At 46.2% G+C, this 67,091-nt stretch overlaps 5 protein-coding genes across 7 annotated transcripts in view; 2 read left to right on the top strand and 3 right to left on the bottom strand.

Annotated features, from left to right (window-relative positions):
- The first annotated feature begins 6,348 nt into the window (after window positions 1-6,348).
- notch1a (notch receptor 1a) lies at window positions 6,349-38,178 on the top strand. Its single transcript, XM_061800605.1, has 34 exons — window positions 6,349-7,911; window positions 8,667-8,748; window positions 17,243-17,505; window positions 18,690-19,028; window positions 20,358-20,480; window positions 20,552-20,785; window positions 22,065-22,220; window positions 22,297-22,482; window positions 22,550-22,663; window positions 22,824-22,937; window positions 23,033-23,266; window positions 23,328-23,438; window positions 24,524-24,716; window positions 24,801-24,946; window positions 25,029-25,142; window positions 25,594-25,713; window positions 25,804-25,956; window positions 26,114-26,342; window positions 26,420-26,621; window positions 26,697-26,850; window positions 28,659-28,843; window positions 28,917-29,049; window positions 29,131-29,388; window positions 29,461-29,573; window positions 30,050-30,621; window positions 31,711-32,151; window positions 32,245-32,390; window positions 32,483-32,696; window positions 32,794-32,878; window positions 32,957-33,119; window positions 33,601-33,899; window positions 34,344-34,491; window positions 34,604-34,701; window positions 35,786-38,178. The coding sequence occupies exons 1-34, from the start codon at window positions 7,851-7,853 to the stop codon at window positions 37,001-37,003; spliced, it is 7,401 nt and encodes a 2,466-aa protein (XP_061656589.1). The 5' UTR covers window positions 6,349-7,850; the 3' UTR covers window positions 37,004-38,178.
- Window positions 38,179-38,596: 418 nt separating this feature from the next.
- On the top strand, window positions 38,597-45,145 carry atp5fa1 (ATP synthase F1 subunit alpha). Its single transcript, XM_061800606.1, has 11 exons — window positions 38,597-38,753; window positions 39,214-39,289; window positions 40,131-40,300; window positions 40,378-40,551; window positions 40,631-40,797; window positions 42,135-42,435; window positions 42,901-43,125; window positions 43,989-44,096; window positions 44,184-44,328; window positions 44,405-44,555; window positions 44,928-45,145. Exons 1-11 carry the CDS (start codon window positions 38,694-38,696, stop codon window positions 45,004-45,006), a joined length of 1,656 nt encoding a protein of 551 aa, XP_061656590.1. The 5' UTR covers window positions 38,597-38,693; the 3' UTR covers window positions 45,007-45,145.
- A 1,033-nt stretch (window positions 45,146-46,178) lies between these two features.
- On the bottom strand, window positions 46,179-49,127 carry hwa (huluwa). Of its 2 annotated transcripts, none has more exons than XM_061800607.1 (3): window positions 48,428-49,127; window positions 47,629-47,836; window positions 46,179-46,379 (listed from the first exon to the last, which is right to left on the bottom strand). In XM_061800607.1, the coding sequence occupies exons 1-3, from the start codon at window positions 48,977-48,979 to the stop codon at window positions 46,213-46,215; spliced, it is 927 nt and encodes a 308-aa protein (XP_061656591.1). In that variant the 5' UTR covers window positions 48,980-49,127; the 3' UTR covers window positions 46,179-46,212. The 2 variants fall into 2 exon arrangements, with proteins under 2 accessions (XP_061656591.1, XP_061656592.1); XM_061800608.1 differs by having other exon boundaries at window positions 46,327-46,455.
- A 1,229-nt stretch (window positions 49,128-50,356) lies between these two features.
- LOC133490784 (dnaJ homolog subfamily B member 5-like) lies at window positions 50,357-54,174 on the bottom strand. The gene is made up of 4 exons (XM_061801261.1): window positions 53,966-54,174; window positions 53,147-53,408; window positions 52,213-52,766; window positions 50,357-51,263 (listed from the first exon to the last, which is right to left on the bottom strand). The coding sequence occupies exons 1-4, from the start codon at window positions 54,071-54,073 to the stop codon at window positions 51,030-51,032; spliced, it is 1,158 nt and encodes a 385-aa protein (XP_061657245.1). The 5' UTR covers window positions 54,074-54,174; the 3' UTR covers window positions 50,357-51,029.
- An 11,035-nt stretch (window positions 54,175-65,209) lies between these two features.
- The window catches only part of thbs4b (thrombospondin 4b), a 14,877-nt gene continuing 12,995 nt past the window's right edge, over window positions 65,210-67,091 (bottom strand). For both annotated transcript variants that reach the window (XM_061801603.1, XM_061801604.1), the window contains one exon: window positions 65,210-65,487. In XM_061801603.1, the coding sequence (XP_061657587.1) occupies window positions 65,429-65,487 (59 nt within the window). In that variant the 3' untranslated portion in view covers window positions 65,210-65,428. The remainder of the gene's footprint in view (window positions 65,488-67,091) is intronic.

Raw genomic sequence — 67,091 nt, 5'->3', positions numbered from 1 at the left:
GCGATACGACATGGCCGCGTGCACTTGCTAGATTAGCTGAGGGGGAGATCTCTTCATTTTCCACCCCCACCCCCTAAAAAAAAATTGATTTTCCCGTTGAACTTCATATTAACTTTATTAAATATACGTATGTTATGCTCCGGCGTCACGGTGGATCCTCTGGTAAAGTGTTGGCCTCAAAGTTCTGAACCCGGGTTCGAACCCAGCCCTTCCTGTGTGGAGTTTGCGCCTTCTCCCCGTGCCTGCGTGGGTTTCCTCCGGTTTCCTCCCACATCCCAAAAACATGCCACATTAATTAGACACTCTAAATTGCCCCTAGGTGTGATTGTGAGTGCGCGTCTTCGTCTTTATGTGCCCTGCGATTGGCTGGCGACCATTTCAGGGTCTACCCCGGCCTTGTGAGGATAAGCGGCAAAGAAAATGGATGGATGGATATCTCAATGTCAACATTTGTGAAATGAAAATTTGAAATTTTCGGTCCAGATTTTAAACAAAAATCGTGGAAGTTGAAGTTGGTACACGGTGATCTGCCTTCGCGGGCCACATAAAATCATGCGGCGGGCCGCATCTGTCCCCCCGGGCCTTGAGTTTGACACCAGTGATCAAAGCCATCGACCAAAGTGAGTACGAGCGATACGCTAACTAATTTATATTGTAGCAAAGTCATTATGATGATAGTGGTGATGAAGAAAATATTGCGTACTGCTATTTTAATAGGACCGAGTTCACGTTCTCGATTCTATTAATATATGCAGGATGTGACAAACCTCAAACTAGTACAAAATGGATGAACCCTGGATTTTAAAAGTAAGCACTAAAGGGTATACTGCATATTCAAAGCAATTTCTGTTTATGTAATGTTTTTTTATCGTTGTTTTTGTATAGAATTGACTGTAGGTATAAATAACTAGTCGTGGTTTTGTGTGTATTCGAATACATTAGCAATGTGTCTAGTTGTTTTGTGGCTTTTCACCTCTTTTGGGTGCGTCTCAATGCAACTCCCATAATGGACTGGAAGATCACCGTCGGTCTCCTCTAAGAGGTCCTGTTTTTTTGGACTCTGGCATTTAGAACCCGTGTTGTTTCTCTGCAGTTGGCCTTTCCGAGCCATTTGTCACAGCCTTGCGAATTAGAACCAGTTTCCTGCGCTTTCTCACTTAAAAAGTGTGCGCGGACAGCGCGGAGCCAGGCCTTCCTGTACTTCTTTGTCTGTCAACACTCATTTATGGACACATACAAATGCAAACAGCCTGCAGCCCGTTTAGACGTTTGCACTTTTGGTTTTTTTTGGAATTCAACAGGCACGCATGTCGACTGGAGACGTCGAATAACTTAAATCATGATTAAAACGCTGTTGTCGATGCATAAACGTCAACGATGGGAAGTAACAAAGTATTGAATATCGTAATTTCCGAGCTATAAGCCGCAACTTTTTTCACACGCTGAGGTTTATGCAGTGATGCGGATAATTTGTGCATTTTTTTTTCTAACGGCCGCAAGGGGGCACTCGAGCGGAAAAGGTAAGCGTGAGACCGGTGGAATATATGTGCCGAGGAAGTGATTTTTACCGGTGTGGCCCTGTTAGCGGTGCGTGTGTCTCAGAGATTTTTTACCGATATTTTTTTTTTTTTTACCCGACCCTGTTAGTGTGGCGCTAGCATTAGCGTTAGCGGAGACAGCCGCGCCAGCGCTAGCGTTAAATTCTCTCTGTACCGTCTTTCTTTGTAAATAACTTGCGATTCAATGTCGGTTTCAATGTGGGCACTTGCGGCTTTTACACAGGTGCAGCGTATGCATGCCCCAAATAGTATTTATAAAATTTACCGAGTGAGGCTTATAACCAGGTGCGCTCTGTAGGCCAGGAGTGACGGTACTTTGTTACTATACTTCACAAAATTTGAGATTTGTACTTAATTTTTTTGTGGGGAATTCAATTTGTGCTGCGTACATTTCAAAACAGTTCTTTTTTTGTCAAAATAGCGTTAGCGTGCGGCGGCGCTAGCGTTAGCGTTAGCACAGTGGCGCTAGCATTAATTACACTCTCTGTGTACCGTTTTTCTTTGTAAATAACTCGTGTTTCAATGTCGGTTTCAATGTGGGCACTTGCGGCTTTTACACGGCTGCGGCCTATGTTTGTCCCAAATGGTATTTCCTTTACAAATGTACCGAGTGAGGCTTATAAACGGGTGCGCTCTGTAGGCCAGGAGTGACGGTACTTCTATACAGTACTTCACTGAATTTGAGATTTGTACTTTATTTTTTTTTTTTTTGTGGAGAATTTAATTTGTGCTGCCTACATTTGAAAACAGTCATTTGTAGGTTTTATTTTGTCAAAATGGGCCCATAGCCCGTTACCCTTTTCATCTTTTGCAAATGACATGAAAAAAAAATATGTGCAGAAATAGAGAGATCATGAAAAGAACAACAACAAAAACACAGCAGAGAACGCAAGAAGTATTAATGACGACCGCGATGGTTTTCAGCGAAGTAATTCTTTATTCAAACATCTTCTAAAGCCATTTATTACTAATTACATTTAATATGTTGAAAGATAAATTATGAAAACGCACAGAAAATGAGAACTATTTATTACTGAATTGTGTACGCTCCTTTTCACCATCGCAGTATTGAGTGTGCTAATACAAGTAGAGAGCAACTTCTTTGGCTATTTGGCGTAATATTACATGTATATTATATGATTTAGGTCCTGAATACATGAAAGAAACACTTATGATTTTCATTTTCTTTTTTTTAATATTTTGTTTGTCATTTTTATTGTTTTTATCCCGTTTTGCACGTTTGATCTCTTTGTTTTCAAATGCCTTTAATCATGTAAAGCCCGTTGAGTTACGTCGCGTATGAAATGCGCTATACAAATAATTTTGCTTTGCTTTATTCACAATAATATCCCCCATTTTCTATCAGTACACAGCTTGGCGTCCCTGAATAGTACTTCTCCATGGTTTTTGTCGTAAACAAAGCAGGCAGGAACTGGCGAACGCACGTCACATTCTTGCGAATTTTACACATCAAAAAGTTTCAAACGCGAGCATCTTAAATGCGAAGGCGACAATTGTGACACCTGAGGCCCTCTGTTCTCTGCTTCACAGGGCGTCTGCGCTCCTGAGACAAAACAAACACAGGGCGAGAGCTCGGCGGGTGGTGGGCGTGGGGGCGGGTGTGATGTGTCAACGTTCGTCTTGATAAAAGCCAAAGAGCGCTTTTCCCACTCGCTTATCTAGCGACAGGCCGTTTTCCTACAAACATCGGCAGATTCCGTCCCGTCCCGTCGATAAGCGACAAGCTAGCATCAAAACGTTCAGATTTAGCCACAAAGTCTTTGTCTTATCGTTCAAAGGGTGCCGGCGGAGGAGCGAATTATCCGATTATTTGATGATTGATTGAAATTGGATCATTTTCAGCAACAATCGCAGAACGACGGTTGGTAATTACTGTCAGAAAGTTGCGCTTATAACATCTGCGTAACAATAGTAAAGGTCTACAAATGCAGATTATCAGCGTGCTATTTTGGAGACTTTGGGGTAAGCGCTCGTGAATGTCGAGTGACCTCACTCGCCGTGTAGTTCCACTTTCTCCTGTAATCCTCCATTTCTCGTTCAAAACTTAAGTTTTTGGACACAGCCATGATGATGATGAATCTCTCTCGCTTTGGGCTTTCCCCATTTAAACTGCAAAGAACTCATTTCCCAAAGCTTTTTCGTCCTCCCTTTTTTTTTTCCGGCCTTGGGAATCCGTCACAGAGCACGTTCTCAGGGTCTTAAATCGTATCTTGACATTTCTCAAATTTGAGATGTATTACTCAAGTGAGTTATAAGAGCGAAGAGGAGCAAGAGATTCCTACCAAAAAGCCTCGGCTTGTGTAGTTATGTCGCGAGTAATTAAAATGTCTTCCCAATTCTTAACATTCACTCAAACAATTTTTAAATAACATCCATCCATCCATCCTTTATCCACCTGCTTATCCTCACAAGGGTCACGGGAGAGCTGGAGCTCATACCAGCTAGCTAGGCGGATTACACCCTGAACTGGTCGCTAGTCAGTCGCAGGGCAGATATTGCCACCATTACCGAGCGGGAATCGATCCCACGCTGCGTGTACTACTGTACCATCAGTGAGTGACTTTTTAAACAACATCTAGACATATTTGGAAAAAAAAATAGCATAAAATGTACACAAAATACTATACTTTATGTCATGTAGAGGGCAGGGCCTGGTGGGGTAGCTTGGAGCTTTAGCGAGTCTGCTTGTGAGTGTCTGGGCGTGAGCAGTGGCTACAAGCAGCTATAACCGTGTCTATTGTGTTGATGGGCTTTCTTGTTCTTCCCGCATCCAATAAACGGACCTAAAAGTGGACTGGCGACTGTGACGCTCCTCTTCCACACGTGAGGAGATAGTTGGAAACCCCCTAAAAACAGTTCCCCGAAAGACAAAATATATATTGTCAGGTTTTACCAATTAGACATTCACTAAACAGCCCTGTGACTAACTGGCGACCAGTTCAGGGTGTAGTCTGCCTTTCGCCCGAAGCTAGCCGGGATAGGCTCCAGGTTTCCCGCAACCCTGGTGAGGATAAGCGGCTTGGATAATGATGCCGATTCAATAAACAGGACAAAAAACAAGGAAGCAAAGACACCAGTTCCAGTTTGACAGCTCGCGTACAATTCCTCTCCTCAGCACCTCGATTTATTTAGTTTCAAAACACCCCTTTTTTACACGGATGTTACAAAAAGGAGACGGCGAGCAAAACATATTTGGAAACAAAGTCTACTTGTGTGCGTGCATCTATGTGGAAGATTGCTGAGTACATGCGCGGTCCATCATTTCTTTAACAGACAACAGGTGCTCCTGTTCTAACAGTTCTGATGGTTAAATGTTCTTGTTCTTGTGCTATTTCCTGCTAACCGGCTAGCACGTTATCTAGAGTAGAGCAAAGGATTTCTTTATTCCAAGAAGATGTATGATAATTATATTCACAATTATTCCTACATTTATCCTAAATTTGCGACCACGTTATCTCGAGCAGAGCAAAGCATTCTTCATTGCAGACAGAAACATTTTCTTAATTGGAGCAGAGCAAAGGACTTCTTTACTGCTAGCAGATGTATGTTAACAATATTCGCAATTATTCCTACATTTACCCACTGTTTATCCTACATTTGCGACCACGTTATCTCGAGCAGAGCGGAGCATTCTTCATTGCAGGCAGAAACAGCTTCTTAATTGGAGCAGAGCAAAGCATTCTTCATTGCAGGCAGAAAGAGCTTCTTAATTGGAGCAGAGCAAAGCATTTTTCATTACAGGCAGAACGAGCTTCTTAATTGGAGCAGAGCAAAGCATTTTTCATTACAGGCAGAACGACCTTCTTAATTGGAGCAGAGCAAAGCATTCTTCATTGCAGGCAGAAACAGTTTTTTTAATTGTAGCAGAGCAAAGTTACACTTGGAGGAAAATATAGCACTAATCACTTGCCTGTAACCTGTATCAGAGAACAGGCCTGGAAGAGAAGTCAGAATGTGATCATCGTGGTCAACATTATCACTGTCATTACCCTGTTGTGCCAGTAGTGGACACATTTTTGACAATTTTGAATTTATCGGGGCAATAACAGCGGTTATAAGTTGGTTAAATTATGCCTTTACGTAGGGAATACAACAACATTCACACAATGTAAGAATAGCTGCAAATTGCAAATAGCAGGTGTGTGAATTATGAACCACAATATAGTGAGGGAACACTCACTGGACCTCCGTATTTTAGTAAGGAACACGTCCAGCGGAGGCCAAGTAACTTCAAAATCTAAGCCGGTTAGGGTGTGTGACGGTATACGGTACATGCCCGTACACATTTCATATTCCCATCTCCCTACACACTCTCTATTATGCATTTTTTTCCCCCGCACTTGTACAAATTCCTCTTGATGTGCTCCCTTGTTTCCCACCTCGCGTGAGGCCTCGCCCAAAATTGGCGCCGCTCCATTTGGCAGGACCAAAACACGGGCGCCTGCCTCGTAATGAATCGTAATCTTTGCCCCCCGGAGCCACGAAAACTGCGCGGCAAATCCCAGACACATTTCACTCGCTGGGATAAAATGAGGAAGATTATAAAAGGAGAGGGAAAAAATGAATCCGTCTTCACTACTTAAATGTTCATTTTAAATCCAGTACAGTACATTTAAAACCCAAGTGTCATGCCTATAAATATTCTAAAATAGATCATGAAAAACACAAATAACATTATTCACTTCAATGTCTATACGGAAAAATAACTATGAGCGGAGAGCGCGTCGTCCACGCGCAAAGTTGCGGAAGTCTCATTCGACATTCAAGTGGTCGCCATATTGGCTGCATCTTCTGTCCGTGACATCACAATGGGACATTCACCATTGAAAACACGCTGCGCCACCTACTATGGCAGACGAACACGCCCTTTGTGACACAGAAGCTGTTTTCAAAGTAGAGAACATCTCAGAACCGAGTGAAGTGACCGGGGCAATATTACCCTATCGTTTCGAGCCATATTTAGATGATATGCGGATCACGGCCAAACCGCATGCGGCCAAACCGCCTCCCCGTCCGATCCACCTCCGTGGCGGTGATAAAAACAACGCGCCTGTGAGTGATGACGATGCCGCGGTCAAACTGCCTCTCCGTCCGATCCATCTCCACCACGGCCCAGCGCAGCGATGAGCCACCCCGGCGGCGCCGTGTCCGCCAATCACGGCTTCAGCCGGGGTGGCACATCGACACATTTAGCACCCTTGACTTACGCATTACGTCCCCCCACAACTATTATTTTTTTTTTAGTAGCTGTATACAAACCTACCTGTCATATTGAACCCACGAAGCTCTCATCCTTTGCACCCATGCAATCCATTTTTCACGACGAACCGGGTCTTTTGGAAAAGTATGACGAGCGAATCCGTCCTCCCGAGTGTTCGAGCAATATCCAGCAATACAACGAGCCGGCATATCGGCTAACACGAAGGAACGACGAGCTACCTTCCAGAAGGTAAAACTAGTATAAACAGACGAGACCGCTTGAGTGCGCTACTGCCCTGTACGTCACTTCCTGCTTCTTCTCGAAAACAGATCCGCCTAGAGGATTTTCATGGCGGGAATTACAAAAAGCCATATATGCCAAAATCATGTTTTGTGGTGAAAAAAAAAACCCCAGATGGGTCCATACCGGCTGCGGTTTATTCATTAATAACATGCTGAAAAATCATGCATTTCATGACAGTGGACCTTTAAGTTCAGGTCAATTTGTTGGCATTAATTATTGGAGGAATGATTGTTATTCAGGTATCTGACGGGCTGTAAAATGTGATGAGAAAAATGTCAGGAAGATCTTTCTAGAACATCTGAACTGCATTTGAGTCTGTCTCTTTATTAGCTTAGCAGCTAACGCAGTATACAGTAGTTTCAGATTGTTTTGTGAGACAGCGCATTAGAGTGAAGCGTGCCCCCCCCCCCCCCACCAGCTGCACAAAAGGGGGTGGGCCGGGGGTAAAGTGGGAGGACCTGAGCACACCGAGCAGCCCCCTCAAACACTTCATTGAGAACTCTGCACGCACCAAGCCGACCTCCGCGATCTGATGCTGTGCTTTCTCCGCGAGGAACTACCGGGGGAAAAAAGCGACTTCTGCATTTTTATTTTCGCGCGTGTGTATTTGTGCGCGCGTGGCGTTTCATATTTTTTGCATTTTCCCACGCCAAACACCTGGAGTATATACACCCCCGCTTCCCCCCCCCCACCACCACCACCCCACTGTGGATCTATGCCAACTCTACGCGGGACTCAAGCCCAATTTGTGAAGTAGAAAAGGAGGAATGTATCGTTTCTTTGCGAGGCTGGCATATCTCCTTCCGACACTCATCTTCGTCTCTCAAGGTAAATCAATTTTCTTCCATTTTTTTTTAACAAATTGAAAATAGAAAATAAACTTTTATTGAACTTGCTGAGTCTGCATTTTGGGCAGAAGTGAGTCACAGAAGAGGACGTAACACGTGCACCGTTGCGAGTACGATTCAGGAAGTGGGATGGAAATGGAGTTAAAATTGTGGATTTATGTATATATATATATGTATATTTTTTTGTTTTGCCGCCTGGACACAGTAGCCACGAAATGTCGTTTTAAAGTAATTAAAGATGAAAAGCTTAAAAATTATAATGGAAAACGTGTTTAAGAAAACGAATCTGTTGAATTCATAAGTTGCTTGTGTGTTGGGGGGAGAGGGGGGACGCTCATGGGGGACCTTGTGGTGTGTGTGTGTGTGGGGGGGGGGGCTTTTGTCTGCAAGTGTGGGAGACTGCGTGTGTGGGGTGGGGTGGTAAACAATGCACGAGTAGAATGTTTTATGGCTCGTGCTGGACTCATTTCTTTTGTTCCCTGTTTGAGTCCAGCAGCTGCAGCGCGCCTCCCCCCCCCCCTCCCTTCTGCAAAGTGTGCTCACCCCCCCTCCCCAAAAAAAGAAAGCCACGCACCATCAGGATGCACGCCTCTCGTCCCCCACCTGTGTCCTCTAGGCCCACCACCACATTTTCAATTAAATATATCAGGATTGTAGAATATATCTCTATTTTTATGTAATTAGTATATCTCAATTTTCTTATGATATAAAAAGCGTGTCATGTGCATTCAACAGGTCTAAAATGCTCCCTGCCCACCGAGTCCTGTCTGAACGGAGGAAGGTGTGAACCCGGCCCCAATGGAAATGGAGACTGCAAGTAAGAAAATCAAAACATTTACTTTTGTTGGGCGGTCTTGGAATCTGAGAGTTTTTGGGAGTTGAGGGGTGGGGGGCAAGTCACATATTCCCTCCGTTCCCATTCCAGCCTTTGAGCGGCCCCGTGCGCCCGGCAACCAGAGGCTCGGGGACCCTCCTCTCGCTCCGGTGTGTTTTTTTTTTTTTTTTTTTTTTTTAGTATTACTCCCGCCGGAGGAGCCAACGGTTCCCTTCACGAAAAAAAAAAAAAAAAACGGGTCTGGATTTGTGCGCAAGGTTCCAGCGGGACAAAAGCCCACCCCTTCCTCGCCGCCCGTTAATGAATGCAAGGCCCCCTCGACTGCAAAGTGCGAGTACGCGTCCAGCCCTAAATCTTGCTTTTCTGCTCTTTCACGAGGGGGGCGACAGCTGGGGCTCGCCCGCCGCCCGTCGCCCATTGTTGCGCGGTGGGGAATAAAGCTGTGTGACTAATCGGAGTGGGCCTTCCCATCATGCCACAGACACCCCAAATACTCGCCAAACCTCTGGCATCGGGGCCCCTCCCGCATCCAAAAGGCTTGTCTCCTGCTTACTTGAATGGATAAGCCCACCCCCGGCCCCCACATCGGCCCCCCCACCCTTCACTTGTGTGTGATCTCCATTAGAAGGCCAGATGGCTGTGAAATCTAATTGGTTGGGATGTCAACAGAGTGAGATTGACTGGACTAAAGTGCTGAAATTTGAAGGTAAACAAGTGGGAGTCGGCAAGGGGCGGGAGTGGGGGGGGGGGAGTAAAATTGTTGGGTATTTATTAGATTTTTGTGGCGGGTTTTTTCGAGAGCAGTTGAAGCAGCAACATTCGGTTCGCAGGAGCCTATCCCAGCGGACTTTTGGTGCGAGAAGTTGGGTACCGCCTGCAAATAATCCTTCACCCTCACATTCACAACTAAAAATATTGATTTACCCTAATATGTATATTTTTGGAAAGTCGGGGCAAGGCAGGAAGTAAGGTCGGAGCTGAGATTCGAACCCCTAACCTGAGAATTTTGAAGCAAACACTACTGTATCCCCACCTCTTTTTTTTTTTTAGGCAGAAGAGGATTTGAAATTTTCTCTTGGTTCTAGTTGAGGACTCCCTCCTTCCACTGTGGCTCCAGGGTGGGCCCCCCACCTCCCACCCCCTTGGGGCATGTGGTCGCGGCAGGCGCCTCTCCTGCTCTGTGGGGACAAAAGGGGAACTAGTGAGGATGCGATGCGTAGTAGCCCGAGGCCATCAATTCACAGTATCTAATCTGTACCTGCCCCCCCCCCCCCCCCCCCCCCCGACGCCCCTCGACCCCCACCCCGAATACACACCCTGTCCACACGCGTGCATATGCTCACATCTATACAGGCGTCGTCCGCCTCTACAAAGAGCTCACTGTGGGCTCAGTCCCAATTAAAAGCGGACAGGATAGACGCGCTGCCCGCGTCTTCCGCTTCCTCCTATTAATCATCCCGAGCCAGGCAGCCGTCAGTCAGCGAGCGCGGCGGCGGCCCGGCGATCGCCGTCGCCGATCTTCTGTCGGCAACCAAGCGGTGCTCGCGCATCGGAAGAATCTTACTTGCGCGTATCCGTGCTTCGGCGCGAAAGCCATATGGTGACACAGTTGCGACGGGCGAAGTTTGAAATCCTCTTTGGGTTCCCGCAAGGCGTGAGAACCGAGTGGAAATTCACTCGTCGGCTTAGTGTGGGCATAAACTGTTAATCGGTGGTACCTTTTTTTGCCCCCCCTTCTGGGTTTACTGGGATTACATCCCCCGTGTCAAAACAATAAATCCAGGAAATGTAAAATTTAGTTACGCCAACCACCTTTTAGCATCCATCCGTTCAATTGTCGGGAAATACGGACAATCAATCATTCATATGCATATTCTCTCCTATGTACCGCATGTCTAATTCGGACAAGCTGTTTTAATTAAAGACAACCTTTGGTGACGGACTGGGGCGACACTGGACCGGTTAGCAGTCAAAATCCGGTTACGCATACTGACAATTTTGAGTCGCTGTTAAGGCTTAACGGACTTTTGGAGTAATAATCGATGATGAGTGTGTACTAGTTGTTAGCTAATTGTAGGGAATTTGTAGACAATCAACCTTGGGCGGATACTGTGTCCAGACAAAACACAAAATAGACAATTTTGAGTCATTCTTCTTCTCCTACTTTCGGCCTATCTCGTGCATCTTCCTCTCTAACACCCAGTGTCTTCATGTCCTCTCTCACACTATCCAGTACCACAGTTTCCTTACCTCGTCTGTCAACCTATCCATTACTACCGCAAACAGGAAGGGGCTCAGCACGGAACCCTGATGCAGTCCCGCCCCTCCCTTAAATTCTTCTGACACACCAACGGCACGTCTCACCGCTGTTCTGCTACCCTCATTGATTAGCCAAATTACGGAGAGTGTGGTAAGTATGTGAACAAACAGGTCCAAGCGGGGTGGAACAGTTGGCGGAAGGTGTCTGGTGTTCTGTCTGGCAGAAGAGTCTACGCTAGGATGAAGGGCAGAGTCTATAAAACAGTGGTGAGGCCAGCCATGATGTAGAAACGGTGGCACTGAAGAAAAGACAGGAAGCAGAACTGGAGGTAGGAGAAATGAAAATGCTGAGGTTATCGCTTGGGGTGAACAAGTTGGATAGGATTAGAAATGAGATCCTGAGGTGGACGGCCAAAGTTGGATGTTCTGGAGACAAGGTGAGAGGAAGCAGACTTCGATGGTTTGGAGATATCCAGAGGCGAGAGAGTGAGGATATTGGTAGAAGGGTGCTGAGGATGGAGCTGCCAGGAAAAAGAGGGAGAGGAAGACCAAAGAAAAGGTTGATGGCTGGTGTGAGGGAGGACAGGAGGACAGTGGGTGTTAGAGAGGAAGGCTTTTAACGGGACAAGAAGCTTAGGCAAATGTGACTTTTGGAGTAAGACTCAGGGTGTACTGGTCGCCAGTCTATCGCACGGCACATATGGTACAGACACACAAGGATAAGACTTAAGACAATACTTTCCCACATAGTTGTAAGTCTATAAAAGATGACTTTGCGACATGGTATTAAGGACAAAGTGAGGTTGCAAGACCGATGTGTTGCTGCTTTGCTGAAAAATAGTTCCCTACCAGCAGGACTGACCCTAGGAAACACCTGCAGCTGCTTGAAATCCAGCTTTTGACCAAAACCGTAGCCAGGCGAGATCAGACCTCCGTGACCTTGCACCGAGTTGTCTGGTATTGCATAGTGGCGGTAAATTGTCTCTCCGGCCAAAGCCCAACCGCGGCCAGCTCGCAGGCACACAACCTTAAAGAGAGGTTTCTCCCTCCCTCAAGGAATTCATTTGTCCCCCTAAAGGATTACCGGCATGGTCAAGGCTCAGCTCCATGTGGTCCTAAGCCCATCAGAAGTGTACAAGTGTGCATCAACGAGTCGACTTCATTTAAAGCTTTAAAGCTGCCGCTCTGCTTTAGACAGGCTGCCAGTCAGTTGCCAGGTTCTGGACCAAAGCCAGCTATGCGAACCACCAGACCGGTGGCCCAAACTATATTTTGCGCCAAGTATTGGAGTGGCGGCGGCGGGTTGAAACGAACCAGTTACATCTAATTGTGCAGCTTTATTAACTCGGAAAACCGCTCGTAAATATTCAGATGCAGATCAATCACTAATTTAATACTTAAAAAAAAAAAAAAATCACCATTGCGCTCTCTGCTTTCATCGATTTATGTAATCTTCCACACTCGGTCTTAAGAGTCATGAGTGATGCCATAAATAATCCATTTATTAAACAGAAATCAACCTGCATGGGGCTAACAGAAGCATTACAATGATCCATTTGTTCCCGAGGTATCTCCAAAATTGTTTTTATAACGCGGAATAATTCTAATAACTCCTTCCGTGCAATCAATCTCGCCTGAAGAGAAGCAGCTCCTAGTCTAGACTGGCCCCTGAAACCTCACAAGACTCACTTGAGACCGTTAAATGTGGAAACTCTCCTCGTGGCTCGGTTTTGGGCTTCAAGTGAGTGCGTGTGATGGGCCATCTGTGTTTTAATCACAGAGGAACTCGAAAATGTCACCGTTTTGTTGTATTTTCACCGTTAAAAAAAAAATCCACAAATGGATGTCAAAAAAAGATGACAGCAGATATGGGCAAGATAGCGTGAAGTTCAGGACGAAAGAGCTCGGGAAACAACAGAGATTACAGGTAGAAAAATTGATGCCAACAAGCAGATGTAGAGCGGGGATTTGTTTCCCGAGGGGCGAAAGAGTACGCATGTGTAAAAGCCGCAAGTGCCCACATTGAAACCCACATTCAAACACGAGATATTTACAAAGAAATACGGTACACAGAAAGAGTTTAATGCTAGCGCGGCGGTAACGCTAGCGCCGTGCTAAGGATTGCGCTAACGCTACATACATAAGCTGCAGCTGTGTAAAAGTTGCAAGTGCCCACATTGAAACAAACACGAGATATTTACACAGACGCTAGCAATAAACTGCGCTAAAGCCAGCGCTATTGCTAGCGTCGCGCTAGCGCCAACGCTAACAGGCCCGGTTAAAATAAAATGTAGCGGTAAATATCACTGGGACACGGCAGTAACACAGCAGCAACACGCTAGCACAGCGCTAATGCTAGCACAGCGCTAACAGGGCCGGTATGAATCACTTCCTCGGCAGATATATTCCACCAGTCTCATACCCATTCTGCTCGAGTGCCCCCTTGAGGCCGTGAGAAAAAAATGGACAAATTAGCCGCATCACGGCATAAACAGCAAGGTTGTAAGCGTGTGAAAAAAGTCGCGGCTTGTAGGCCGGAAATTATTATTATTATTATTTTATTTTATTTTTTTGCTGTATTCCATAACTGTTTAAGTGAGGTACACACATACCAATTTCAATCCACGGGGGTTAAGGTCTTGGCATGTGAAGAGCCAAACCAACAAGAACGAAACAACTTTGTGTCAAACTTCACTGTACGATGTCGACATCAGCTTATCCACAGCGGTGGTATTTTCTGGTTTGGTTTTGTGTCGTCGCTGGGGGACAAAGTCACCACCGAGTGTGGCAGATGGCAGGCCTGGCCCAGTCAGCCGGGTTGGGGGGGGTTGCATTGAGAGGGGAAAAGGCTGTCCCCAAACACAAAAGCGCTAAGGGTCAGAGGTCGGGGGAGCATCTGCTCCGGGGCCTGAGGCGGACATTTCATCGCCGGGGAGAGACCTGTTGCCGTGGTTTGTACGACAAAGACGATGCGTCCTTAAAAAAAAAAAAAAATGGAAAAAAAAAACACCAGAGAAAAAGAACGTCGTCTTATTTGTATTTATGGGAGGGAAACCCGTTACTGTGTTTTGGTCGTCGTGCTGGTACAAGGAGAGTAAAGTATTTTTTGAAGTGGTACTTGATATATAAGTATACTGCGAGGCAAAACTATTCCTCTACTTTGTAGTGTAGTTTGCATTCATTATGTCTGAAAGTGCTACGTAAATAAAATTGGATTGAATAATTTCACGCTAGTGTGCCCGTGAGGGGAAAGGAATGCGCGATGTAACGTGGCTATGATTAATATCTGATAAATGCACGAGTTTCTTTTTCATATTATGATGAAGTGAAATTCGAACAAGGGGATTCTTCAAAGCCTCGGCAATCTTGTAAGCGTCTGGGCTCCCCGCGGTGCACACGGGCCCGTTAAGAGGTCTCACCTCTCGAAAGTCAACAAGAGAGGTTTCGCCGGCGCCCTGTGACACCCGGGGGGGGTTGGGGGGGCTGAAACCAGTTAAAGCAGGATTTAGGGGAATAGCGGAAAAAAAGAAGACGAGTTAAGACCAAAAGCGTGTTTGGGGCTGAGGAAGCTCAGAAGTTGCAACAGCTGACTTCGTACGAGTTCCGAGTGTTCCGGGAGGAGAGGTTGGCTTGTCGGCAACCCCCCCGGCCGGCCCCCGGGGGGAATTGCGGGGGATGTGGGGGGGGGGCTTGCAGGGAGAGGAAAGGAGAAAGGAGGAGGAGGAGTCTCGTCCAACAGCTGCCCTTATTAACATGCGCACCTGCTCCCTGTGGATACACAAACAGATGCCCCCCCCCCCCTTGCTTCCCCCCCACAAACACACGCACGCAGGCCCAAATTCAAACCGTAGCACTTTTATTTTCGGCACCATTGCTATTCACAAGATTCAAATCAACACAAAGATTATTATACATATACACTCCTCCAATGCTTTCTCGGTTGTTCCCGACTTGCCTGGCGTCGTGTGTGGGGCGCGCATGCTCTTTAGACTCTAAGTCAGGGGTGGGAAAAGTACGGCCAAGCGAGCATTTACATTGACAAGGAATCCTGTCAAATGTTGTTGTTTCTTTCGGCTTGTCCCTTTCGGGGTCGCCACAGCGTGTCATCTCAGATGATTGCACATATATGTTTGGCACAACTTTTACATCTCAGATGAACGCACATATATGTTTGGCACAATTTTTACGCCAGATGTCCTTCCTGACGCAACCCTTCTCAGGGAGTGGAGGCCCCAGTGGGAAAGGAACCCACAACCCCTGGTTTACCAAACCAGTGCTCGAACCACTGAGCTATGGGGCCTCAATCCTGTCAAATAGGCTCCATTAATTTAGCATTTTTTGAAATGTCTTCATTAAAATGTATTTATTATTGTTATTTTTTATTTAATTTAACAATTCAAATAATTTGTCTTTTTTGGGGGAAGGGTGACTAATACAATAATAGCACTATAGCGCAATAATTGTTTAAATAATTATATAAATTTTCTGGAATTATTTCAGTATTTTAAATTAAATATTTTCCATCATATGTGTTTTTTTACATTTTAAAACTAAGTAAATTGTAAATTGAAAGAGACTTGTTAAATGTTAGTGTTTTAAATACAATTAAATAATTCTACAAAATTTCTGGAATTATTTCAGTATTTAAATAAACTATTTTCCATAAAATATTAGTAAAATATGTTTTTTTACATTTTAAAATTTAGTAAATTATGTAAATTAAATGAGACTTTAAAATTAGCATTAAATGTTCATTTAAATGGTTTTAAATACAATTAAGCAAATAATTATACAAAATTCCTATAATTATTTCAATATTTAATTAACTATTTTCCATAAAATATTAAGAAAATATGTTTTTTTACATTTTGAAATTAACTAAATTGTGTAAATTAAACGAGACTTTAAAATTCGCATTAAATGTTCATTTAAATGGTTTTAAATAAAATTAAACAAATAATTATATACAATTTCTAGAATTATGTCAGTATTTAATTAACTATTTTCCATAAAATATTAAGAAAATATGTTTTTTTTACATTTTGCAATAAAGTAAATTGTGTAAATTAAACAACACTAAAATTAGCATTAAATATTAATTTAAATGGTTTTAAATAAAATTAAACAATTATATAAAAATTCTGGAATTATTTCAGTATTTCAATAAGAAAATTGCATAAAATATTAGTAAAATTAAAAGTAAATTAAAAGTAAATTGTGTAAATTAAATGAGACTGAAATTAGCATGAAATGTTAATTTAAATGGTTTTAAATAAAATTAAACAAATATACATAATGTACAAAATGTTTCATTAAAAACAGTTTCTTAATTAATTCTAAATATATAAATTATTATTATTTTATAAAAGGTGCATGAATTATTGTTAAAATGATTACATGCACATATTTATATTACAATTGGTTGGGGAGCACTAAGCTGGGATAGGCTTCAAGTCCCTCATGACACAAGAGGAAAAGCGAAACAGAAAATTATGAATAACAATCAGCATGGAATGTGACCATGGCAAGGTCTTCACTGTTTTTGGGAGCAAAGATTTTTGGGTGTAGACTTCAGTCCTGGATGCGTCACTTGATGGCGGCCGTCCGGCAGGCGGCACCGTCCCCTCGATCGTCGCGCTAGTCCGAGATCAGTGCGGAAAACGCGAGGGCCAAAGGTAGCCGGAACGGGCCAGACTTTCCTACGGGGTCCGTCGCGCCAGCACAAATTTTGTTTTCAAGGTTCAGAGGGAATCTAATCCAGAAGAACAACACCCCCTGCCAGAGCGGCTGGGAAAAAACGGGGACACCCTTTCAAACCCAACCGCACGTACAGGATGACCTTGTGAAGTCGCCAGACATTTTGTTCTCAGGGCGACCCAAAAAGGTGGTAATCATTCAACTTTGTACAGGCCTAAAAACAAAACAAAACACAACACTGCTTCTAAAAACTTTTTTTTTCTTCTAAATCTTATAATACATAAAAATTTTAACCCATTCACTGCTAGCCTTCCCAGTTAACGTGGCTATTTTTTTTTAAACGTCTATAGCCGTCAATGGCATGGAATGTGTTTTAACTACTACTCAGAATGTATTTTGACCCATCTCATGCATCTTTTTTTTATTTCATTGTTTCATTGTACATCATCATTATTATTGTTTTAATAATTAAGCCATTTCCCTGCGATTTAAAACAAACAAATCGCTTTCTCCTCACCAGGTGTCCCAGCGACTACGTGGGCAACCGATGTCAATTTCCCAGCCCGTGCAGCCCGTCGCCGTGCCGCAACGGCGGCGAGTGCCGCGCCGTCTCCCGCGGCAACACCTTCGACTTCCGCTGCGTGTGCAGGCTGGGCTTCGCCGACCGCCTCTGCCTCACGCAAAGCAACCACGCCTGTATGAGCGCGCCCTGCCGCAACGGCGGGACGTGCGATCTCGTCGGGCTCGCCAAGTACCACTGCCGCTGCCCGCCTGGGTGGTCGGGTAAGACCCTCAAATGAAAACATTTATGCTCAGCTGCTTGTGGAAAGTAGTAACGTGGTGGCAGTAATTTCACTAAATTAAAACAGTTAACAGTTCTTTACACAGACAGGCAGAACTATTAAGTGATCTTTCACTAAATAGCAGTCGTACAGATAAAATTTGTATGTACCTGGAGCTAATTACCATTTATAAAACAGAATAGCATTTTTGTTGATATAAGCTTGGTCACAGAAGTAATTAACTTGTAAGTCAAGGTATCGCTGTAGTGATATAATCAACAGTAGTGTCTTTTACTAAGGTTTTTTTTATTTACGAGGGGTTACTCGAGCTACGTTGTGTCTTTGTAGACCTATGACGGAGTACCAAGAGGGGAACTGTGGTACTGCATGTGCAAGTTGCGGAGAAATATGTTGTTAGAGTGGAACAGGACATGTACAGTATGAGGGCAGCAGAACAGCAGTGAGAGCTGTAGGTGTGTCAGAAGAATTTAAGGTGGAGGTGGGAGTGCATCAGGGATCCGCGCTGAGCCCCTTCCTGTTTGCAGTAGTAATGGATAAGCTGACAGATGAGGTTAGACTGGAATCCCCTTGGACCATGATGTTCACAGATGATATTGTTATCTGCAGTGAAAGCAGGGAGCAGGCGGAGGAACAGTTAGAAAGATGGAGGGAGGCACGCAGTGGAAAGGAGAGGAATGAAGATTAGCTGAAGTAAAACGGAGTAAATGAGAGGCCCAGGGAGAAGAGGTGGCGAGGGTGGATGACTTCAAATACTTGGGGGCAACAATACAGAGCAAATGGAGAGTGTGGTGAGGAAGTCAAGAAACGGGTCCAAGCGGGGTGGAACAGTTGGTGGAAGGTGTCTGGTGTTCTATGTGTTTTGGAGACAAGGTTTGAGAGAGCAGACTTCGATGGTTTGGACATGTCCAGAAGCGAGAAAGTGAGTATATTGGTCGAAAGGTGCGAAGGATGGAGCTGCCAGCCAAAAGAGCGAGAGGAAGACCAAAGAAAAGGTTGATTGATGTCGTGAGGGAGGACATGAAGACTGTGGGTGTTAGCTTGGAGGATGCACGAGATAGGCACGCTGTGGCGACCCCTATTCAGGACAAGCCGAAAGGAAAAGAAGAAGAAAGTTGATTTTTGCTGTAATCCTTCTTTAATTCGTTATTGTTTCTGGCTTTGCAGGCGAAACGTGTCAACTCCCGAACCCGTGCACTTCAAACCCGTGCGCCAACGGCGGCCAGTGCTCGGCTTTCGACTCCAGCTTCATCTGCGCCTGCCCGCCGGCCTTCCACGGTCAGACCTGCAAGCAGGACGTCAACGAGTGCGCCCAGAGCCCGACGCCCTGCCTCAACGGCGGCGTCTGCGTCAACGAGGTGGGCTCGTACCACTGCCGCTGCCCTCAGGAGTACGCCGGGCCGCACTGCGAGACCCGCTACCTGCCGTGCAGCCCCTCCCCGTGCCAGAACGGCGGCACCTGCGTCCAGAAAGGCGACGCCGTCTACGACTGTAGCTGTCCGCCAGGTAAGCGATGATCACATATCATAGAAAGCGGCACAATCACAGTCCCGTTTGCTACCCTACTCGACGTGTTCACCTCAAAACCCGGAATCAAATCGGAGCAAGTGCAACGACGGCAGGAAGCAGAACTGCAGACGTTTCCTTTTGATAACCCCGCAACATGCGTACAACTGCCTTTTATTGTGTTGCTGTCCAAAGTCAAAATTATGGAAAACCTGTAAATTTTGCACAAGAAATAATGTAAAATCCTCTTTACGCAGCTGCGGAAAGTATGACCACGAATGGCCCGCTTTGTGCTTTATTAGTATTTATATTCGAAACAGTAAAAACCGAATGGAGCTGTTGTACCCTTAAAATTGGTCGGACATATTTTAAACATTTTTTTTGTTTTCATTTGTTCAAATAATCTCATAATTGAGCTATTGTAAAGTGGCACGGTGGGCTCAGCTGGTAAAGGGTCGGCCTCACAGTTCTGAGGACCCGGGTTCGATCCCGGCCTCGCCTGTGTGGAGTTTGCCTGTTCTCCCCGTGCCTGCGTGGGTTTTCTCCGGGTGGGCACTCCGGTTTCCTCCCACTTCCCAAAAACACGCGACATTAATTGGACACTCTAAATTGCCCCTAGGTGTGATTGTGAGCGCTGCTGTTTATCTCGATATGCCCTGCGATTGGCTGGCGACCAGTTCAGGGTGTACCCCACCTCCTGACCGTTGACGGCTAGCGTGGGCTCCGGCACTCCCCGCCACCCTCGTGGGGATAAGCCGCAAAAAGAAAATGGATGGACGAATCTATTTTAAACAAAACATCACTAAAATGTATAATTTTACTTTATTTTGAAATCATACATATGGAAAATGTGATGAATTTTACGTCTTCATTGCAGTATTAATTTAGCTGTTTTTAGTATATCTTCATTTCATTTTTTTTTACATTCATGCTTATTATTAGGAATTTCTTGCTATATCTTACTTTATTGTTAAAACAATTTTTTTTCAGGATGGTGCAGCACTTGTGTGTGTGTGTGTGTGTGTGTGTGTTTAAAGTTTAAGCCGTGCTGTGTGACTCCGGCGGGTGTCCGTGCTGGAATGCGGCGAGATAGAGAAGCCGGGCCGGCACCCGCTGAGCCGCTGGGTCGCTAGTTAATCATACTCTCATACCTATAAAACACCCGCGTCTATTGGGGGGGGGGGACATGTTGCATAAAAGCTTGAAAAGCAGTCTGCCGTGGGGAGGGAGTACCTAGTTTCACCTGAGGTGCAAGCGCCAAAAACTCCACTGAAATGTGGCCGGAGTGATTTTGTTACTTGCATAATCAAATCCTCGCCGTGTTCTCAGGATTCACGGGTCAGAACTGCGAGCACAACATCGACGACTGTCCAGGCCACAGCTGTCAGAACGGGGGCGTGTGCGTCGACGGACTCAACTCCTACAACTGCCAGTGCCCCCCTCATTACACAGGTAAACTTCCGGGACGACGATAAAACTGGACTTTGTTGTTTCCTCTCTAAATCTTCCTTTTGGTATCCCAGGCCAGTACTGCAACGAGAACGTAGACGAGTGCGCGCTGATCCCCAAAGCGTGTCAGAACGGGGGCACCTGCCACGACACTCACGGCAGCTACCACTGCGTCTGCGTCAACGGGTGGACCGGCGACGACTGCCGGGAGAACATCGACGACTGCGCCAGCGCCGCCTGCTACCACGGCGCCACCTGTCACGACCGCGTGGCCTCCTTTTTCTGCGAGTGTCCGCACGGGCGCACAGGTACCACCCTTGGCCATCCCGCGGGTGGAAATAGAACTCGCATGCCGTACTTACGGAATCGCTCTGGGTAGATACGGTGAAGAAAATAAGTATTTGAACACCCTGCCATATTGCGAGTTCTCCCACTTGGAAATCATGGAGGGGTCTGAAGTTTTTGTCCACTGTGAGAGAGATAATCTAAAAAGAAAAATCCAGAAATCACAATGTCATGTCATTATCAAAGCCGCTTATCCTCACAAGGGTTGGGGGAAAGCTGGAGCCTATCCTAGCTTGCTTCGGGCGAAAGGCGGACTACACCCTGAACTGATTTTTTTAAAACGATTTATTTGTGTGATACAGCTGCAAATAAGTATTTGAACACCTGTAGATAAACTAGAATTCTGACTCTCAAAGACCTGTTAGTCGGCCTTTAAAAGTCCAACACCGCTCCATGTAGTATCCTGAATCAGATGCGCCTGTGTGAGGTTGTTAGCTTCATAAAGACACCTGTCCACCCCATACAATCAGTCAGACTCAAACTTGTAACATGGCCAAGACCAAAGAGCTGTCCAAAGACATCAGAGACAAAGATATCACCCTCGTGGGGTCTCAATGATCCTCAGAAAGGTGAGGAATCAGGACAGGACTACACGACAGGACTTGGTCAATGACCTGAAAAGAGCTGGGACCACCGTTTCCAAGGTGACTGTTGGTAATACACTAAGACATCATGGTTTGAAATCATGCATGGCACGGAAGGTTGCCTCCCCTGCTAAAACCAGCACATGTCAAGGCCCGTCTTAAGTTTGCCAAGGACGATTTGGATGATACAGAGGAATCATTGGAGAAAGTCTTGTGGTCAGATGAGACCAAAATGGAACTTTGTGGTCATAATATCACTAAGCATGTTTGGAGGAAGACGAATGATGAGTTCCATCCCAAGAACACCGTCCCTACTGTGAAGCATGGGGGTGGTAGCATCATGCTTTGGGGGTGTTTTTCTGCACACGGGACAGGACGACTGCACTGTATTAAGGAGAGGATGATCCCGGCCATGGATTGTGAGATTTTGGGGAACAACCTCGTTCCCTCAGTCAGAGCAATAAAGATAGGTCGTGGCTGGGTCTTTCAACGTGACAATGACCCGAAACTCACAGCCAGGAAAACCAAGGACTGGAGAACTTGCAATGTAGCAGGGTGTTCAAATACTTATTTTCTTCACTGTACTTAAACTCAAAGATTTGGACTCCGGTGAAATAAAATGCACGAGTCCAAATGAGGTTCTCCCTGGGGCTCGTAGGTCTGCTGTGCCACCTGGATGACGCGTGCATCAGCAACCCGTGCCAGAAAGGCTCCAACTGCGACACCAACCCGGTCAACGGGAAGGCGATCTGCACATGTCCGCCGGGATACACCGGGTCAGCCTGCAACCTGGACATCGACGAGTGCTCCCTCGGTACGCGCCGTTTCTCCTTCCTTCCTCCCGATTTTCGTCCCGCCGCGGACGCGTGACGCATTTTTGCACCTTCCAGGCGCCAACCCCTGCGAGCACGGCGGTCGCTGTCTCAACACCAAAGGCTCGTTTCAGTGCAAGTGTCTTCAGGGGTACGAGGGCCCCCGTTGCGAGATGGACGTCAACGAGTGCATGTCCAGTCCGTGCCAGAACGACGCCACCTGCCTTGACCAGATCGGGGGATTCCACTGCATCTGCATGCCGGGTACGGAATTCTAAAAACGACTCGAAGAGGCAGAGTTGGATTAAGTGTGTTTTTCCACCCTGTTCAGGTTATGAAGGTGTATTCTGCCATATTAACACGGATGAGTGTGCCAGCCATCCTTGCCTCAACAGCGGCAAATGCGTTGACAAGATCAGCTCCTTCCACTGCGAGTGTCCTCAAGGTGGGCAAATACCGGAGAACGTTCGGGCACGGGAGTTTGGCGCCAAAACCCGGGGGCAGGGAATGGGTTAGGGCGCGCCGCCCTGAGCCCATTGTGTTGCCGTGGGGAATACTTTTTACCGATCGTAGTCATGTTCAAAGTGTCTTTTGTTCAACTGCAGGATTTTCAGGGAATCTGTGCCAGGTGGATATCGATGAGTGTGCCAGCACCCCTTGTAAAAACGGAGCAGAGTGCACCGACGCCCCCAACGAGTACACCTGCGAATGTGCTGAAGGTCCGATATCAATTTTTCCCACGTCCTTTGTCGATTTTCTCGATTTTTTTTTTTTTTCCAACTTGGTCTGATACGCCATTTGACTTCGGTCGCAGGTTACACCGGGAAGCACTGCGAGATCGACGTCAACGAGTGCTACTCGGACCCCTGCCACTACGGCGCCTGCAGGGACGGCCTGGCCTCGTTCACGTGCCTCTGCCGTCCGGGCTACACGGGCCGCCTGTGCGAGACCAACATCAACGAGTGTCTGAGCCAGCCCTGCAAGAACGGCGGCACTTGCCAGGATAGAGAGAACATGTACATCTGTTCCTGCCCCAAAGGCACCGCAGGTGGGAACCTCGTCGGTTGCGTCGACAATTCCGACTCGCCTAATTGTTCCCGACGGTCCAGGTTTCAACTGCGAGATCGACCTGGACGACTGCAAGAGCCGCCCCTGCGACTACGGGAGGTGCATCGACAAGATCAACGGCTACGAGTGTGCGTGCGAGCCGGGCTACGCGGGTGAGCGCTGGGCGGGGTTTACAGGTGCAAAAGGGGCGGTCCCCGGGGCATAATGGGGGGAGGACAGGACAGGTGGCTGGCGGGCCGGGCTCCAGTCTGACAAAACAGTGGTGTCGGGTTGCCTGTGTGGCCTGAAAGGAGCCCTCTCCCCAAAACCGTTTGAAAAGAGTTTGTAAGTTGAGCCTTTACTGGGGGGGTGGGGGGTGGGGGGGGGGAGTTTTATAACACTTTTGCGCGATTGCGTGGCGTTCCAGTCCCTCGCCATCTCGGCCCGACAGAACCGGTTCTGTCTGGTAGCGTCTGTGCGATTATGCTAAAAGAGGGCAAAGCCGGGACCAAGTGTGTGTGTGTGTGTGTGTGTGTGTGTGCGCAGGCTGCTGTGCACCCCCCCACCCACCCCTTTTGTCCCCTCCGTCTTTTTGTGGGGAGTGCGGAGGGCACGGCGGGACGGAGATGCAAGAGGACAGAGGACTATTGTAACTCACGGCCGTGGCGGTTGGGCCCCTCCCCCCTCCCGAGCGATGAAGAGTAAGAGAGGAAGGAGTTGGGAAGGTGGGGGGGTGTAATTGTTACTCGGCCGTGTGTGAAATGGGTCTGGCCTTCTGTCCCTGTAAACAAGCCTTGCGAGGTTAGGTGTCCCTTGATAGGGGGGAGGGGGGGTGCGTGTGTGTGTGTGTGTGTGTGTGTGAATAGGGAGAGTAGTTACACCCCCCTTGGGTCCGCCCCCTCCTCCCCGAACCCAAACGCTCCTTCTGCCTATTCAACTGGCTGCCATTCAATCAATGGCGGCAGAGGCAAAAAAAAAAAAAAAACCTCCGGGGGCCACCGGGCTTGGCGCACACCGAGCTGCACTTGCCCCTTTCAATTGTACGCCGAGGGAGTTTTTAGCCGTCTATTGTCCGAAAAGCCGCGCTGTTTCGCCTCGGCGGGGGTGCTCGGAGAATGCCGCGGCGCAGATCGGAGTGTCCAGCTGCGCTTTGTCAGTGTGCAGAAATTTGTGTTCAGGCATTCGCACCAAAAAAAAAAAAGGCACGTTTTTGCATGGAAACACGCGTCCTGATGAAATCATATCATCATTCTTTCAGGAACAATGTGCAACATCAACATCGACGACTGCGCCGTCAACCCGTGTCACAACGGCGGGACGTGCGTGGACGGGGTCAACAGGTTCACCTGCCTCTGCCCCGAGGGCTACGACGACGTCACTTGCCTGTCGCAGGTGGACGAGTGCGGCAGCAACCCCTGCATCCACGGCCGGTGCCAGGACCTCGTCAACGGGTGAGCGACAGCCCCGCGTCGGGGGGGGGGGTCAATCGAGCGGAGGGGGGAAAAAAAACCGCTGACGTTTTATTCTCACCGAAGCTACAAATGCGCCTGCGACTCCGGCTGGAGCGGCCCGAACTGTGACATCAACAACAACGAGTGCGAGTCCAACCCGTGCACGAACGGCGGAACCTGCAAGGACATGACCAGCGGGTACCACTGCACGTGCAGGGCGGGCTTCACAGGTCAGCCGCGGCGGATCGGCGTCTGCGCTTTCCCGACTTGCCCTTTCGCGCTGTCTCACCGTGCCTAATCCCACCACCGCAGGTCCCAACTGCCAAACTAACATCAACGAATGTGCCTCCAACCCCTGCCTCAACCAAGGCACCTGCATGGACGACGTGGCGGGCTACAAGTGCAACTGCCAGCTGCCGTACAGCGGTATGCCACGTAGCCGCTTGCCTCATTTCCTGATCACTAACAAGCCTATCGTCCTTCTTTCCACCGGGAAAGCTTATCCTGTGTTGTTTTACTAAACATCTTCCAAGTAGTCGCTCGACGAGGAATGCTCGGTTTTGTCTTCACCGCGTGGAAAGATCTGCCTGTCTGTGTTGGAAGGATAACGTAGGCAGTGTGTGGTTTCCTCAGGGGGGGCAGTGAAGGGGACTGATAGTGTGCGACAGTTACTAATATAAGCAAGAACTCGAGCTCACGCCGCCTCCCTGTTTCCCGTCTGTGATCGCACAATAACAGGAAACAGGAAAGCCCTTCCTGTTTGGCAAAGTGGTCATGGAAATGGATAAGGAAGAGGGATGGAAACCGGGGCCCGCGCTCTCAGCGCCGCGTTTGCTTACCCCGCTTCGATGTTTTGGTTTTTGTTCCCCCCGCCCAGGTGAAAATTGCGAGACTTTGCTGGCCCCGTGCAACTCGAGACCCTGCAAAAACGGCGGCCTGTGCAAAGAGTCCGAGGACTACCAGAGCTTCTCGTGCAGCTGTCCCGGGGGGTGGCAAGGTGTCTTATTTCCGTCCTCGCCCCGAACGCGCTTTATGCTTGACGCGTCTTCCGGATCACCCAATTAACGGCGCCCTCGTTTGCGTCAAGGTCAAACGTGCGAGATTGACATCAACGAATGCGTTAAGAGCCCGTGCCGCAACGGTGCCCTCTGTCACAACACCATGGGAAGCTATCAGTGCAAGTGCCTGCCCGGCTACGTGGGTCCGAAGTGCGAGACCGACGTCGATGACTGCAAGCCAAGTAAGGACCACCTTGGAATGAGAGCCAGACCATAAATCAGAGGACTCATTCATCCTGACGATTATAGCGGATCACCTATAAATCAATAGTGTAGCTTTTCTTAGCTAAAAACGTAGAGAAACATTTTCTTCAACTCGGTGGTTTTTCCGCGTTTCAGATCCGTGCAGCAACGGCGGCCTGTGCCGCGACGGCGTCGACGCTTTCGCGTGCGCCTGCCCGCCCGGCTTCCGCGGCGGCCGCTGCGAGCAGGACGTCAACGAGTGCGAGAGCAGCCCCTGCCGCAACGGCGCCAACTGCACCGACTGCGTCAACAGCTACACGTGCACCTGCCCGCCCGGCTTCGGCGGCATCAACTGCGAGGTCAACGCCAACGACTGCACCGACAGGTAAGCGCGCAACCCCGGTGGCGTCGCTGCGGGAAACGTTTCATATAATAACTGCGTTTTTTTTTTTTTTTCGTTAGCTCTTGCTTCAACGGCGGCACCTGCGAGGATGGCATCAACGCCTTCACCTGCCTGTGCCTTCCCGGATTTACCGGCAGCTACTGTCAATATGACATCAACGAGTGCGACTCCAGACCGTGTCTCAACGGTGGAACGTGCCTGGACAGTTTCGGGACCTACAAGTGCACCTGCCCCCAAGGTTACACGGGAGTCAACTGCCAGGTATTGCGAGCTCCCCTCTGTACGTCACCGTTTTGTGATTTATTTCAAATTAACATTCCCGAGCTTGCTTGTTAGAATCTCATACGCTGGTGCGATTCGTCCCCCTGCAAGAACGGGGGCACGTGCTGGCAAAAGGGGGCCTCCTACACCTGCCAGTGCCAAACTGGTTGGACCGGGCTCTACTGCGACATCCCAAGCGTCTCGTGTGAAGTCGCAGCCAAACAGCAAGGTAGTTATTACTCAGTACACTCTTGTGTCTTGAGTCTTGAGTTCAGTCTTGTCAAAATGTCTTGAGATACAACTGAATCGACTTGAAAGAAGAGGTTTCGAGGTGTTATTTGCAATTCCCAGTTGAAGTTCTCTGTCAAACTGTACCGAAGAGATTACGCTTTGCGTATAGAGCTCGTGCGCCTACGTCACCAAAGTCACGTGACGGTCTAGCAAAGCATTCTTCAATGCTAAGTCGGTGGGAGACGACACGAAAAAACGTCTCCCAGAGTTTTGTCCGATACCGTTAAACATTTACAAGGTGATAATAAACGAAGGTAAGTGGAAAAATGAGAGATACTTGGTATAGGGTACCCATATTTAATGCCGAAATCGATCTTTTTGCCAATAAGAAAGTGGACCGTTAACCCGCTTCCGCTTGTCTCGGACAACTGGAATCGAGAACCCTCAAGTCGTCGAGATTTACACGGAAGAGTTTGAAAGTGTAGAAAAATCCGGACCCATGCAAATACTTCGTTGCTGGATCTGTTCTCAATCAACAATAAATCCCACACAGTGATGGAGCCACTCAGATTTTTTTTTTTCAATACAAATGCCAATATTTAAATAAATGAACCCTGGTTTTACACAAACTCGCATTCATTAACCATGATTGGAAAAACAAAAAAGACGAGGTGTGTTGCGGCCACACGTTAAACTTTGGTAAACCTCTTAGTGACAGATGTTTTTTTTATATATGCATTGTTCTCAAATGATTCCAAATGCGTATTTAAAAAAAAAAAGAAAATAAACCGCTGGGATAGGCTTCAGCCCCCGTGCACGGAAGCGTGTTGCGGCCACACATTAACCTATGCAAACATTGCTGTGACCGACCGTTTATTTTCTTTTTTTTTTTTTTTAATACGCATTGGAATCATTTGAGATCAATGCATATTAGGGGTGGAAAAAAAATATCTGAGAGATTTACCAAAGTTTAACATGTGGCCGCAACACACTTCCGTGTACGTTGGAGATGACTCCCTGTCTTTTTTTTTTTTTTTTAACGCATTGTTCTCAAATGAGCCAATTTAGCATTATAAATACTTCTTGGGAATTTGAGATTGAGAGATGAATAATTCCTACCTGAAATGAAGCGATCGCTACACAGGCGTGTGTGTATTTTGGTTGGGGACCATCCATCACGTTTAATCACCGAAATCCATTGATCTTTTCCCGTCTTTTCAGCCGGTATTCCATAAAATGATCTCTTTGAATATCTGTCTCGTCTGTTGTAACAACCAACAGCACAACAAGTCTCCGGCATTATGTATATTCTGCTCCGGTTCAATGTTCCCCCACACTGTCGAGCAGCTCTTTTTAACCGGCAGTATGGCGCCTTGAAAATGGCGACGTGACGTGCACGAGCTCGATTTAAAACAACCACCTTGGTCGTTTAGCACACAGTGTGGAAACACCATCAACATGCAAAGGAATCGCATTTTTCTGGTGGTGTTATAACCCTTTAAAAAAACAATATTTGAATACAAAGAGTGAATCAAAATGCCCCATGTGTCCAAAGTGCACACACCATAAGGAGCAGCGCAATGTGCATTGAATCGAAGCAGAAAGAGTAATGAAAGCTTTACATTCTATTTTTGTCATTACTGTGTTTTTATTAAATCTGATATTAAAGTGTGCTATTTAAGTTATAAAAAACACAAAAGTTGGAATGGAATGAATTAATAGCACAACAAGCGTTGTTCCAGAATAATAACCATTTTACTTCCATTTCGTGTCGAATATTAGCTAACCACCGTTCTGTTCTCTTAGGTGTAGAAGTTGTTCACCTGTGCAGGAACTCGGGCCAGTGCCTCGATGCCGGAAGCACGCATTACTGCCGCTGCCAGGCGGGCTACACCGGCAGCTACTGCCAGGAGCAAGTGGACGAGTGCTCCCCCAACCCGTGCCAGAACGGCGCCACGTGCACCGATTACCTCGGAGGCTACAGTTGCGAAGTATGTGTACTTGACGCTTGAAGTACAACAAGGTTTTACGGTACAAATGCTCACGTTTGTATCCCATCTCCAGTGCCTCCCCGGTTACCACGGGGTAAATTGCTCGAAGGAGATCAATGAATGCCAGTCTCAGCCCTGTCAGAACGGAGGAACTTGCATTGATCTCGTCAACACCTACAAGTGCTCCTGTCCCAGAGGAACCCAAGGTACACATTTGCACTCCCCGATTTGCCCAAAATTGAAGAGATCAGAGCGTAGCCCTCATCCAACATTTCTGCCACCCTCAGGTGTCCACTGTGAGATCAATCTGGACGACTGCAACCCGTCCAGCGACCCGCTGACCCACGAGCCCAAATGCTTCAACAACGGCAAATGCGTGGATCGCATCGGAGGATACCAGTGCGTGTGCCCGGCGGGCTACGTGGGCGAGCGCTGCGAAGGGGACGTCAACGAGTGCTTGTCGGATCCTTGTGATCCGAGGGGCTCGTACAACTGCATCCAGCTCACCAACAGTTACCGCTGCGAATGCCGCACTGGATATACAGGTAGCCGTTGTGCATCCGGCAACTGGATGAATGTGTGCCGCTAACACGACAGAATTTCCTTCCGTTTGCCAGGCCAGCGTTGTGACAAAGTGTTTGATGGCTGCAAAGGAAGACCGTGCAGAAACGGAGGGACGTGCGCAGTTGCCAGTAACACTCCCCACGGCTTCATCTGCAAGTGTCCACTGGTGAGTGCAGTTCATTTTCATTCCAGAGTGGCTTTCCAGCTTTGCTTTTGCCTCGAAGTGCCGTAGCCTCACAGGCATTATGTACAGACCAACACTAGCTGATAGATTAAAAGTGGGACGATCTCCTGGGAGGAAAGATGAAAGATGGAAGCTCTCCTTTGACTATTCTTAGTTTTAGTGTTTAAAACTAACGCATTAGTGTCGCATCGGGTGGACTTACATCCCTAAATATTGAATTTTCTATCGACCAATAAATGCGGAACGACGCAATTAGTCAACGGAGGACTCTGATAACTTGTCAGATACACAAAAGCTGGTTTGGTTTCTTGACATACTTTGAGAAGTAAGTCTTGCGACTCTTTTTTTAACCCCAGATTTTGAGTGCATACTTGAGAAAGTGTATCTTCTTTCTAAAGTTGAAGAATTTACATCATTACTTATTGATTAATTATGACTCAGTATCTCTGTTCTCTCAGGGCTTTACTGGCTCCTCCTGTGAGTACGACTCTCGCTCCTGTGGGAATCTAAACTGCCGGAACGGAGGCACGTGCGTATCGGGCCACCTCGGCCCACGCTGCCTGTGTCCTCCGGCCTTCATCGGACCCGAGTGCCTGACCCCCACCGACAGCCTCTGCATCTCCAACCCGTGCTACAACGGCGGCACTTGCCAAATCACACCAGACGCGCCGTACTTCCAGTGCAGCTGCCCCAGCAATTTCAACGGCCTTCTGTGCCACATCCTGGATTACTCCTTCGTCGGCGGTTTCGGCCGCGACATCACACCTCCCCCGGAAGTGGAGGTGAGCTGCGAGAACCCCCAGTGCGACGAGTGGGCCGGCAACCACATCTGCGACTCGCTGTGCAACAACCACGCGTGCGGCTGGGACGGAGGCGACTGCTCCCTGAATTTCGATGACCCTTGGCAAAACTGCTCGGCGGCTCTGCAGTGCTGGCGTTACTTCAACGACGGGAAGTGCGACGGCCAGTGCAACAGCCCCGGATGTCTCTACGATGGCTTTGACTGTCAAGGACAGGAAGGCCAATGCAAGTAAGTCTAGTGAAGTTGAACAACCTGAAAAATTCAACTACCGTAATTCCCGGCCTACAGAGTGCACCTGGTTATAAGCCTCACCCAGTACATTTGTAAAGGACACACCAGCTGTGTAAAAACTGCAAGTGCCCACATTGAAACGCGAGATGTTTACAAATAAAGACGGTACACAGAAAGTTTAACACTGACTCTAGCACCACCGTGCTAATGCTAACACCGAGCTAACAGGGCCGCTTAAAAAAAACATATTGATAAAAATCACTGAGACACGGCATTAACACGCTAGGGCAGCGCTAACAGGGCCGGACCGGTAAAATTCACATCCTCGGCACATATATTCCACCGGTCTCACTCTTAACCTTTTCCGTTTGAGTGCAACCTTGCGGCCGTTGGAGAAAAAAATGCACAAATTAGCCGCATCACCGCATAAACCGCAGGGTTGAAAGTATGTGAAAAAAGTCGCGGCTTATTAGGCGGGAAATTACAATACAAAAAAAATAGTCCAATCAAAATCTCTGCTTCCAAGCTTCACTGCGATCATTTTTTTTCACACAGACTACTTTTACAAAAAGTAACAAATGTAAGCCAGGAGGAAACAATGCATAAAATAAAAGAGAATGCTCAAAGTTTGGGATCATTTCACACTTGAAAACTGCGTTAGCTGGTTTAATTTCGTCTACCATCGCTAGTTAGTGGGTATTGTAAGCCCCCCACTAGTGGTCAAGGACAGAGGCACCCACTAGTGAACTTTTAATTGCTTTATTGAGCAGACGGTAACAAAATAAAGACTTAATAAGCACCTTCATGGGCTACTCCCACGGACTTTCATCGTCCCGCCTTTTTCAGCCACACTTATTCAAAGTCACAGATACTACAGTGTAGAACGTGTGGATGGTGACCCCAAATGGACAAAAATAATAATACCTCACATACATATTTTGTATTGGTATTATTGCTTTATGTCGAATAAATTTGCATGCGATTACTCAAATAATTGCTCGGCTGATCAGAGATGCTAAAATATTTGATGCCCCCGTGCCCAAAATGTTCCAATTTTTTAACCCGAGGCTACTTTCCATCCGACAGCCCACTTTACGACCAGTACTGCAAAGACCACTACGCCGACGGCCACTGCGATCAGGGCTGCAACAACGCCGAGTGTGAATGGGACGGCCTGGACTGCGCCAACAACATGCCGGAAAAGCTAGCGGACGGGCATTTAGTCCTGGTGGTGCACATTCCGCCGGAGCAGCTCAAAAATCGCTCTTCGGCCTTCCTCCGAGACCTCAGCGGCGTCCTTCACACCAACGTGGTGTTCCGCCGCGACGCCAAAGGGGAGCCCATGATCTTCCCTTATTACGGCAACGAGCAGGACCTGGTCAAGCACAACGTGCTGAAGCGTTCCGCGGACGGCTGGCCCGAGTGGGCGGCGGTGCCGGCGAATGTTTTGGGTCAGATGAAGGACAAGGTGTCCGCCGTGGTCAGCCCGCGGAAACGCAGGGAGCTGGATTCCCTGCAAGTCAAAGGGTATGCACCGCAAAATCGCAAATTGTGACATAATCCCCTTTATTTTCATAGGAAAATCAAGCAGGTTGACCGCATTCTACTTTCAACACGTAGGTCTATCGTCTACTTGGAGATTGACAACCGCCAGTGTTACCAGCAATCCAGCGAATGCTTCCAAAGCGCCACAGACGTTGCAGCGTTCCTCGGGGCGCTTGCCTCCAGCGGGAATCTCAACGTTCCCTACATCGAAGCTGTCACCAGTACGTAGCTCACGCTTCCCTGCGCATCTTGCCTCCGTTTGTAGTACTTTAGTAGCAAAAAAATTCAATCGTCGTGTTTTTTTTTTTTTCAGGTGTGAGACCCACTCCTTCGAGTTCAGAACTCTACCCCATGTACGTGGTCTTCCTGGGATTGGCGGCTCTGGGTTTCGTAAGCCTCGGCGTTTTGGTGTCGCGCAAGCGGCGGCGGGAGCACGGCCAGCTTTGGTTCCCGGAGGGATTCAAGGCATCCGAGCCCAGCAAGAAGAAACGCAGAGAGCCGGTCGGGGAAGATTCTGTCGGACTGAGGTGGGAAGTGATGGGAACGCGTGCCGGAATGTGAAGATGATGGCGGGCTAAATGCGTAAAATATATTGTGGTCTAATCCGTTTTTTTTTTTAAACAGGCCTATGAAAATATGTGATATAAATCTCATGGATGATAACCAAAACGAATGGGCTGACGAGGATCCAGACTGCAGACGTTTCAAGGTGAGCGCGTCAAATTAGCCACAAGACAACTTTTTTTGTTTTGCGGACTTAGTTGATAACTGGCTGGGTGTTCTCAAGTTCGAGGAGCAGTCCATGCTGGATCTGAGGGACCGTACCGACCAGAGGAAATGGACCCAGCAGCATCTGGATGCGGCCGACCTGCGTATCGCGTCCATAGCCCCCACGCCCCCACAAGGGGAGATGGAGAATGACTGCATGGATGTCAACGTCAGAGGACCAGGTTTGTTTTTTTGGTTTTATTTTTTTTTTTGCACTCTGTCTCCAGCCCCCCCTGGTGGAAGGAGCCAAAATGTTTGAGTACCCTGGCTTAAATTGTATCTTCAGCTATCTGGTGGAACAAAATATGATTGTTTTGCTCACGTTATTGATAGCATCCATCCAGCCATCCATTGTCTTTGCCGCTTATCCTCACGAGGGTCGCGAGGAGTGCTGGAGCCTATCCCGGCTGTCAACGGGCAGGAGGCGGGGTACACCCTGAACTGGTCGCCAGCCAATCGCAGGGCACATGGAGACAAACAGTCGCACTCACAATCACACCGAGGGGCAATTTAGAGCGTCCAATTAATGTTGCATGTTTTTGGGATGTGGGAGGAAACCGGAGCGCCCGGAGAAAACCCACGCAGGCACGGGGAGAACGTGCAAACTCCGCACAGGCAAGGCAGGGATTGAACCTGAGCCCTCATCATCAGTTTGTTTTCCAGACGGTTTCACTCCGCTGATGATCGCCTCCTGCAGCGGGGGAGGACTCGAGACCGCTAACAGCGAAGAGGAAGAGGATCCTTCCGCCGAGATCATCACAGACTTCATTTACCAGGGCGCAAACCTCCACAACCAGACCGACCGCACAGGCGAGACGGCCCTCCACCTGGCCGCCCGCTACGCCCGCTCCGACGCCGCCAAGCGCCTCCTGGAGTCCAGCGCCGACGCCAACGTCCAGGACAACATGGGGCGCACTCCTCTTCATGCTGCTGTGGCTGCAGATGCGCAGGGGGTGTTCCAGGTAAATACTTCCCGGTTTCCGTACCTCCGTGGACCCCCCCAGACGTGACATGGGGATTTTTTAATGTTTAAATGTAACCATTTAATGTGCACACAGACTGTTAATATGTGCCCACTAAAAAAGCTAATGCTAATTCTAGCCACAACATGCTAATTTGTGTAAACGAGTGGGTATAACGTGAACGCAAAATACTGATTTATGGCCACAAATATGTGGCTCTGTCCTGGACAGGTGGATTAAAAAAAAATGAAAAACTTATTCAATGTTTAGTACGTGCTTTAGAAGAAGGGACAAGTGATGTTCTTTTTTCCCCCCAGACCAATACCAATACGACTCCACCCTCTAGAGTTATCGGACCACTAATTCTTTTGCCCCCCCATGTCATATTTGACACCGCATACATTCGTCCTGACAGATGACTAAACAAGCGGCTTCTGTTTGCAGATTTTAATCCGAAACCGCGCTACCGATCTTGACGCGCGCATGCATGACGGGACGACGCCGCTGATCCTGGCGGCCAGGTTGGCAGTGGAGGGCATGGTGGAAGAGCTTATCAACTGCCACGCCGACGCCAACGCCACTGACGATTCTGGTAGCTAACCCTCTGTCCAATTCCACTCGCCGTAAAGTTTGGTGTTATCTTTTGTTGTTATGTTATAATAACCCCCCCCCCCCCCCCCCTCCACTTACATTTCTCCTTGCAGGCAAATCTGCGCTTCACTGGGCTGCGGCTGTAAACAATGTGCAAGCTTCCGTGATCCTGCTAAAAAACGGTGCCAACAAAGACATGCAAGACAACAAGGTATGTGCGCTAATATGACCTGATAAGCATCTATAGCCGTGTGGAGGAGTTGTCAAAGTTTGTGGGTCCGGAGACCTGTTATACCGTAATTCCCGGCCTACAGAGCGCACCTGGTTATAAGCCTCACCGAGTACATTCGTAAAGGAAATACCATTTGCTACGTACATACGCCGCAGCTGTGGAAAAGCAGCAAGTGCCCACAATGAAACCCACATTCAAACACGAGATATTTCTAAAGTATGATGGTACACAGAAAGAGTCTAACGCTAACGCTAGCGCTAACGCTAACAGAGCCGGTTAAAATAAAACTTACTTCTAAATATCAATGACACACCAGTAACACGGCAGCAACAAACTAACGCTAACAGGGCCGGTAAAAGTCACTTCCTCGGCACATAAATTCCACCGGTCTCATTCTTACCTTTTCCGCTCGAGCGCCCCTTTGCGGCCGCTAGAAAAAAATGCACAAATTAGCCCCGTCACTGCATAAATCGCAGGGTTGAAAGCGTGTGAAAAATGTCGCAGCTTGTAGGCCGGAAATTATGGTAATTTTAAATGTCTCAAATATGCTTAACTCGTTTTTCTTACTGGGCACATTTTGCAGTATTTCATTTGCCTCCATTTTTTTTTTCTGACTTTGTATTGTCGTTGAGATTATCGTTGTGGTCAAAATTTCATATTCTAGTCCCGATATGTTCCTGATTTGAGTGATTCTCAAAGTGTGCTGTGACTACGAGTGGTACGCAGTCTCCCTCTTGTGGTACATGAAAGAATGACAGCCTTTAGTTCAGTTGTACTATTTATCTTTTGAATCTATATTTGCATGGAATCTTTAACAGTGGTTTATTTTTCAACACACTAATGTGCAGTTATTATTTAATTGTATATTTATATTAAATTCTAAATCGTCAAATGTTTTAATTCTTGCAGTTTATGGAGGGGTAAGTTTGAGTATCTTTGTTTTATTGGCGTACCGGTCCCCACATGTAGGTATTTTGCGGAACCCAAGTTACGGTTTGTGGATTGAGAGGCACCTGGCCTCCAGCTCACAAAGTATTTTTATTTTTATTGTATTTTTTTGTAGGAAGAGACACCGCTCTTCCTTGCCGCCCGTGAGGGAAGCTACGAGACAGCCAAGGTCCTCTTGGAGCACTTCGCGAACCGCGAGATCACCGACCACCTGGACCAGCTGCCGAGGGACATCGCCCAGGAGCGCATGCACCACGACATCGTGCGCCTGCTGGACGAGTACAACGTCGTCCGGAGCCCGGGGCTTCACGCCGCCCCCCTGAGCGCCTCCGCCGGTCTCTCCCCGCCGCTCTGTTCCCCGAACGACTACCTCGGCAACCTCAAACCCAGCCTGTCGGTCAAGAAAGTGCGCAAAGGAGGGAAAGACGGCGGCAAAGACAACAGGGTGAAGAAGAAGAAGTCGCCGGACGGGAAGGGCAACCTGTTGGACACGTCTGCCGCCCTCTCCCCGGTGGACTCCCTGGAGTCCCCCCACGGCTACTTGTCCGACGCCGCCTCGCCTCCCGTGACCTCACCGTTCCAGCAGTCGCCCCCGATATCTCTCAGCCACCTTCAAGGGAAGGGCGACCCGCACATAGGTCAGATGAGTATGTCTTTTGATCCCAACCCACCCCGCCTCTCCCACATGCCGGTCTCCAGCCCCAACGGTCCGGGCCCCACGTCTATAGGCGGTACCAGGGTGGGCCAGTGTGACTGGATGTCCAGGATGCACCCGAGCCAACAGGGGAGCTTCCACCAGGCCTCACCCATGTCCCGCAACATGATGGGAGGTCTCAACGGCGTCGGCACGGCCACCCTGTCGCAGATCATGGGCTACCAGAACTTACAGACCAGCCACCTGGGCTCGCCCGCCGCGCACATGATCCAGCAGGCCCACTCGCGGCAGCTCCAGCACCAGAACTCCAACTCCGCCACAACCGCCGGGCAAGCCATGACGCAGGGCTTCCCCGCCATCGAGCTGAACGGCGGCGAGATGCCACAAAACAGCGGGCGCGCCGTGGCCGTCCACAGCGTGATGCCCCAGGAGACGCAGATCCTCGGCGCCCAGTTCCTCACGCCGCCCTCCCAGCACAGCTATTCGGGACCCGCTGACAACACGCCCAGCCACCAGCTGCAGGTGCCCGACCACCCATTTCTGACGCCCTCCCCCGGCTCGCCCGACCAGTGGTCCAGCTCGTCCCCCCATTCCGTGTCCGACTGGTCGGAAGGTATCTCGAGTCCCCCGACCAGCATCCACTCGCAGATGAATCTGATCCCGGAACAGTTCAAGTAGACACTTGCGCAAAAACCCCCCCCAAAAACTTCACAGCAGGAAATCCTGTCTCAACACTGAAGATCTGATTCCGGTCCTTCAATATGAGTTTCACTCTACTAACGAAAAAAACTGAATTTTTTTTTAACGAGCTTTTTATTTATTTATGACCTTTTTTGGGCCTCAAAATATAAAGATGTTTTTATATTTATGCTTTTTTATTTTTTTTAAATTTGTATGTATGAGAAGAATAGAAAGGATATCAGGAAAAAAAGACTGATATTTACACTGGTTATTTATTTCTGTCCTTTTTTACTACATTCACTGGAATTTTTTTGTCCTTTGCGTCTTTTTTTATTACAAAGTTTAATTGGGATTATGTTGCATAATGTGTACATTTTTTTCACCTTTAAATAATTTCAGTATTAATTTTATTTTCATGCCTTTTTACAGAATTGTACTTTGCTAAGTCTTACCACTGAACTGATTTTAAGTTGAAGGATGATCAAATTTTACAATACTTCAAGGGATGCCTGTCAGAAGGTGATTTTATTGCCTGCCTGCGGAGATCCCATAATTTAATTTTTTGGACGTTCGGGACCTTAATGCACAGCATAAATATTTCCTATCAATTGACAGATGCAATGCAGAATACGAGATATGCATCCAAATCAACCCGAGCCAACTATTTTATCAACCATTGATGGCGAATGGTGCTGTCCAAAAACGATTTGTGGTATCTATGCTGATAGTCTTTATTTCATATTTGCTCACATATCAACGTTTATGGTTACCATGTTTAACCCGTTAGGTGTTAATTTACGGCCTCTGTTTGTCGAAAATGAAATGTTCGCCGCAGTTCAAGTTGGCGGGTTGTGTGGCATTAGTTATTTTCTTCCGGAGAAAAGCAAAAAAGGTGTGTTTGTGGGATTTCTTGCATAATGTCTTCGAGGTGGAAAACATGTTTGTGAAAGAATTCAGGACCTTAACGGCAGTTTCCCTCCGCTTTGTTAGGAAGGTGTTGAAATGTCATGTTTTATAAACTAACTCAGAGGTGTAAAAAGGTGTAATTTTAAAAAATAATAATCAACCTTCATGCAAAGTAGTTCTAAAATTGTTCCTGACTAAAAATGTTTTGTAAAAATTGAATTGATTCAATAAAAGTTGTTACTTTAAACATTTGGATTCTTTAGTTTGTGTCCTGAAGGCACGCACCCAGTAAATGGACTTTCATTGGCTTTTTACATTATTAGGCTGGTGCTGTATGTTTTAACAATTTCATTTGTGAATTTTAAAACAAACAAACCCCCCCAAAATATTTGTTCAACTATCTATGTCAGCAATGTATAATGACATGCAGAACATCAATCCATCCATTTTCTATTCCCCTTGCCCTTACTAAAATGGCCGTCACGTAAGCACGTCGCTCAGCCTCGGTCCCATAGCTTTCGCGGTCAAATCCAAGGCTGTGTAACTAATAAAATATGACAATTTATTGTTACATCAATTATTTGACTCAATTATTCCACGGTGTTTATATAAGTACACTATTACAGACATTATGATAAAACAAAATGTGGAAAAAAAAGAAAACACTGGATTTACTCGTGAATTACTTCCGGGTTACAGTGACCTTCTTCCCCTTGCCTGCTCCATCCGCCATCCTTCTCTCTCAGGCCAGGGAGCAGAACGGACACCGCAAGACTCCAACATGCTGTCAGTACGCGTCGCAGCGGCTCTCGCCCGCGCACTACCTCGTCGGGCCGGCTATGTAAGAAACTGCTTGACGATATAGTCGACCTTTCATTCGTTTCACTGTACAAAAACGAGGCCATTAGCGAGAAAAATCATGGCGGAGTTGCGCTTGCGGGCGTGCTAGCTTACGGAGGACACTGGGCCTGTCACTTGGCTGCTACCCCCAGCAAGTGCATTTAAGACATTTAGTCGTTTTTTTTTTTTTCGTAAACGTCATTAATTTGCGTATTTCAGTGTCAATGTCAATCAGTGTCAACGGGGTTACCTTAGCTTTAGTACTGAAGGTCACGTTTGTATGCGACCTCACTATGAAAACATGCGAATGAAATCATTATTTTTTAATCTGATAACTGATTTTTCGTCACAGCCTGTAGGTCCTTATGTTGTGTAATGTAAATCAAGTTCGCTAATTCGAGTTTAATGGGGGGTGAGAATGTATCACCTTGCTCATAGTTACGTTTTGTTGCTTTTTAAAGGTGCCCAAAAATGTTGCTGCGGCATGTGTGGGAGTCAAGAACCTCCACACCACCCGCCCATGGATGCAGAAAACGGGTAAATTTGGTAAAATGTTGGTCTGATTATAAGACTGGGTGATTCATGTTTATTTAAAATCAGTTTTGTGTATTTTTGAATGATTGTGCTGTTTTTTTTTAAATAATTTATTTAAAAAATGCCATGAGTGCAAAAAATAAATGCCAGAATGGGGAAAAAAATGCAAGACTTTTTGAATAATTTCCAGATTATTTTTTCAATTACGAGAGGGGGGGGGAAGTGATATTAACAAATAATATAATTAAAATATATGATAATGTGCCCAGCCCGACCTGATCATTTAATTTAAGAACTGGTAGTTATTCTTTCGGGATAGAACAATGATAGACCAGGTCTATTATTGGAACTGATATTCAGCGTTTTCAACCATATAGGCATTGGCCTTTATAAAAAAAAAAAAAAAAAAAGCAGACAATAATAGATCAATTTATAATTTGGTAAGGTTTGTTTTTAAAACACTAAAAACAAAACAGTTTATTTTGATATTTTGGAAAACTTTATTTACTGTAGACAACATTCTGGAAGTATTTAATTTCACGAGATATTAGGACCTACCTTCTCTTTTTATTAGAATATTCAAAGATGTCTAGGGTGCAAGATTGGTTAAAAAAAAAACAAAGGATGTTGCAAAAATAAAGCACTTTGACACACATGGTTAAAAGCATTCAAACAAAGTTGTTTGTATTCACAATTTTGACAATTTCACTTTTATTGTAAATGGAGAAATATACTCTTAAGTGTTCATTCATTAGCCTTTTTGACTACTAATAATCAGTATCAGCTCTGGGGGTAAAAAAATAAAATAAAAAATTGCCGCTATCATTACTCACTTGTTTAAAAGGCACTGCCGAGGTTTCTTCCATCCTGGAGGAGAAGATCATGGGAGCGGACACCAGCGCTGACCTGGAAGAAACTGGCCGCGTCTTGTCCATCGGTGACGGTATCGCCCGAGTCTACGGTCTCAGAAACGTTCAGGCTGAGGAGATGGTGGAGTTCTCTTCAGGACTAAAGGTTGACCCTTGAATTTGTTCTTATCTGCCCTGCAAACAAAACAAAACAAAAAAAGTCACTTACTGTTTTGTTTCCAGGGAATGTCTCTGAACTTGGAGCCGGACAATGTCGGCGTGGTGGTTTTCGGTAACGACAAGCTGATCAAAGAGGGCGACATTGTCAAGAGGACGGGCGCCATCGTGGACGTGCCGGTTGGAGAGGAGCTGCTGGGCCGGGTTGTGGACGCGCTGGGAAATGCCATTGACGGAAAGGTGCGTTGCATTCCAAACTTACTCCTTCCTCAGACTTCCACAAGGGGGTCCTGACTTTTATTTGGGCGTTCTGTCACAGGGACCCCTCGGATCCAAGACCCGCAGGCGAGTGGGCCTGAAAGCCCCTGGCATCATCCCCCGTATCTCTGTGAGGGAGCCTATGCAGACTGGCATCAAAGCTGTGGACAGTCTGGTGCCCATCGGCCGTGGGCAGCGTGAGCTCATCATTGGCGACAGGCAGACCGGGTAGGAAGATTTATTTAACACACTTACAGTACAGGATTTCAAAGATATGAGCCCCCGCTGTGTTTTTTATTCTTCTTATTTTTTTGCTGTGGTGTGCCAGTAAAAATCTGTTCCAAGCAGTCGATGGAGACTGTGAATTCACCTCACTTTACAAGTTTTCCACAGTGAAACATCACTCCAAAAAAAGAGACTTCAAATTTATTGCCACTCCCAATTGAAGTTTACTCTCAAACTAAACATAAAACAAAATTCAGTGTTATTTAAAACCACCACACAACTTATGATGGAAAAGTAACAGACATGAAGAAATGAGTCAGTTTGTGTTTTTAATAAATGGTAGCAAGACCTAAAACTCAAAGCTGAATATTTAAATTTATATGACAACTGTCAAAAAAAAGGAAATTTATCTTACATCCCGGATTATTTATATTTTATGTATATTTATATGCCAACTGATATTCAGTCTGAGTCTATAAATATCGTGCTTTGTATTTCATGCAGCAATCAATTGAGAGGTTTTATATCTTCGGCTTTTACATCCCGGTTTCAGCAGTTCATTTAGACAGCAGCCTGTAATATTTAGTCCTAAATTTTTTAATTTTTTTTTTTTTAATTATTGTGATGAATTGAATAAATACGTAGCCCATCATATATTAAATGGCTTCACCACCCTGTGTGCACAGTAAATTATTTGGTTTTTGGTTTGCAATTTGATTGAAGAAATATGTAGTAAATAAACATTACATTTAAATTAGAAAAACAATAAATTAAAATTATTTTTCATCCTTAATTGGGCATCATACAGCAGTATTTGGTCAAAAAAATTGTGGCAAACTGTTAGTTATTTTACAATAATTAAAGATTTAAATGAATAAAAATTACTTACACTACTATTTAAGTCTGCACACCACAGTACTTGCTCCTACGTACAATTAAAGACGATTTTGTTTCTGTAAAAAAACAATAATAAAATAAATTGTTCATTTTGGTATACAATCTTAGCCCTCTCTGGACCAAATACAATTTTGCGGAGAGAAAAATCTGATCCGTTCAGAAAACGATACCCTGGACTTTAAATTTTCGATTATATTACACCTGTTGCAAATTTGCAACCCCTGCCCGGAAAGCGTTAAAACTACTTCAATAGTCCCTTTTGTCCACCAACCTCAATTAAAAATCATGTAAAAGGAAATAATTTTATTTACATTTTTTTTTCAATACAAACATGAAAGCCGTTCAATATGTGCTGGGTCGATTGAGTGCGATTTGGGAAAAAAAACTAGTCGCACTATTCCACAGATGTAGCCGGACTGCTTCATTTGTAAATGTTTCCCCAGCAAAACCGCCATCGCCATAGACACCATCATCAACCAGAAGCGCTTCAACGAGGGCACCGACGAGAAGAAGAAGCTGTACTGCATCTACGTGGCTATCGGGCAGAAGAGGTCCACCGTGGCCCAGCTGGTCAAGAGGCTGACGGATGCCGACGCCATGAAGTACACCATCGTGGTGTCGGCCACCGCCTCCGACGCTGCCCCCCTCCAGTACCTGGCACCCTACTCGGGCTGCTCCATGGGCGAGTACTTCCGGGACAATGGCAAGCATGCCCTCATTATCTACGACGATCTCTCCAAACAGGTGAGGATTTGCCGCTGAGGTCGCTGTAATCACCCTTTGATTCGTAAATTCACCTTTTGGAACAATCAAATCATTTTTAAGATGTTAACAAACGACGGAAAACACCGTTGTAAAAAGTGGTAAAGGTTAGGATCGATAGTTACGGTTTTAAAAGCAGCGGATATTTGAACACCAATGGTGCAGCAGAACATGTAGACAGATAATCGAACAATACTCATCGGCAAATAGTCTTTATCCGCATTCAAAATGACTAATTACAGAATCTCAATATTTAAAAAGTGTAGGCGGACTAAAAAATTTTCTCCGTGACTATTGTATGGCCACCTTGGCACATCAGAAGGAGCAGCGGAACTGAAAAAAGGAAAATGTACTACATATAATGGTGCATACAAAGAAATGGGAAAACATTGGGGTGTATTGATTCTAAATAACTAATCCAGATAACCCTGCTCGATCCCCCTCCAGGCCGTCGCCTACCGTCAGATGTCCCTGCTGCTCCGTCGCCCGCCCGGCCGCGAGGCTTACCCGGGCGACGTCTTCTACCTGCATTCCCGCCTGTTGGAGAGGGCCGCCAAGATGAACGACAACTTCGGCGGCGGCTCGCTCACCGCCCTGCCCGTCATCGAGACGCAGGCAGGCGACGTGTCGGCCTACATTCCGACCAACGTCATCTCCATCACGGACGGGCAGGTAACCGGCGACCGCCGTTAGTTCCTTCTCGTGTTTTTGAGCTGTGGGAAGCTTCTCTTTCACTCTCAAATTGGATCTTCCATATTGAAAGCATTCGTTGTCTTCCAAAAATCAAGATTAATGATTATTACGTTCGAAAAAAACGGAACGATTTAATATGGTCTCTATGGTAAAATAAATCGGTAGAGTACACCATTCTAAAAATATTTGATAGGCACCTTTTCTGCCTTCATACAGTAAAGCCTCGGTTCTTGAACATCCCCGTTTTCGAACGAAAGTCTTTTTTGCTTCTGTTTTCAAGCAAAAATCGGTACTTGAACACCCCCCCCCAAAAAAAAAAAAAAAAAAACGGAAATAACATATTGAGTGTGGCCAGACCAGCTGACCCACAACGTTTGTTGTGAATTCCCACGCTGCCGAAAAAAACCCAAAATAACATAATGCGCACGGCGCAAGCAGCTGACCCACCCACGACACACTTTGTCAGCCTAGCGGACTCTACGACTAAAGCATACATTTTAAGGAAAAATTTATAGATTTCTTAAATTATTTTATTATATAAAGTATATAAACTATACATGTATTCCTCCTATGCAGTTTATCATCCGGAAAATATTTTTAAAAAGCCCTTTAAACAGCCACATTTTTTAGGCTTGGAACGCATTATTTCTTTTTACATTCATTGTAATGGGAAACATCGTTTTGGTTTTCGAACAAATCACTTCTTGAATCGTTTTCTGGAACTGATTGTGGTCGAGAACCGAGCCATCGCTGTATTTCTCCCCAAAATGCTGAATTATCTCTCTGAATGACTTCTAGATTTGTAATTATGTATCACCATAATTGTTGGGCTTCTCCTTCAGATCTTCTTGGAGACGGAGCTGTTCTACAAAGGTATCCGTCCCGCCATCAACGTCGGTCTGTCCGTATCGCGTGTCGGATCGGCCGCCCAAACCAGGGCCATGAAGCAGGTTCGTTCTGTTCGTCGGGTCTCCGCGGAACCGATGCACCAGAACTCTCAAATGTTACTTCCGTTTTGTACGTTTCTTCCCGGGCAGGTGGCCGGCACCATGAAGCTGGAGCTGGCCCAGTACCGCGAGGTGGCCGCCTTCGCCCAGTTCGGCTCCGACCTGGACGCCGCCACGCAGCAGTTGCTGAACCGCGGCGTGCGTCTGACCGAGCTCCTCAAGCAGGGACAGTACTGTAAGTCGCGACCGGTCCCTACCAGAATACCGACCGAGCTCAGGTTTTTGAGACCCGGTTTCCCGCCTTCGCGTAGCTCCAATGGCCATCGAGGAGCAGGTCACCGTCATCTACGCCGGCGTGAGGGGACACCTGGACAAGATGGAGCCCAGTAAGATCACAAAGTTCGAGAAGGCTTTTCTGCAGCACATCCTGAGCCAGCACCAAGACTTGCTGGCAGCCATCAAGTAAGTTTGGATTAACACCTGCACTATATAAATATGTAATAATATAAACCCCAAAAAGTGCTGTAAAACTTGAATTGAAAAGTTGAATTTTTGTTCTGACTAGTTGTAACAATTCTAAACATATTTTCAAAGAATTTAACTATTTAGATAGGTGGAAATTAATCATTCAAATGACCTGACCATGAAAAAAAAAAAAAAAAGTTGCTACATGCTTTTTAATTTTTGGGGGTCGGGGGGGGGGATTAGCACCATCAGGTGAACAAGTAGCAAAGCATATTGTGTTCATCATCATCAAAAATGACAATTTCGAAAATGTAATAAAATCTGCGTTGACAACCGCAATGTTAACTTTTGTGACTTTCCACCTCGCAGGGCCGACGGCAAAATTTCGGAGGCCTCAGACGCCAAGCTCAAGCAGATTGTGCTCAACTTCCTCTCCAGCTTTGAGTAACGCGCGACTACGCGATCGCCGACCTTTCTATGTTGCCCTTTTGCTCGTCTTCAATGTTTGCGCCGTGCTCAGCCAGTTGAACGTTGTTTGGACACTTGATTTGTAATGTACAGTCAGGAGAATAAAAAGTATTCCGACACGTGCACGGCTTCTAATTGGACTGTCCTACTGATTTTTTTTTTTTTTACAATACTTAACACCAGTAGATGAGAATTAGTCGAGACCAGTACTGTAACACTAAAAGTACTTGAGTGCCACTAGTGGTGTGAGAGCTCCCCCTTGTGGCGGTTTAGTTTTCTTCAAGCACATTTGCATTTAACATCTTGGGGCTGGCAACCCGTTCAGGGTGTACCCCACCCTCTGAACAAGGATAGCTCAGATAGGTTCCAGCACTCCTGTGACCCTATTGAGCATGGGCGGCAAACAAATTTTTGTCACTGGCCGGATTGTAAACCCGAATCGAAATTTATGGTCTAGTTTTGGAATCAGAAATCAAGCGCAATGGGCTTTGCAACCATTGTTCATGTTTGGTAACACAAAAATGCTGATAATATCTCAACATTATCATTTGATATATGACAATTTTAAACGGGACATGTTTTCACAAGAATCACAGATTTTGACACCGATGATTTGCCTTTGCGGGCCGCATGAAATCATGCGGCGGGGCCGTATCTGGCCCCCGAGCCTTGAGTTTGACACCTGTGTTATTGAGGATAAGCGGCACAGGTAATGGATAGATGGATTTTAGGCCTGTTTACCAGTGCATTATTTGAGCAATACATACATTTTATGTACTTTATTCAAACGCAGTGGATGATAAAAACACTTTCCAGAAATAAAACCTTTTATTGTAATTTTTCAGTTACATATTTAAGTAAATATAACTGACATCAGCTCCACTCCCGCTATGTTTCAAAGTGATATTTGTATTTTTTTTTTTTTTTTTAAATAACCCTTTATTGGTGACAACCTCCCGCTGATTATGGTGCAATCGTGAACAATTGTGAGATTTTAAATGTGAAAAATGTGCAATGCAAAAATATTTAAACTGTGAATCTTACACTGAACAAATTATTTTTTTTTGCATTTAAAAAATGTTGCGTGCCAAAGTGCTTGTGCTAAGTGAGGGGAAAAGTAAATTTGTCTCCACATTTTTAAATAGATAAAAAAAAAATAATAAATAAGCAATAAATAGATGAGTTTTCACACCCAGTACTGTTTGCTGTGCACGAAAGGCCGGTGGCGTTTGTGCTTGGGCACGCGGTTCTGCTTGACGTAGCACGGGTCGTAATAGTCCCACTCCAGCGCCGACGTCAGCACGCCGTTGGACAAGCCATCGCTGTCCGCCGAAAGAATCCGCAGGGACACACCTTGAACACAGTTCGGCGAGGTCACGTTTGCAATTGCGTCTCCGTACGGCCCGACGGCAACGGCGTCAGGACGCAGCTGAAGGGAAAAAGTACCTGGCGGCTAAGGGGTTAAGCAGTTTTATTTTTTTTTTCCTGTGATGGGTTCATATTTAAAAAATACTGAGTGTCATTTTTAATTTGTTTAGAACAATTGGCATGTTGAAATGTACATTTTTTCTCCCTATTTCATACTCATCTCAAAAGCATTATTTTAATTGAACTTGTATATTCATTGAAAAGCTACTTTATGTATCAAATGAAAAATATTAATGGCGCCTTGAGCGATCTGACTTGTTTTGCAATTTGAGATATATATACATATAATTTATTTTTGCATTGACTTTCAAGCAGAAATTTGGCATACTATTTGAGGGCAGTGAGCTCAAATCACACAAAAATGTAGCAGACTGATTTATTTTAATTTTTTATAAAGGCTTCAGGGTGTTTAATGCCCAATAGGGTTGAGAGGCACTGTCAATAAAAGAGACAGTATTTAAAACTAATATCTTTGCTGTATTATTGTTGGTTTAGCTCAAATGACAAGATCTCGAATGGCATCGCCGTCCCTTTTATAAACTTTAAATCAACTATGAACACAAAGGGTGAAGCTACACATGTAGATTGACAATGCAACAATACTGACAGTCATACATTCTTTATCCTTTTGCAAAATCTTACTGAGTCATTTGTGAAAGTACTTCTTCGTGGGTCTGTATTGGTATCATCACCCCGAGGTAGCCAAGGTACATATACCAGAGGGAGCAGCACAATGTCCATTGAATTGAAGCAAAAACATGGTAAAAAATTGTTTAATTCTTTGTATTCCCTCTAAATATGTGACTATGATTGTGTGCATTTTCATTAATTTCCATGGGATATGATTTCAGATACAAGTGCCTTAAGTTAGAAGTGTACTCGTGATGAATTAAACTCCTATCTCAAGGCACTATTGTACTTTGTTATTGAAGTACTACGTTATGCAGTTCCTTGAGTCAAGTAGTCTTAGTCTATTCTTGTCAGCGGACTTGTTTCAATTATTTTCTCCTCCACGAGCAGCTTTACAGATGCCACGTCCGCTGAGCCAGCTCCCTCGCAACGCGGCACTCACGGAAAATATTACCAAAGGAAACTATTTGGTTTTTTGAAGTTTGGCATTTCACGATTAACCGGACTTGGTCATCCATTTGAAGAACTGCGCCAAAAAACAAACCTGCACTGGCACCAAAGTCGCCGTCCAGCCCGGAACCCTCCGTGGACGTGTCGGGGCAGGAACCCTCCAAGGCCGGGTGGACGTAGGACTCGCATTCCATGTAAACGTTGTCCAGCGGGTGGAGCGTCCCCGGGCTCGGCTCGGTCCGCATCCCGTACGCGCTCATCCGACAGACGCCAGCCGTGTGATCCGCTTCCTTGTAAACGCACTGCATGGACACACACACCACAATCGGTACCTGGTATTATACAAGGGTACACTTTTATCATTAGTCACAATATTAGAAAAATTGGATTTATGTTAATGTATTTTACATATTTGTGTTGCATTTAAGTATGTTTTTTTTTTTACTTAAAAAAAACTATTAAACTATCAAAATTAGTTATCTTAGTAGACATATTTTGTAACACAAATCCATTCTTCTCTCAATTTTTCAACATTAAAAATAACAGATTGAAGAGTTGAGTAATATTTTCACGTGAAAATATGATGCTGCCCTCTCAGAGAGACGTTCCAATGCAAAATATGTTAAATTGTGCAAAACTTGATCTTGTCTGGCCAAGGGGCTCGGCTACGGTGGCCTGGATGTGCAAACAATATAACAAATTCGCAAACAAATTTAACATTTCACGATCCTTAAATTTTTTTTAAAAAGGCGAAACACAAAATTGTTTTGCACTTCCAGGCCACCGTACTCCGCACCCCTAAAGTTCTGGTCCTAGACTCACTACTGACACCCACCCTAAATATGAAAACCGCCGCTTTTTGTAATGACGCAGTCCCCACGAGGAGCACTCACCGTGGGAGAGTTGGGCGGCACCAGGTTGGCCTCCGAGTAGCTGGACTCAGGCGACGCCGGCTCGCTGTGACGCCTCTCGGGCTTGCTGAATCGGGACGCCCGGGAGGAGGAGGACGCCGCCGCTGCAGCCGCCGCCGCCGCCCGGATGCTGCTGGGCGTCCTCGAAGACCCGGACCCCGTCCTCAGAAGCCACATCCTTTGCTCCCTGCCGGACGAAGAAGCCCTGGAGGAGGTGACCGGCGGCCGAGGCAGGGCGGGCTCGGACAGCGACATGTAGGGCCTCCGGGCGGAGAACGCTTCCGCGTCGGGCGACCTCGGGGCCCGCTGCGGGGCGGAGTCCCGCCGCTGGAACCCCACCGCGTCCTCTTGGGACTCCGGCCGAGGCCTCGCCTTGGAGAGGAGCAGCAGCTTGTAACCCAGGAAGAGGCAGTTGAGCAGGAGCAGCACGACCACGGCGGGGATGAGCAGCAGGACCACCAGGGTGAGACTGGCGACCGGGTAACCCTCGCTCAGGTTGGGGATGGGTGGGCTGCTCTGACTTGCTTGCGACATTTCATCCCAGCTTTAACTTTGCCCCCCCCTCTCGCCTCCCGCTGATCCGTGCGGCCTCGCGTGGTTTGCGCGTGTCACTCAATCACTTTGTGTTTCTGCGAAAGTGTGTTTGCATTTGCGCCGAAGCTCGAACGAGGCAGCTGCGCTCAATTATGTTCACGATGACGCAAGTTTTCCCGTGTTGCGAGGAAATGCCGCTAGGGGGCGACAGTGGGCGGGATCCTTGCATGCAAAAAAAAAGAAAAATAAATAAATAAAAATAAAAATAAAAAGCTCCTAAACCTTGATGGAGTCCGGTGGCAAAATAAAAACCTGCTCACTCCGAGCGAGAACCTCAACATCTTCATTTCTGCCACCTCCGGTTCTGCTTCCTGTTGTTAAATCCGGTCCTCCGTCTCTACTCCGTACATCATGGCCGACCTCACCGCTGTTTTATAAACTGATCTCTTAACACCCACAGTCCTCATGTCCTCCCTCACAACATCCATCAATCTTTTCTTTGGTCTTCCTCTCGCTCCATCCTCAGCACCCTTCTACCGACGTACTCACTCTCTCGCCTCTGAACCTGTCCAAACCATCAAAGTCTGCTCTCTCGGACCTTGAACCTTCCAGAACAGCCAACTTTGGCTGTCCCTCTAATGAGCTCATTTCTAATCCTATCCAACCTGGTCACTCCGAGCGAGAACCTCAACATCTTCATTTCTGCCACCTCCAGTTCAGCTTCCTGTTGTTTCTTCAGTGCCACCGTCTCTAATCCGTACATCATGGCCGGCCTCACCACTGTTTTGTAAACTTTGCCCTTCATCCTAGCAGACACTCTTCTGTCACATAACACACCAGACACCTTTCGCCAGCTGTTCCAACCTGCTTGGACCCGTTTCTTCACTTCCTGACCACACTCTCCATTGCTCTGTATTGTTGACCCCAAGTATTTGAAGTCGTCCACCCTCGCCATCACTTCTCCCTGTAGCCTCACTGTTCCCCCTCCATATATTCTGTTTTACTTCGGCTAATCTTCATTCCTCTCCTTTCCAGTGCGTGCCTCCATCTTTCTAATTGTTCCTCCGCCTGCTCCTTGCTTTCATTGCAGATCACAATATCATCTGCGAACATCATGGTCCAAGGGGATTCCAGTCTAACCTCATCTGTCAGCTTATCCATTACTACTGCAAACAGGAAGGGGCACAGCGCGGATCCCTGATGCAGTCCCACCTCCACCCATCCCAGTATATTCATGGCCTAACAATCGATAAATAGCAACTGCTCCTACATTTAAAATTCCAGTTCAACAAAAACCTTTCAATCAAGCAAACAAGACAAGAGGATTCAAGTTTTTGCATTATTTTTAATGAACTTCATGCTTCCAGGTCCCCGTAAGACTCTTTATACCGTTGATGACCTTCAATTCAATAGAACAATTGACACATGAGTCTCTGTTAGAGACAACGTTGTTTGCGATTGTTTTTGTACACAAAGGAGCTCTTTGCACACAAGTACACGGTAAGAAAATCGGTGGAAAAGTCCTATATGAGCACCATAGATAACTATAGTCAAGTAGTTCAACGTCGCGTTTAAGTCTGTACAGACTCGAATAAACATACTGCAGTGATAACAGTACACGTGATAACAATGCGCTTTTCACCGGAGAGAAAGGCAAAATGGAGACGTCCTCAGATACCAAAGAGCACTTTTTTTTTTTTGTCAGGTTTGATGGCGTCCACCTGCGCGGAGCACAACGGGAGCTCGCGATAGGTCGGATAGCACCTCACGTCGGAACAAGAACCCGAGCCGTCGGATGCCCACGGCTTGGAGCTGCGGTCTCTACGTTGGCCGCCGGATCATTTGTGTGCTGGGTACCCGAAAGGTACCCCCGTGGTTTGTCGATTGGTTCCCGAAGAATTTTCCGAGGTGGGAACGGAATGTCAAGTATGACTTTTCTCAGAGCTTTGGGAACCAATCGCAACCGTTGGGTATCTAAAGGGTAGCGCTGCAGTTTTGCGATCGATCGATCGATCGGCAGGGAATTCGTCCATTTGTGCTATTGAGCAGGCTAGCACTGGCCCAGGCTGTGCTTGATGATTTCCCGGGACTGCGGCGGGATCCTGTCCGGGAAAAGCACCTGGAACTCCACCACGAGGTCGCCCCGCCGCGACGGGCTGCGGGCGACGGGCAGGCCCTCGCCCCGCAGGCGCCGCACCGCCCCCGGCCTGGTGATGTCGCTGCACGGCAGGGGCATCAGGCGGTTGTCCAGCGTGGGGACGTTGACGGTGCACCCGCAAAGGGCCTGGAAAAAGCAGAGAGGAGAAAGGGAAGGTTAACTCTCTCGGATTGAATCAAAAGGAGACCGGTAACAAGAAAAACCGAACATGATTAGATCTGCTTGGGGAACGAAAACTCTCTGGGAGGACCATCTTTCGTAATTGCTCAGAAGGTGTCAGTTTGCACGAGCCAGAAATGTGTCAGTCGTACTAAAAAGCTCGTTACGCAAGGAAGGAAGCTCGCCAAAGTCTTCCCTCCCCCCCGTCTCTGCGGCGACTGCTGGCCTGCAAACTCTGCCGAGCGTGGGCGCGCATGAAGGGAGAGCTAAAGAGACGTAAACGCCTCCTCCTCCATCTTCCCCTCCTCCTCCTCCTTTGCAGCATCACAGAGAGCAGGCCGGCTAAATTTAGCGCCGAGCCCGGCGGGGGCGGATGAGGTAACGAGGTGACAGGCTGCCGCGCTTTGGTAGTGCCCACCGTGGCCTCGTGAAGTCGTTTCAGTCATTGAGTGATTGCGTAAGCGAGAGGAAGCGTAGTTAGCGCGGGCGGAGTGGAGCAACGGCAGGTTTTGTAACACATTTGATCGTAAGCTGCCGTCTAATTTGTTGTCGCGCTTTTAATCGTTGAGCTGAAGACAAAAGGTTTATCGGTCCTGGTAGCTTCCTTGGTTGGATTGAAATTCGTAAAACTCGATCACAGTTTTCAGCTATCTAAAGGCTAGCTCTGCGGTTTGTCGATTAGATGCCAGACCCAATGGTCTTGGTCAACGGTCTTGATGCTAATACTACTGCGGTGTTCGTTGATAGCTGCAGTTGGCGACCACTTGTAGTCCTGCAACCGCGCTCTGTCAACGGATACCCAGAGAGTTTCACTAATTCCAATCTGAAGAATCCAAAATCTTAATCTCATTTGTCGGTTTCTTGGCGGACCCATTGCGGTCTGGTTATCGCTAGCCAGAGAATCGTGAGATCTCACCTCTTTGAGGGTGATGCTGGCCGTGTAGACGATGTTGGAGCCGTCTCTCTTGTACTGGGGGTGCTCTTCGTCCCTGAGAATGAAGGTGACGTCGGCGGGCGTGCTGTTGGGCGTCTCGTCGCCCTCCCGGGGGAAGGTGATCTTGGTGCCCGCCTTCCAGCCTTTCTTCACCACCACGTTCAGCACCTTGTCCTCGGTCCACAGGCTGCGGCCGTCCGGACCGAGGCGGCTGCGGGTGATCTTGACGTGCTTGGTGCAGCCGTGCATCACGTCCTCCAAGCTGACCGGCAGCTCGCGCTCCAGCGCCTTGCCCCGCGGCCGCCGGCCGCCCCGCCTCAGGCCGCCGCCCTCGTGGCCGGGGTAGCCGCCCACGTGGCTGAAGGGGAAGCGGCGGAACGGGTTGAAGAGGTCGTCGTCGTCTCCGTCGTGGCCGAAGAAGATGTCGAAGTGGTCGGAGCCGTGGAAGAAGGAGGAGAAGGTGTCGTGCGGGTCGGTGGGGAAGTGCTTGCGGAAAGCGTTGCCGTGGCCCCCCGCTGACATGCCGCTCTTAAGACCTGAATGGACAGAAAAACGGGTCATTTTATCATAAACATAATAATAATAATAATGATGCATTAGATTTATATCGTGCTTTTCAGGGCACTTAAAGACACTTTGCAATTTCATGCATGGCTGCCATTCCGCGCCTGCGGTCTCTGCGACCACGACTAAGCATCCAAGCACCTTCAGTTCTAGGGAACGTGGGCTAAGTAGGACAAGCCCAGGGAGACGCCGACAACATGCATTCAGGTGAGGATACGAATGGTTATCGAATATGCGTTACTACTTTTGCCGGTACTACTTTTTGGGCTGAACCGACTGCTGATCGGTTCCCGGAGAATTCGTACAACTCACAGCGGTTCAGTCGCCAAATTCCCAAATTCTTGACGCTCACCTTCCTCCCCGAACTGGTCGTAGACGCTCCTCTTCTCGGGATCGGTCAGCACCTCGTAGGCCTCGGCGATTTCCTTGAAGCGGTCCTCGGCGTCGGCCTCGCTGTTCTTGTCCGGGTGGAACTTGAGCGCCATCTTGCGGTAGGCCTTCTTGATCTCGTCCTCGTTGGAGTCCGGCGCCACGCCCAGGACTTTGTAGAAGTCCTTGCCGGCGCTCGGCTTGATGGACAGGCAGGGGGCGTCCGGCTCCGACTTGGTTCCTTCCTGCGAGGGGGTTTGGCATATTAGCATTCATTGTGTTTTTCGTTCCTTCTGGTGCCTCGGTGCTTTCTGTCTGCTGTGAATTTTAAAGGCTGGTGCATAGCAGTGGGGTGGGGGTCTGGGGGGTCTGGGAGGGGGGTCGGCCTGGCTTCCTTGACAACAGAACGTCTCTACCGCCATTGGTTGGATGAGACTTTTACATTCGCTTCCCATCTCTGAAGCATTCATATCTTCTTTACTTTAAATGTCATTTACAAAAGATAAATACTTTGAAGATGAATTATGTTTTGAAAATCATCCAAACATTTGCATATATTTTAAATATGTATTATATACAGTATTTGTAAATATATATGTCTTATTTTTCACTTGGACATAACGCGTTTTTGTGTGCAGGATCATCACTTCCAAATTCAAATGCTTCGAGCATTTGCATATGTATGATGTATTACATAATATATTAGGTGTATGATAATAATTATATTTGTAGGATTAAAGCATGGAAGAATCCCCTCCAGTCCATCCCCACGTGTGCCTCGTCAAAGGAACGCCGCACTTACCGCGGACGACGCCGATCCCGAGCTGTCTCCTCTGTGCATGACCCGAACTTTGCACTTGACGTTGACGTTTTTGTGCTTGACTCCGAACTGCGTCCAGATCAGAACCATGTTGCCGCTCCCAAAAAAAAAATTCGGAGTGAGACCTGCTGGGGCTGCGATTTCTGTTTCCGCTCGGCGCTGGCGCTCGAAAAGGCTCCGGCTCCCGTCGCTCTCGCTCTCGCCTCGACTGCTACCGAGCGGCTCGGCTCCGGCTCCCTTTTCTAGTCGCGGCTCGCCCGGCCCACGCGGCGCGAGCGAGCTTCCCCGCCGTCGGCCCCTCCCGCCGCAGAGAGGGATGCCGCGGAGAGGCCGCCCGATTGGTTGCCGCCGCCGCGGATGTTGCGGCCCTCTCGCTCCTTGTGGAGCATCGCTTCCGGAGCTCCGCCAGATAACGGGAGAGCCGAGTGGGCGAGTCACGACTCAAAACACCGAGTTTTTTTTTCCAACAGTCCAGACAGAACAAACACAAGTCCAGACACCTGCGCACTCAGTGCGTGTCCTGAAATAGCCTTATAGAGACAGAGAGGCAAATAGTGATACATTTTTTTGTAGTTGTTTTCACATCTGTTTTATGTTCATATTTGTGCATAAAGAGTAAACATTTGGATGACAAGGAGGACCTAAAGACGGAATGGATGTAATAATAAGTTGAGTCTTGATTCCTTGCTAGCAATAACCTCAACCAAACTTTTCCCGTAGTTGAACAGAAGTGCACGACGATCAGTCCAAGTTTTTGACCTGATCTGCTCCGAAAACTGTTGCAGTTTGCGCGGACGACATCAAGTTCTTCTGCCGAGAATCTTGATGAACTTGTGAATTTATTTCTCCATTGACGATTGTAATCCGTCCAAGCTCTGCGGTAGCAAAGCACACGCGTACCACGGTGTGCCCTTCACTGTGCTTTGCAGTTGCCATCGGGTTTTGGCGTTGGTGTGCTGTGCCATTTTTCCTCCAAACTCCCTGCCAAACAATTCAACTTTAGTTTCATTTGTCCTCCATTTGTGCTCTGTTCTGGCGGGTTTGTCAACATAGAGGTTGGCATGTGTCAGTGATTTGTCCAAGTCTTCAGCTGACAGCATAGTGTTTTTGTTTTTTTTAACCTCAGTGAGGATTCTGCACTTTGCACTTGCGAGTATCTGTACGGGACAGCCACTACTTGGGAGAGACGTAGCAGTGCTGAACGTTCTCCAAGTTTAGGAGAGGTTAAGAGGTTTAGAGATACTTTTGTAACCTTTTCCAGGGTCACCAATTCTCAATCATAGATCTTTTTAGCAATCTTTATGCTAACCTAACCTGGTTTGTGTTTTCTAGTGGCCAGAACGGCTTTTAGCCACACCTCCAATCTTGTCTCATTGATTGGAATGTTATTAGCTCTTGGAGAATCTGTAGCTTAGATTTTTTTCCCCCCTCTTCTTCTTTTTCTTTAGGCTTGTCCCGTTAGGGGTCGCCACAGCGTGTCATCTTTTTCCATCTAATCCTATCTCGTGGACCCTGATCTCTTAACACCCACAGTCCTCATGTCCTCCCTCACAACATCCATCAATCTTTTCTTTGGTCTTCCTCTCTCTCCATCCTCAGCACCCTTCTACCGACGTACTCACTCTCTCGCCTCTGAACCTGTCCAAACCATCAAAGTCTGCTCTCTCGGACCTTGAACCTTCCAGAACAGCCAACTTTGGCTGTCCCTCTAAGGATCTCATTTCTAATCCCATCCAACCTGCTCACTCCGAGCGAGAACCTCAACATCTGCATTTCTGCCATCTCCAATTCCGCTTCCTGGTGTTCCTTCAGTGCCACCGTCTCTAATCTGTACATCATGGCCGACCTCACCACTGTTTTATAAACTTTGCCCTTCATCCTAGTGGAGACTCTTCCGTCACGTAGAACACCAGACACCTTCCGCCAACTGTTCCACCCCACTTGGACTCGTTTCTTCACTTCCTTACCGCACTCTATCGCTCTCTATTGTTGACCCCAAGTATTTGAAGTCATCCACCCTCGCCATCTCTTCTCCCTGGAGGTTCACTCTTCCCCCTCCACTCCTCTCATTCTCGCACATACATTCAGTTTTACTTCGGCTAATCTTCATTCCTCTGCTTTCCAGTGCGTACCTCCATCTTTTCCCCCCTTTCTGTCCCGTGAAGTTTTACTCGCTACTGTCAATGACAATATGAACACGTCCACCTTTGCGGTATTAGTCAGACTGTTCTTATTCTTGTGAGTGAGATGAAGATCAGACCGCATTTTACGACCAGTTCATGCCGAAATTGAAAAAACTGCAAAGGGTTCCGGTACTTTTTCCTCCCACTGTAACCAGAGAGATGACTTGATGTTTATTAAGTATCAAACCTCCATTATGTTGGAAGGTTTTATTTTTTCAAATACATTTTTATCTCGATCGTAACTAATGGTCCCAAACAGATCCTCCGTTCCGCTGATCTTCTGTTTTGTGTATGTAGGCCAGCGGGTTTTGTTACGAAAGCTCCTTTCCAACGGCAATTCTGTGCCACACGCCAGCGTAAACACTTCGCCAGCGAGACGTTCGATAATGCCACCGGCTGTGGACGCCCACTTCCGCGGAACGCTTGGGACCCAAATAGAAACGGCGACATAAACCCAGGCGAAGTCGCGGCAACCCGCCTCTCCGCATAGACGCCGCCGTCATGGCGTCTATGTGGAGAGGCTGGTGGACGGGGACAAATGGCGGACGTACATGGCAACGCTTCCTCCGCCTCCCCGCCAATCAGGGGCGGAGCTTCCCGGGGATTCTCCTTGATGTCTGGCAGGAACCGGAAGACAAATTTGGTTCGAGGGGAGCGTCACGCCACCTCTTCTTCTCCAGTGATTCAGTAGAGCCGTTTTTTTTCCCCACTCTCTTTCTCTTCTTGGTTTTTTTTTTTTTTTTTTTCCCATGACTCGCCTGCAGCCCACAGGAACAGCCTGAACCGTCTGACTGGGTTTGGCCTTGCGACACAAACACACCAGCGCAGATGTCACTACGGCGATCGGAACAGGCTCTAGAAATGAGGATTGTTACCTTTTATTTATTTCTGTATTTAAAAAAAAAAAATGCACCAATGATTTCACATTTGTAATTCTAGAGTACTGGAACTGTGAATTCTTGCTATCTGGTGTACCTAATGACGTGTCTGGATTCTGTCTGTCTTGTCTTTTAATCGCAGCCGTCCGAGAATAATTTAGCCGTGGATCCAAACCCGACACAGGAATGCCAGACCTGGGATTCGAACCCAGAACCTCAGGGCTGTGAGGCAGACTGCTGCCCGCAGTGGACTTCTGCTAGTTTGTAAGTATATGTCAAAAAAAGAGAGAATGGTGGATGACGAAAAGACTAGATAGATAGATAGATGGGAGGGAGGGATGATAGATAGATAGATAGATAGATAGATAGAGATAGATAGATAGATAGATAGATAGATAGATAGATAGATAGATAGATAGATAGATAGATAGATAGATAGATAGATAGATAGATGGAAGGGAGGGAGGGATGATGATGCATTGATAGGAAGGGAGGGAGGGAGGGATGATAGATAGATAGATGGGAGGGAGGGATGATAGATAGATAGATAGATAGATGGAAGGGAGGGATGATGCATTGATAGGAAGGGAGGGAGGGATGATAGATTGATAGATAGATGGGAGGGAGGGATGATAGATTGATAGATAGATGGGAGGGAGGGATGATAGATAGATAGATAGATAGCTAGATAGATAGATAGCTAGATAGATAGATAGATAGATCGATAGATAGATAGATAGATAGATAGATAGATAGATAGATAGATGGGAGGGAGGGAGGGATGATGCATTGATAGGAAGGGAGGGAGGGAGGGATGATAGATAGATAGATGGGAGGGAGGGATGATAGATAGATAGATAGATAGATGGAAGGGAGGGATGATGCATTGATAGGAAGGGAGGGAGGGATGATAGATTGATAGATAGATGGGAGGGAGGGATGATAGATTGATAGATAGATGGGAGGGAGGGATGATAGATAGATAGATAGATAGCTAGATAGATAGATAGCTAGATAGATAGATAGATCGATAGATAGATAGATGGAAGGGAGGGATGATGCATTGATAGGAAGGGAGGGAGGGAGGGATGATAGATAGATAGATATAGATAGATAGATAGATAGATAGATAGATAGATAGATAGATGGAAGGGAGGGATGATGCATTGATAGGAAGGGAGGGAGGGAGGGATGATGCATTGATAGGAAGGGAGGGAGGGAGGGATGATAGATTGATAGATAGATGGGAGGGAGGGATGATAGATAGATAGATAGATAGATAGATAGATGGAAGGGAGGGATGATGCATTGATAGGAAGGGAGGGAGGGATGATAGATAGATAGATAGAGAGATAGATCGATAGAAAGCAGACATTACTGGATGGATGCATTGTTAGATAATAGATGGAATATAATATATGGATGTAATAATAATAGACGCATTGGTACCATAATTTCCGGCGAATTTTTCCACACGCTTTCAACCCTGCGGTTTATGCGGTGATGCGGCTAATTTGTGCATTTTTTTCTAACGGCCGCAAGGGGGCACTCGAGCGGAAAAAGGTAAGAGTGAGACCGGTGGAATATATGTGCCGAGGAAGTGACTTTTACCAGTCCGTCCCTGTTTGCGCTGTGCTAGCGTGGTACTGCCGTGTCTCTGTGATTTTAGCATGAGTGCGTGGGGCGGTGCTAGCGTTAGGACGGCGGCGTTAGCGTTAGTGCTGGCATGGCGGCGCTAGTGTTAGCTTTAGCACAGCGGCACTATCGTTAGTATTAGCATGGCGGGGCGAGGGTTAGCATTAACACGGTGGCGTTAGCTGTAAACTCCCTGTGTGCCGTCTTTCGTTGTAAATATCTCGTGTTTCAATGTGGGCACTTGCGGCTTTTACACAGCTGCGGCGTACGTATGGACCAAACGGTATTTCCTTTACAAATGTACTAGGCGATGCTTATGACCAGTTGCGCTCTGTAGGCCGGGAATCACGGTAATCCTGTAGTTGGATAGAGACGAACGAACAGACAGATATATCAAAAGAGGGATGAAAGATAAGAGAAAAAGTAGAAATTTTCCATCTCGTTATTATTTGATGGGCAGATTGATTGACAGACCTGTTATGCAATTAAAAAAAAACACACTCTGTCCTTGTTATGTGGGTGTTGAGTGATGAATCCTTTTTATACCCACCCCCCGCCTCCCCCACCTCGCTATACCAACATACATTTGATTGCACAATCTCTCCTGCCCTCGTTTCTCTCTCACCCTAAGCACTCTTACACAATGCACCGGGTTCGGCGTTGTACTAGCAGCTATTTTTAGAGCCGTCGGCGGCGAGACGTTAAAAGCGAAGCCTTTTTGTCGCCGCTTTCAGGTGTCCGCTTTTAATCAACAGGCCGCTGTCTGAAGTGGGGGAGACGGGGAAAAAAAAAATAAAGGTGAGTCACCACCTCCCGCCATTTGCGGTCGTTACGCAACAGGTCGATCGGCGAACTGGAGGACAAAGTGGAAAAAGCAAACGTGGAGTGCCGAAGCTGTCTTTGTTCAATTAGCAGCATGCGCTCTGAAAAGAAAGCAGTCGTTGGAAAGGTTAGCATGACGTTAGCGGCCGGTCAACTCAAGAGCGTCACAGAAATTTTGTCATGAAAACCCAACGGGAGTCCACATATACAGGGCGAGTCCAGTTTTTATTTATTTCTCTTGTAGGTGAGTAGAACGTCCATCCGTCCATTATTCAACACCGCTTATCCTGGTTCGGGCCGTGGGGCGCTGGAAGCCTAGCCCAGCTGACTTCGCGGGAAAGGCACACAACACCCTGAACTGGTCGCCAGCGACACCGTCACTGAGTGGTAGAATGAACCCTCGCTGCTTGCACCAAAGTCAGAAAACTGCAGAACATCCAGCCATCCATTTTTTTGCCGCTTATCCTCATGAGCGTTGCAGCCAGGAGGCGGGGTACACCCTGAACTGGTTGCCAGCCAATCGTAGGGCACATAGAGACGAACAGCCGCACTCACTATCACACCTATGGGCAATTTAGATAGATAGATAGATAGATAGATAGATAGATAGATAGATAGATAGATAGATAGATAGATAGATAGATAGATAGATAGATAGATAGATAGATAGATAGATAGATAGATAGATAGATAGATAGATGGATGGATGGATGGATGGATGGATAGGGAGGGAGGGAGGATGCATAGATATATAGATAGAGGGGGGAGAGGGAGGGATAGATGATAGATGCGATAGATAGAAGAGAGAGGAGAGAGACGAGGGGGGGGGAGGATGTATAGATAGATAGATAGAGGGGGAGGGAGGGATAGATAGACAGATGGATGGATGGAGGGAGGGATAAATGCATAGATAGAGAGTGAGAGAAGGAGGGATAGACAGCTAGAGAGAGGGAGGGAGGGAGGGAGGATGGATAGATAGATAGATAGATAGATAGATAGATAGATAGATAGTGAGGGAGGGAGGATGCATAGATATATAGATAGAGAGGGGGAGAGGGAGGGATAGATAGATAGATAGATAGATAGATAGATAGATAGAGAGTGAGAGAAGGAGGGATAGACAGCTAGAGAGAGGGAGGGAGGGATAGATAGATAGATAGATAGATAGATAGATAGATAGATAGATAGATAGATAGATAGTGAGGGAGGGAGGATGCATAGATAGATAGATAGATAGATAGATAGTGAGGGAGGGAGGATGCATAGATAGATAGATAGAGAGGGGGAGAGGGAGGGATAGATGATAGAGATAGATAGAGAGAGAGAGGGAGGGATAGATGATAGATAGATAGATAGAGAGAGAGAGGGGGGAGGTATGGATAGATAGATAGATGGATGGATGGATAGATAGATAGATTAGATAGATAGATAGATAGATAGATAGAAGATAGATAGATAGATAGATAGATAGATAGATAGGGAGGGAGGGAGGATGCATAGATAGATAGATAGAGAGGGGGGAGAGGGAGGGATAGATAGATAGATAGATAGATATAGATAGATAGATAGATAGATAGATAGATAGATAGATAGGATAGATAGATAGATAGATAGATAGAGAGAGAGAGAGAGAGGGGGGGAGGGAGGGATGTATAGATAGATAGATAGAGGGGGGAGGGAGGGAGGGATAGATAGATAGATAGATGGATGGATGGAGGGAGGGATAATGCATAGATAGGAGTGAGAGAAGGAGGGATAGACAGCTAGAGAGAGGGAGGGAGGGATAGATAGATAGATAGATAGATAGATAGATAGATAGTGAGGGAGGAGGATGCATAGATAGATAGATAGAGAGGGGGAGAGGGAGGGATAGATGATAGATAGATAGAGAGAGAGAGAGGGGGGAGGTATAGATAGATAGATAGATAGATAGATAGATAGATAGATAGATAGATAGGGAGGGAGGAGGGAGGATGCATAGATAGATAGATAGAGAGGGGGGGAGGCGAGGATAGATGATAGATAGATAGATAGATAGAGAGAGAGAGGGGGGGAGGGATGTATAGATAGATAGATAGATAGATAGATAGATAGATAGATAGATAGATAGATAGATAGATAGATAGATAGATGAATGCATAGATAGAGAGTGAGAGAAGGAGGGATAGACAGCTAGAGAGGGGAGGGAGGGATAGATAGATAGATAGATAGATAGATAGATAGATAGATAGATAGATAGATAGATAGAGATAGATAGATAGATAGTGAGGGAGGAGGGATAGATGATAGATAGATAGATAGATAGAGAGAGAGAGGGGGGAGGTATAGATAGATAGATAGATAGATAGGGAGGGAGGGAGGGAGGATGCATAGATAGATAGATAGAGAGGGGGGAGAGGGAGGGATAGATGATAGATAGATAGATAGAGAGAGGGGGGAGGTATGGATAGATAGATAGATAGATAGATAGATAGATAGATAGATAGATAGATAGATAGATAGATAGATAGATAGATAGATAGATAGATAGATAGATGGGAAGGGATGATGCATAGATAGATAGATAGATAGATAGATGATAGATAGATAGATAGATAGATAGATAGATGGAAGGGATGATGCATAGATAGATAGATAGATAGATAGATAGATAGATAGATGGGAAGGGATGATGCATAGATAGATAGATAGATAGATAGATAGATAGATGGGAAGGGATGATGCATAGATAGATAGATAGATAGATCTCAATCTCAATTCATGTTGGATATTTTTGGGATGTGGGAGGAAACCGGAGTCCAATTAGCATTCACACATTCACTGCCATTGACGGCTTTCGATGTCAAAGATCCACGCTAACCGGGAGGGCTGGCAGTGAACGAGATTTTTTTTAAAAATGAAAAGAAACAAGTTATTTCTGGTTACAAAAACTTTCCTGGGGCTTATCGTACTGTCATTATCCAAGTCGCTTATCCTCACAAGGGTCGCAGGAAAGCCAGAGCCTCTCCCAGCTAGCTTCAGGTGAAACGTGGACTACACCAGAACTGGTCGCCAGTCAACCGCAGGGTAGATGTCGACGCCATCACTGAGCGGGAATCGAACCCACGCTGCCCGGACCAAAGGCGGGCGTGTGTACCACTACACCATCAGTGACTCTCCACTTTCACCTTGTTCAGCTCATTTAAATAAAAGATAGGAAACTACGGCATTATGAAACTCCTCATTTTGCCATGGGAAAAATTCCAAAATGAATGGAGAGATTTTTCATATTTACCTCCCTCCCGGAGGGTGTTAAGATTACTATTTAAGAAAAATAAATAAATCAAAATTTTGACTTGTGCATTTTGTCCCTGTTGCGAAATTACCCCGCAAAATGGAGGATTCTTAGAAAATGGCCTCATCTTTACAGCAATACTATTAGGTAACTGCTTAACATAAATCACATGAATATATTGTAACGCTTGAATATGGTTTCATATTCCAGTCCAGGGGACGTTAATGTTCTCTCATTTAGAACAGAACAGAACAGAACAGAACATTCAGTGATGGGCTTTTAGCGCCGCCTCCCCAGCCAGAGCCATCTGTCTGATCGGCGGCCGTCTCGCCATTGTTCAGACGGACAGACGTCGCCGTCGCTCTTTCAAGCGCGTGTGGGAGGAAGTGCCAGACAAAAAAAAAAAAACGTCTCGCTCCGCTCCAGAAATGCGTCGTCTTCTGAACGCCCACCAAAATGAACTTTTCTTTTGGCGTCTTCGTTAGTTCCATTACAATAAACCGCAAGAGTTACTGACGGTGTCGTGGCAACACTGGGATCGATTCCCGCTCAGTGATGGCGTCGACATCTACCCTGCGGTTGACTGACGACCAGTTCTGGTGTAGTCCACGTTTCACCTGAAGCTAGCTGGGAGAGGCTCTGGCTTTCCTGCGACCCTTGTGAGGACAGGCGGCTTGGATAATGCCATGACAATAAGCTACACGAATGTTTCTGTAACCAGAAATAACTTGTTTCTTTTCATTTTTAAAAAAAATCTCGTTAGCGGTTAGCGTGGATATTTGACATCTAAAGCCGTCAATGGTAGTGAATGTGTGAATGCTAATTGGACTCCGGTTTCCTCCCACATCCCAAAAATATGCAACATGAATTGAGATTGAGATCTATCTATCTATCTATCATCTATCTATCTATCTATCTATCTATCTATCTATCTATCATTATCTATCTATCTATCGATCTATCTATCTATCTATCTATCTATCATCTATCTATCTATCTATCTATCTATCTATCTATCCCTCCCTCTCCCCCTCTCTATCTATCTATCTATGCATCCTCCCTCCCTCACTATCTATCTATCTATCTATCTATCTATCTATCTATCTATCTATCTATCTATCTATCTATCTATCTATCTATCTATCATCTATCTATCTATCTATCTATCTATCTATCTATCCCTCCCTCCCTCTCTCTAGCTGTCTATCCCTCCTTCTCTCACTCTCTATCTATGCATTCATCTATCTATCTATCTATCTATCTATCTATCTATCTATCTATCTATCTATCATCTATCTATCTATCTATCTATCTATCTATCTATCTATCCCCCCTCCCTCTCTCTAGCTGTCCTAATCCTTCTCTCACTCTCTATCTATGAATTAAGATAGATAAGATCTATCTATCTATCTATCTATCTATCTATCTATCTATCTAGATCTATATCTATAATCTATCTACTATCTATCTATCATAATCTATCTATCTATATATCTATCTATCTATCTATCTATGCATCATCCCTTCCCATCATATATCTATCTATCTATCTATTCTATCTATCTATCTATCTATCTATCTATCTATCTATCTATCTATCTATCTATCTATCTATCTATGCATCATCCCTTCCCATCTTTCTATCTATGCATCATCCCTTCCCATCTATCTATCTATCTATCTATCTATCTATCTATCTATCTATCTATCTATCTATCTATCTATCTATCTATCTATCTATCTATGCATCATCCCTTCCCATCTTTCTATCTATGCATCATCCCTTCCCATCTATCTATCTATCTATCTATCTATTCTATCTATCTATCTATCTATCTATCTATCTATCTATCTATCTATCTATCTATCTATCTATCTATCTATCTATCTATCTATCTATCTATCTATCTATCTAATCTATCTATCTATCTATCTATCTATCTATCCCATAGGTGTGATTGTTCAGCTTTCCCGCGACCCTTGTGAGGATAAGCGGCTCGGATCATGACATTTTGAAATGGAATCTTGAAAAGATTCAGCGTGTTTCATTTGCCAGATTTACATGATGTAATCTAACGCTAACGGCTCTGCAGGTTGGTGGCGACAGCTCCGTTATTATTTATTATTTATTGAAAAAGGGCGCCCTCTACTGTAAAAGTAAATCCATTGACATTTATCCTCCCCCTTTTATAAAAATTAGTATAATGCAAATTTCTACTCTTGATCCAATAATACCTGCGACATGAAAAAAAAGCCCACAGAAAATATGAAAGAAAACAAAATTGAGTCAGATTTTTCAAAAGTATTTTTCAATGGAAACTAATAATCATCATTACAAAAGTGTTCTCTCATTCAAAGAAACGATAACACACCAAAAAAAAGACGCTTATTATATTCTGGGGGGGGGGGATATTGAATAATCGCACCAATAAACAAAAATATATCCCATTTATTGCAGAATAGCACCAATTCTGTTTATTATTAAATGTACCATGTTTAATAAAAAAAAAAAAAAAACCCAAAAAACTACAAATTCTGAGCGTTATTTTCTGCGGTGTTGTGACACGTCAAACGTTCGTTATGACGATTCACGTACAGTACAAGGACGGTGCTGTTAATGTACACAAAAAATGAACATACACAGTTTGTTCCTTTAGAGGGAATCGACGCCGTGTTGAGCGCGGAACTCTTGGAAGTCCTCTGGGATGGTGTCTGGCGAAAAAAAGAACAGATTTATTGGAGTTTACAAATTAATAAGACACATTTTATTCAATATGAGACTGAGGGCAGGAATGCGACGGAGCACTACAGACTTTGGAGTAGAGCATAGTACGTCCGAGTCCAGGGTAGAGCACGCGTTTTATTGTCTCCTTAAAAGTTACGACGACAAGTGGAGGATTAGCAATCTCCCCCCTCATTCATATTTTATCTTGTTTTGATAGATGGATTAGATGCATGGCAGTTTTCCACATGAAACATGTAAAAAAGTTCCAGTCTCCACTTTGCTGCAGAGCTCCGTTATTTCGTAGCCCTTAGTCTCCTCTTGGATACAATATGTCTTTTTGAGAAGGAATACATGAAGGGGAGGCTTGCTGTCTGTCCTCTTTTGTTGTTTTTTTTCCCCCAGCATTTAACTTTTTTTTTCCCCAAAAGACCACAGTCTCCACTTTGCTGCACAGTTGCTTTGGCTTGTTGCCCTCAGTCTCCTCTTGGATACTATGTCTTCTTAACGGGGAATACACGCAGGGGAGTCTTTCTGTCTGTCCTCTTTTGTTGTTTTTTTCAGCATTTAAGTTTTTGTCCAAAAGACCACAGTCTCCACTTTGAGCTGCTTTGGCTTGTTGCCCTCAGTCTCCTCTTGGATAAAATGCATCTCAATACAGAGAAATAAGTACGGGATAGCCTAATTGTCCTCTCTAGTTGTTTTTCGTCCGTACCAAACTGTTTTCCCCACAAACCACAGTCTCCGGTTTGCTGCAGAGCTTCGTTATTTTGCAGCCCTTAGTCTCCTCTTGGATACAAAATGTCTTCTTAACAGGGAATACACGCAGGGGAGTCTTGCTGTCTGTCCTCTTTTGTTGTTTTTTTTTCAGCATTTAACTTTTTGTCCAAAAGACCACAGTCTCCACTTTGCTGCAGAGCTGCTTTAGCTTGTTGCCCTCAGTCTCCTCTTGGATAAAATGCATCTCATTACAGAGAAATAAGTACGAGGTAGCCTAGTTGTTCTCTGTTGTGGTTTTCGTCTGTACCAAACTGTTTTCCCCACAAATCACAGTCTCCGTTTGCTGCAGAGCTTCGTTATTTTCACCCCTTAGTCTCCTCTTGGATACAAAATGTCTTCTTAACAGGGAATACACGCAGGGGAGTCTTGCTGTCTGTCCTCTTTTGTTGTTTTTTTTTCAGCATTTAACTTTTTGTCCAAAAGACCACAGTCTCCACTTTGCGCAGAGCTGCTTTAGCTTGTTGCCCTCAGTCTCCTCTTGGATAAAATGCATCTCATTACAGAGAAATAAGTACGAGGTAGCCTAGTTGTTCTCTGTTGTTGTTTTTCGTCTGTACCAAACTGTTTTCCCCACAAATCACAGTCTCCGGTTTGCTGCAGAGCTTCGTTATTTTGCACCCCTTAGTCTCCTCTTGGATACAAAATGTCTTCTTAACAGGGAATACACGCAGGAGGTGTCTTGTCTGTCTGTCCTCTTTGTGTTGTTTTTTTTTCAGCATTTAACTTTTTGTCCAAAAGACCACAGTCTCCACTTTGCTGCAGAGCTGCTTTAGCTTGTTGCCCTCAGTCTCCTCTTGGATAAAATGCATCTCAT

Source organism: Syngnathoides biaculeatus, chromosome 17, assembly GCF_019802595.1.
Source record: "Syngnathoides biaculeatus isolate LvHL_M chromosome 17, ASM1980259v1, whole genome shotgun sequence".
Taxonomy (NCBI): Eukaryota; Metazoa; Chordata; class Actinopteri; order Syngnathiformes; family Syngnathidae; genus Syngnathoides; species Syngnathoides biaculeatus.
Note: the sequence above shows the minus strand (reverse complement) of the source record. Positions and strands in the feature narration are given on the sequence as shown.

Coding starts and splice junctions, on each gene's coding strand:
- hwa (XM_061800607.1), bottom strand. CDS start 48,979: ATGTCGCAAGCAAGTCAGAGCAGCCCACCCATCCCCAACCTGAGCGAG. Junction 47,837..48,427: donor TGCCGCCCAACTCTCCCACG/GTGAGTGCTCCT, acceptor GTGTCCATGCAG/TGCGTTTACAAGGAAGCGGA. Junction 46,380..47,628: donor CGACTTTGGTGCCAGTGCAG/GTTTGTTTTTTG, acceptor ACTGTGTTCAAG/GTGTGTCCCTGCGGATTCTT.
- atp5fa1 (XM_061800606.1), top strand. CDS start 38,694: ATGCTGTCAGTACGCGTCGCAGCGGCTCTCGCCCGCGCACTACCTCGT. Junction 40,798..42,134: donor ATTGGCGACAGGCAGACCGG/GTAGGAAGATTT, acceptor ATGTTTCCCCAG/CAAAACCGCCATCGCCATAG. Junction 44,329..44,404: donor CCTCAAGCAGGGACAGTACT/GTAAGTCGCGAC, acceptor GCCTTCGCGTAG/CTCCAATGGCCATCGAGGAG.
- LOC133490784 (XM_061801261.1), bottom strand. CDS start 54,073: ATGGTTCTGATCTGGACGCAGTTCGGAGTCAAGCACAAAAACGTCAAC. Junction 53,409..53,965: donor CGGGATCGGCGTCGTCCGCG/GTAAGTGCGGCG, acceptor ACCCCCTCGCAG/GAAGGAACCAAGTCGGAGCC. Junction 51,264..52,212: donor CCAGCATCACCCTCAAAGAG/GTGAGATCTCAC, acceptor TGCTTTTTCCAG/GCCCTTTGCGGGTGCACCGT.
- notch1a (XM_061800605.1), top strand. CDS start 7,851: ATGTATCGTTTCTTTGCGAGGCTGGCATATCTCCTTCCGACACTCATC. Junction 29,389..29,460: donor ATGCCGCACTGGATATACAG/GTAGCCGTTGTG, acceptor TCCGTTTGCCAG/GCCAGCGTTGTGACAAAGTG. Junction 29,574..30,049: donor TCATCTGCAAGTGTCCACTG/GTGAGTGCAGTT, acceptor CTGTTCTCTCAG/GGCTTTACTGGCTCCTCCTG.